This window comes from Rhinatrema bivittatum, chromosome 6 (assembly GCF_901001135.1).
Source record: "Rhinatrema bivittatum chromosome 6, aRhiBiv1.1, whole genome shotgun sequence".
Classification (NCBI taxonomy): Eukaryota; Metazoa; Chordata; class Amphibia; order Gymnophiona; family Rhinatrematidae; genus Rhinatrema; species Rhinatrema bivittatum.
Window position 1 is genome coordinate 212,184,931 of NC_042620.1, and position 72,089 is coordinate 212,257,019.

The 72,089-nt window shown below is 42.9% G+C and overlaps 1 long non-coding RNA gene across 1 annotated transcript; it reads right to left on the minus strand.

Moving 5' to 3' along the window:
• Positions 1-8,141: 8,141 nt before the first annotated feature.
• Positions 8,142-50,408, minus strand: LOC115093268. The gene is made up of 3 exons (XR_003857260.1): positions 50,250-50,408; positions 35,224-35,350; positions 8,142-8,175 (listed from the first exon to the last, which is right to left on the minus strand). It is a non-coding gene; the product is annotated as an uncharacterized LOC115093268 (long non-coding RNA).
• Between the last annotated feature and the right edge of the window lie 21,681 nt (positions 50,409-72,089).

Below are 72,089 nucleotides of genomic sequence, written 5' to 3' on the forward strand. Positions count from 1 at the left end.
TCCCATCCTTAAGAGTTACGGTTGCTAACTCAACGAGCTAGCAAATGTAGTAGGCAGATATACCCTGGAGTCGTGACATCAGAACAGGGGGACGCCCCTGAGATTTGCGCCAACTTGGAAATAAAGATGAGGGCAGCATGCATGTGCACGTCCTAGAGGTACCTTGAAGGAGTATGGCGGGAGGCAGCACCATAGCCGGTCCGGGGACACCGGAGGGTTCGGCAAGAAGATGCCGTGGTGGCCATCAGTCCAAGGTGAGCAGGAGGAGCTACAAGTAGTGAGGTATTGGCGGGGTGAAGCCGTCGAAGACCGATGGATGCAACAGTACCCCCCTTCAAAGGACGGCCTCCAGCCCTTTTACCAGGATTCAGTTTGTGAGGATGCATCTGACGAACTTGAAGAAGCATCACTTTGTCCAGGATATTTGCCATCGGCTCCCAAGAATTTTCTTCGGGGCCGTAACCTTCCCAAGATAGAAGGTATTCCCAAGTTTTGCCACGTCTTCTTACATCCAGAATAGCATCAACTGTATATTCAAGGTCTTCTTCTGTAGTAATAGAAGTTGGTTCTGGAGACTTGGGTGAGAACTTACTGAGAATGAGAGCCTGATTTCAGTGCCAGGAAAAATAGTGGAAAGTGTTCTAAACATCAAAATCACAGAACATATAGAAAGACATGGTTTAATGGAACAAAGTCAGCATGGCTTTACCCAGAGCAAGTCTTGCCTCACAAATCTGCTTCATGTTTTTGAAGGAGTTAACATGTGGATAAAGGTGAACCGGTACATATAGTATACTTGGATTTTCAGAAGGCGTTTGATAAAGTTCCTCATGAGAGGCTTCTAGGAAAAGTAAAAAGTCATGGGATAGGTGGCGATGTCCTTTCGTGGATTGCAAACTGGCTAAAAGACAGGAAACAGAGAGTAGGATTAAATGGACAATTTTCTCAGTGGAAGGGAGTGGACAGTGGAGTGCCTCAGGGATCTGTATTGGGACCCTTACTTTTCAATATATTTATAAATGATCTGGAAAGAAATATGACGAGTGAGATAATCAAATTTGCAGATGACACAAAATTGTTCAGAGTAGTTAAATCACAAGCAGATTGTGATAAATTGCAGGAAGACCTTGTGAGACTGGAAAATTGGGCATCCAAATGGCAGATGAAATTTAATGTGGATAAGTGCAAGGTGATGCATATAGGGAAAAATAACCCATGCTATAATTACACAATGTTGGGTTCCATATTAGGTGCTACAACCCAAGAAAGAGATCTAGGTGTCATAGTGGATAACACATTGAAATCGTCGGTTCAATGTGATGCGGCAGTCAAAAAAGCAAACAGAATGTTGGGAATTATTAGAAAGGGAATGGTGAATAAAACGTAAAATGTCATAATGCCTCTGTATCGCTCCATGGTGAGACCGCACCTTGAATACTGTGTACAATTCTGGTCGCCGCATCTCAAAAAAGATATAATTGCGATGGAAAAGGTACAGAGAAGGGCTACCAAAATGATAAGGGGAAGGAACAACTTCCCTACAAGGAAAGACTAAAGAGGTTAGGACTTTTCAGCTTGGAGAAGAGATGACTGAGGGGGGATATGATAGAGGTGTTTAAAATCATGAGAGGTCTAGAACAGGTAGATGTGAATCGGTTATTTACTCTTTCAGATAGTAGAAAGACTAGGGGGCACTCCATGAAGTTAGCATGGGGCACATTTAAAACTAATCGAAGAAAGTTCTTTTTTACTCAATGCACAATTAAACTCAGGAATTTGTTACCAGAGGATGTGGTCAGTGCAGTTAGTATAGCTGTGTTTAAAAAAGGATTGGATAAGTTCTTGGAGGAGAAGTCCATTACCTGCTATTAAGTTCACTTAGAGAATAGCCACTGACATTAGCAATGGTAACATGGAATACACTTAGTTTTTGGGTACTTGCCAAGTTCTTATGGCCTGGATTGGCCACTGTTGGAAACAGGATGCTGGGCTTGATGGACCCTTGGTCTGACCCAGTATGGCATTTTCTTATGTTCTTATGTTCTTAACGTGGAATGCGTTGTGGATTTTCAATCCAGGCGGTAGCTTCAGACTGTACGTAATGTTGCCAAGACGTTGGAGAATTGGAAATGGTCCAACGTAGCGTGGAGCAAATTGAGTAGAAGGTAACTTTAGTTTCAAGTGTTAGTTGACAGCCAGACTTTGTCACCAGGTTGAAATACAGGCGCTTTAGAATGATGAGCATCGTTCACCCACTTTGGTTAGCATGTCTTTAGTCTGAATCCATAATTGATGGATATCATCAGCAGTGGATTGATCTGCTGGGGATGACACTGAGAGAGTCAGTGGAAGTGGTGGTGAAGGTAGTCATCCATAAACCACTTTGAATGGTGTTGATCCAGTGGATGATGCTGGATGTGAGTTAATGGCGAATTCTGCCCATGGCAACAGTTCGGCCCAGTTATTCTGACGGCAACTCACATAGGCACAAATGAACTGTTTTAGGGTCCTAGTCATCCTCTCAGTTTGTCCATTTGATTGGGGATGATAGGCAGATGTATAATCCAGAGAGATGTCAAAGAGCTTGCACAAAGCTTTACAGTATTTTGCCATGAATTGCGATCCTCTTTCCGAGACAATATGCTTCAGTAGGCCATGTAGGCAAAAGATGTGGACAATGAAGAGCTTAGCAAGCTCCAAGGCTGAGGGTAATCCAGGCAGCGCCACGAAGTGAGCCATCTTACTGAAACGGCCAACCGTCAACCAGATAGTATTCATTCCTCCAGAAGGGGGCAGATCAACTACAAAGTCTGTAGCAATGTGAATCCATGGCTCCTCCGGAACTGGCAGCGGTTGCAGCAATTCCCAAGGCTGACCAGACATAGGTTTATGTTTGGCACAGTTGGAGCATGACGCTACATAGGAGTATGTGTCTTCCTTGATAGTAGGCCACCAATAGTACTTCTGTAATTTCAGCAGGGTACGGCGTTGACCAGGATGGACAGCCAGCTTGGAATCATGAGCCCAATGTAATAGTTTCTTCTGAGGTTCTTCGGTACAATTGTTTTACTGGCAGGCACGGAGTGGGTAGCCGCCAAGATGACTTTCTTCAGCTTGATGATATGCTGTGGTTCTTCAGGAACATCCTCAGAGAGGAAAGAGTGAGACAGGGCATCTGCTCTGGTATTCTTGTCTCCGGGACAGTATTTGAGCACAAAGTCAAAGTGATTAAAAAACAAGGATCATCTGGCTTGTCTGTGGTTAAGACGTTGCACATGGCGGAGATACTCTAGATTCTTATGGTCCGAGAATACAGTAATTTGATTTGAGCGCTCTTTATCTCCGATCCCATAGTTCTTCTCTGCAGGATAAAAGCGCCGCAAGAAAAAGGAGCAGGGATGTAAGGCTTTAGAATCTTTGGTTTGGCTCAACATGGCCCCTACTCCAACATCTTAAGCATCAACCTCCACGAGGAAGGGTCTGTTGGGGTCCAGGTGACGCAGACATGGCTCTGTGGAAAAGGCAGTCTTAAATTTCTTGAACGCGGAAATGGCCTCCGCAGACCACTTTGAAGCGTTGGCCCCTTTCCGTGTCATCGCAGTTAAGGGCACTGTTAAAGAAGAATAGTTCTTTATAAAGATTCTATAATAATTTGTAAACCCCAAAAATCATCTCAAGGCCTTCAGACTGGTAGGTTGGGACCAATTCTTGATACTCTCTAATTTTTGGGGATCCATCTGGAAGCCTTGTTTCGATACAATGTAGTCAAGAAAAGGCACAGATTCCTTGTGAAACATTTCGACAATTTGGTGTAGAGATGGTGTTCTCGAAGTCTCAGTAAAACTTGTTTGACATCTGCTAGATGAGTAGGCATATCTTGTGAAAAGATCAAGATGTCATCTAGGTAGACAATGACACATTTGTACAGAAGGTCCCGCAGAATGTCGTTCATCATGTTCTGAAACACAGCGGGAGCTTTGCCTGCCAGTAAAACAATTGTACCGAAGAACCTCAGAAGAAACTATTACATTGGGCTCATGATTCCAAGCTGGCTGGCCATTCTGTTCAATGTTATACCCTGCTGAAATTACAGAAGTACTATTGACCAAAAGGCATCAACATATATTCGAAATGGCTGTCTCAAGTGTTGAAAGCTGTTTTCCATTCGTCACCTTCGCGAATGCGAACCAAGTTATAGGCTCCCTTCAGGTCAAGTTTTGAGAATATCTTGGCCTTGCAGTCGATCAAACAGCTCCGAGATCAGAGGTAAGGGGTATTGGTCTTTAATCGTGATTTCGTTCAGACCTCGATAATCGATACAAGGACGCAGTGTATCGTCCTTCTTCCCCACGAAGAAGAAGCCTGCACCAGCAGGAGACTTAGATGGTCTAATAAACCATTTTGCAAATTCTCTTCAATATACTCTGACATGGCTTTATTCTCAACCACTGACAGGGGGTAGACACATCCTTTAGGAGGCTCAGCATTAGGCTTCAGTCTTATGGCACAGTCATAAGCTCTATGTGGCAGAAGGATGTCAGCAGCTTCTTTGGAGAACACATCATGAAATGATGCATACTGAGGTGGCAGTCCTGGCATCACTGGAGTAGTAGGCATACAGAGAATAGGAGTAACCTCCTTTAGGCATTTGCCATGGCATTCTGGGCCCCAATGAGAGAGTTCTAACATGGCCCAATTAAATTGCGGCATATGCAACTGCAACCAGGGTAACCCCAGAACGATAGGGTGCATGGCCTTCTCTAACACAAAGAAGGAAATCAATTCAGTATGGAGAGCGCTGGTGCGGAGGGATGCCAGTTCAGTACAACAGGTAACAGCACCCAGTAAAGGTTCCTCATGTATAGATGATAAGAGTAGTGGAGTCTTCATGGTGGTGAGGGGAATCCTCAAGTGTTCCATTAAACGTTGAAGAATGAAATTACCTCCTGTCCCTGAGTCTACCAGGGCAAGAGTCTGAAACTCCAATGGTCCGCAGATCAGAGAGACAGGGAGAGAAAGCAGAGGAGAGAGCATAGTAAGGCCTAAGAAGATTCCTCCCACAGGACTTAGGCCTGTTCGTTTCCCGGACATATCGGGCATGTTTGGACTGCATGACCAGCTTGTCCACAGTACATGCACAATCCATTCCTCTTCCGAAGTCTTCTCTCTTTGGGTATCAGGTGTCCGCAACCAAGTTGCATCGGTTCTTCCTCACTGGCAACGGGAGTCAATGGAACCATCCTGAGTGCAGGCTTAGCACGAACTTCCTTCTGAACAGGTCCTTTACCAGGCTTGAGCTCTAGCACCTAATCATGAAGCCGGTGATCAATTCTAGTAGCCAAGGCCACTAGCTCATCCAGCGAGTCAGGTGTTTCATGAGTAGCCAGCTCGTCCTTCAAGCGGGAATCCAAACCTTTGAAGAAGAGATTTTTCAGGCAACTAGGATCCCAATGTAGTTCAGTCGCAAGAGTCTTGAACTCTATAGTGAAATCAGCCAGAGGTCAGTTGCCTTGATTCAGGTCCACCAATATAGAACCAGCAACAGTATACCGGGCAGGATCATCAAAAATGGATTTAAATAAGTCCATAAATCCATCAATATCCTGAAGTATAGGGTCTTTGCATTCCCACAGTGCAGAAGCCCAAGTCAGAGCCCTTCTATCCAGGTAGGATAGAATATAAGTAGTCTTGGAGTAGGCTGTGGGGAAGTGAGTAGGTTGCAATGCAAAATGCAAACACTGGTTTAAGAAGCCTCTTGTTCTGTGAATCTCTCCAGAAAAACGTACTGGAGCAGCAAGAGGCACGATAGTCTTTATATTTACTTCAAGTAACTGACCTTCATTGCTGGATATAGAACCTTGATTCTTCTGTGCGTGCAGTTGATGAAACGTAGTGATTAATTTCTCCAATGCGTCTTGTTGTTCAGCAACGCGCCTAGCCAGGCCTGTACTTAATAGTGTGTCTGCTTTCTCTGCTGCATGCAGCTAGTCTTAATGTATGAATCATGAGATTAGGCAATCTTGCTGCTCATACTGTGAGACTTATTCCATGTACACGTATTGCAGGACAATGTATTAATAAAGTATTCACAACCAAAGTCTGTAATTTAGTTAAAGGACCCTCTTACCACCCAGGGTTTCATGACAAGGTTTGTTCTTAAGAAACCAAATGGGTCTCATATAATCATTGGTCCTTGTAATTTTTAAGACCTTTTTTTTGAAAGTGATAATTAAGAAATCAGTGTACTTCCCCTTCAGTATATCCAGCGTAGATCAAGCCCAACATGATAACATCTCTCGCATTCGCTACTTCAGGGGCTACAAATGTGTAAGTGATTCAAGTTCAAATTCAAAGAAACACAGGAGGATCCCCAATAGGATATCTTATTCCAAAATTTTTAGAATGCCAAGATACTCTTAAAAATTACAAGGACCAATGATTATATGAGACCCAGATGGTTTCTTAATAACAAACCTTGTCATGAAACCCTGGGTGGTAAGAGGGTCCTTTAACTAAATTATAGACTTTGGTTGTGAATACTTTACTAATACTTTGTCCTGCAATACGTGTACATGGAATAAGTGACTTTTTTGTTTGCGGTAAATTTTGGACTATTACTTTGGCATACTGTGAGACTGGCAGCACTAAGCAGGGGAAGCTGACATACAGTTAAGCCCTTCTCCTCCTGCTAGCTGGCTATGTAGCGGAGGGTGGGATGGAGGCAGATCCAGCCCAGCCCAACTGGTGATACCAGTAGTGCCAGATTGCCCCTTGTCTTACAGTGCCCTAGGTGACTGTCCAACTTGCTCTGCCCAAAGGCTGGCCTTGAACAGGCCTGTTGACAAAGTAATGCTGGGAGAAAAAAAAAATAATAATGGAAAGGAAAATATGGTAAAGGATTTAGAAGAAGCCCAGGATTAAATGAGGCAAGCTGGGGTAGCAAGTGGAAGGCACAAAAGAGTTTATAAACTGGACACTCAGGTTTGAATGTTCTGGTTGTGAAATCAGGGAAATCCTCCTAAGAAAGGAAAGGAGAATGGTAATAGATGCAAGTATTCCCTGTGCAATACAGTAAACTATGCTAGAAAATCCTACCCTTTTTCAGAGACTAAGGGAGTAAAATGGGTTTTGTTTTTTTATGTAGATGAGCATAGCATAAAACAATAATGCACACTATACAATAATGCATTTTTCTTGGTATATTCTCCTATCTCTTGAGTAAGATAAACAGTATTCAATTATATATGGACATCTATATGTTTTTTTGATTATTTAAAATTAATCTATTAGTCAATATATCATGGAGATTTTTTTGTGCCAGTAGATAGGATGGTTTTGGTTTTTTTTTTTTGGGGGGGGGGGTAGGAAATAATGCTAATTTTAAAATAACAGCTGACAATGATATTGGAATAAATTGTATTATATCTTTCATTGTGTTGCACATATGCTGGGACAGAATAAATAAAATCTATGTGTGCCCATTTTTTAATCATCATTCCATCAACTGTATTCATCTTAATGGGAGTCCACATAACCTTGTACATAGGAAATAGGGCTATCCGAGTTAAATAGGCTGTGGGAAAATTCAGAGAAATGATACTATAGGCATTGCCAGAGCTTAGGTTTAAAATCTGTATCAAAATTCTTATATGGAATTTCCAGTTGTAATCGCTTGATAAAATTCTAAAAGGACTTTCCTTAGTAATGTGGTATAAAAAGTATTCTGAACCTGACAGGCTACAACAGGTTAAGAGTAAATAGAGGAAAAGAGATCAGATCGCTGCGCTTAATTCATCCAATCATTCTCAATAATCAGGAATGCTCAAGCCTATCTAAGCATTCAGACTCACACTAAATACTTTCAGTCTGCTACCATAATGACTGTCATTATATTTAACTGGCAGTGATTCAAAATCAAAGAACGAGCTTGTGTGTATAAATACTGATAGAGCTGTATTTTCATTCTTTAGGACAAAGAACAAAGGAATTGGAGCCCATACGGAAACTCTACATTCCAATCCAAGTCAAACTACTTTAACACTGTTACCTTGAACAAGTCATTTGACTTTAAATGCAGTATATTTAATACAACCACTACTTATTTTGAGCAAAATGTCAGCTTACCTGTCTCTAAGTTCTGTTCTTTCCTCTCTTGGATGTATTCTTGGTTGTATTCTAATGTGCAGAATTATTACATTTTATTCAATTTTACAGATTTTAAAATTAAAACTCTATATTATTAATTATGACAATAAATGAATCAATTTAAAAATGTCCCTGTAAAGACACCTGGGGGCTAATAATACTGCTTCTTTGGAGGTTTAGTTTAAGCATAAAAAATATACTGTAAAGCCATCTATACAGAAATTACTTTTATGTTTTTGAAGCCTTAAAAACCATAACATGTAATCCTGTTAAATGAAAGACACCTTAGCAAGCCTATTATTATTGTTCTTATTGCTACATGACAGAAGACCAAGCAAATGAGTGAAAGTAAAGAAATTATAGGCAATTACAGCATAACTTATTTATCATTCCCTCAAATGAATTTATAATACATTTCATTTAGGGGTGTACGCCATTTTGTTTTTCTGTGAATATATTTTATTTAATTTTAGCAAGCACTACATTTTTACAATGCATGTACAGTTTTTAACAACACTCATACATTTTTACAATGTGCATATATAGCCCTGATCTAAATGTGGAGGTTGTAGGTGTACCTTTATTTGTACTTAGCCTATACTAATTAACCTCTGTCATTATTCAGATTGTGTGGATGGTTCTGCAGTACATGGCGGCAATACTATTCCATTAAGTGAATGTGTTGCCAGAGAAGACCTCTAGAGAAACTATAGCCCTGCTATATCAGCCTGAAGTCTGAGTGTGAAAAAGATTTGTGTGATTAAAGATAGAAGGAGTTGGAGTCAAAGGGAACCAAACCTGTCCTTGATTCTGGATATATCCCTTAAGACCTGCTGGTTCTTCTGGTGCTGCAAGAGCTCTCTTGTTAAGATGGATCCTGGTGCAAATGAAGGTTACTTCTACATACTAGAGTCAAGCGCCCTAGGGGGGGAATAATGGACACAGCTGTCCTCAAGGAAGACCCTTATGCTAATGGACTCAGGGCTACTAGTAGTGAGTGCTATCTCTATCTGGCTCATTAATATGGTCAACCAGAGGGTTTTTCCTATATGTTCCTGGAGATGAGGGAACTCTGTGTTATTTGATGCTATGAAGATTTAGGATCTGTGTGTATATAAGGCTGTCTATTAAGATTTCTGTAGTTAGGATCCTGTTGCTCATCCATTGTTTGTGTTTTACTGCTGATATCACAGAAGGTAAAATAAAGTCTATAAGTTGGAACTTAAATATGTGGTATGAGAATCCCTTTGTGAATCCTAAGATTGTGGATTTGATAAGGAAGCAGGGAATGAGAGACACTAACAAGAGTTCTACCAAAGGGGCAGTTAGATGGTCATAGAGAGGGAACAAGTGGAAGGTTTCCTTTTCCCTGACCTGCAGAAAAATGCACATCATTGCCCTCTGATCCCAGTCTATTCCAATATCTTCACCAGCCAGTATCCGAACTCACAGATTTCATGCCAGGACAGAAAACCTAAGCATCAGGAATCTTATTTTATGTGCTCTTAGCAGGGGTTACAAATACTTTTCCTAAAAATTATGAATAGCACATACTAAAATGCTTTAGCATGCAATAAATCAACATAAATGTTTGTTAGGCTTTTTGTATCATTTCAAACTCAAAATGCCAGAAAGTGATCTAACAAATTCTGTTAACGTTTTCATGATGTTTTAAAATTTCACCACATCCCTAATTTTATTTGCATCTTCAATATATTTTAGCCTATTTTGCAAAGAAAATAAAGATAAGAGATTGCTATGTCTATATGTCTGTGTTTACGTCTGAGTGTCTAAGATATCTAATAATGTTTTTCTTCAGCCTCCTATCCACACTAAGTTTTCAGAATATGTCAGAGGGGTCATGAGGATTTGGCCATTTAAATCAGATCCACAAATCTTCAGAGATCATGGATGTATGAATCCCAGAAAGTAAGCTCCTTTAGATCTGGGTGGAACTTCTTGTTTCCAATGCATTTGAAACTCAAATGGAAGCCCTTCAGACTTATCCGAGGGAATGATAAATGAGGAAGTTAATGCACACTTGCAGTTTGGCCTTCTAGCCGTCCCCAATCTCAAATCTGCACACCTCAATGCAACCCGCAAACGAGCCATAACAATAGCGGGCCCTACCCTATGGAACTCCCTCCCCACCTGTCTCAGAAATGAACCTTCATTGCAAGTCTTTAAAAAACACCTCAAAACATGGCTGTTTTTAAAAGCCTTCCCACCTGACCCTTAACCTGACCGAACACAACACCCCACACCCCACACACAGGCATCTCTCCCCCCCCCCCCATCCCTCCCTGACACTCCCTTCCTCCCACCCATCCCTCTCCTCACTCCCTTCCTCCCTCCTCTTAACCCTTCCTTCTATCATTAATCCCAAATTATTTTTATCAACAAGTCATTTATGTACATATGTTATATACTATATATTTGTATATATGTTATATACTATAATCTATTGTTCCATGTACTTCTGTTATATCTGTTATAACTGTAATAATTGTTACCATGTTACAATGTAAAATAGGGCTGATGTCGCCCTATTCTTTTAGTTATCTGGAAACCGATGTGATATCTCGATTGAATGTCGGTATATAAAAGAAATAAATAAATAAAATAAATAAATACTACTTTTACTTTTTATTATTCTATTGTATTAGTAATTGGGTAGGTGAAAGGTTTCTAGTAGAAAAATGAGCAATACCAACATAACTTATAACTACATGCAACAGGGAGGAAAGCTCAGAGAGCAATGTGTACAATAACTTTCTTTCCTATATACTCTTCTGAGGGTATGCAAGCTCTTTTTAAAAAGCTCACAAGTCTTACACATATAGTAAAATATGAATTCCTCAAATCAATTAAAGCCTATGTAATAAAGGTTAACATGCATGTGGAGAGCATTTTGCATGCACTAAAAATAGTATCCTATGTAATAAGGTCTTAATATTTATGTTAAATGGTTCTCCACTGGCATTAGTGGAGACAGGCAAAAGTTACATGACAAATTCAAATGACAAATTTCAACATCATGTTAAATAAAATGTGGTAAAGGGTCATCATATATGTATAAGTTTGGTATAGGCTGGTAACAAATTAATACCAGGCAAAAGCCTCAACATTTGTAAATCATTATCCCCTTTTTTACATATTTTGAAAATGTCTCAGTTCTTATACAAAACCAATTTAATAGCTACAAAGAAAAGCTTTGTACTGAATTGAGCATATTTGAAAGAGGCAGTGTGGTGACTGTAGAGTGGGCAAGTGTTTTATGCCTCTTGCTATTAGTACAAGTTGACATCATGCCAAGAGAGCACACTTTCTCCACCAAATTACTGATGTTGGTGGCATCAGAAGTACTCTGTATTTCTAAAACAGGATAGTGAGGATCATGAGTATCTTAATTTAGCTGATAATATAGTACATGAGATCAGAGCAAAGTCTGCCCTAAAAACCAACATAAATGAGACATTTTCATTTTTCCTGAGATGTACAGAGCTTTAAAAGTTTTTTTTTTAAACATGGGATGAATTTAACTGGGACAGGCTGGACAGCTGCAGCTTCCACCCCTCCCCTCTCCTCCCCTCCTCCCCAATCGAACCATAATCCAAACAGAATATATGAACCTTTGCCATAATAATAACCACACAAAATGCAAATAACACATTAAATGCTGAGCTGGATGCAAATGGCTGCAGCCATTTATTAGATGCCCTAACATGGAAATCTAATTAGGGTGCTGACTCCTGCATGCCTATCTACCTTTTCCCATGGGGGCAGGTGCCATGAACAGCTTTCTTGTGCATCTGCCTTAGTGGAATATTCCGGGGTTTCATTCCTGCAAGCCCCAATAGGTGCGATGGGGATAATGTTCCGGAGGAGCCCCGAGTATGCCGCCATACAGCAGATTTACCAAGAGCCCCTCCTCTGTCACATTTGAGGTCATGACTATGACAATGCCCAATCCCAGGGCTTGACATTTCCCTTCTTGCTGTCTGCTGTACAAGTGTGCCTCTAGGTACTATTCCTTTAAATGGCACCTCCCCACCCCCGTTATTACTATATCGCCTTCTGGGCTTGGTTACCCCCACCATAGGGATCTCCTCGCATGTAGGCCAGGGTACAACTGACTGATCAATGCGCAAGGAGTCCTCCCCAAACAGGCTGCGACTCATGCATCCAAGTTACAAATCGTCCTTCGTATGGCCTGAAGAAATAGATCATTACCCATATCAGAAAGATGCACTTCATCTCATATTTAGAGCTCTGGGCAATGCAAATTTACCCATTTGCGGTGCAAGTGTAAGCCGCTGAATTGCTGTAGTGTCTTGGCCACTTGATGATTGAGTTTGGCGCAGTAACGCCCCCACCAACTGCTGCCAATCATCTGTCGCCAGGGAATTATTTCCGACCAGCAAATTTTGGTGTCTGGCAACTCCACTGCTAGCTGACTCAGATCATCTCAAATGTTATTCAATAATGTCAGACCTGTCCCATTCCCCAGATCGTTCCCGCCCAAATATATGATGAGCGTGTTTGGTGCATTCGGTCCCACTGAGCCTGATCAAACAAGGGGATATAGTTGATTCCAACACATGCCATCTCTCCCAAGCAATCTGACTGCCCATCCTTTTACCAACAGTCCTAAGTCAGAGTGAAACTTCCCTTGGATGGCCCTTCTGTGAGCCTGCGCAATGAATGAGTGCCCAATAATCAATGCAGAATGGCAACATGTCACAGCTATAAAGAAGCAAAAAAGATTAAGCTTTGTCAGGTATCATGCTCTCCACTAGTGCAAGGGAGCCATCACTATTCCTACGTACATCGTGTATGCCCTGGATCGCCACCTTCCAATGTTTTGGATGGTTGCCTTTAGAAGACTCACAATGTCGGTGCATGATGCCACACTAATACGGAACGAATGAGTGCCAAAGCACTCACTCTGCAACCCTGCCACCATCATAGTCCTTTTAAACAGTGCTGCAAACTGGTACTTGGTCAAATGGAGCAATAGCAGGCCATCCACAGATAGCTAGGTAATTGGTCATGGCTTTCACCAGACATATTAACAGACCCAGCACTGCAGTCAACGTGATGGTCTGACCCAATGTCTTGTGGGGGTCAGGAGGGTCCCCCAAGACTTGCCAAAAGTCCCTGGTAGTCCAGCGGGGGTCCGGGAGCAACCTCCTGCACTCGGACCGTTGGCTGCCAGAAATCAAAATGGTGCCGATAGCCTTTGCCCATACTATGTCACAGGGGCTACCAGTGCCATTGGTCAGCCCCTGTCACATGGTAGGAGCACAAGATGGCGCCAATGGCCATGTGACAGGGGCTGACCAATGGCACTGGTAGCCCCTGTGACATAGTAGGTCAAAGGCTATCAGTGCCATTTTGATCAAGGCAGGCCAGACAGCCCGACAGCACGGAGGGAGAAATCCCTCGTGGGACCCCGCTGGACCACCAGGGATGTTAGTAAATTTTGGGGAGGGATCGGAATGGTGGGGGAGGGGGTTGTATTACAGTGAATTTTAATGCTTGGGGTATTTTTTTATTTAAAAAAATAAAATGTGCCCCTCCCCTCGTACAAACCCGAAAAACTAATTTTCCTCGTAGTTCGGGGAAAATCAGTTTCGGAGTTCAGGGCCCCCGACCCACAACAAATTAGGCAATTTTGTTGAAATTGCCTAATTCGTGATAAACGAACCACATCTCTAGTAGGAACACCGTCACCTTGTCGTTGTTTCTGGTGCAGGTATTCTATACGGATGGAGAGAGCAATCTTCGCAGCATTTTGCATGTTGTTTGGTTTCGATGGACCATAAATGCTAATCGACTCTGCCTGTGGCACCAGTCTACTGAATAGGGACCTCTTACAACAAGAAAGAAAGCCCGCTATCTCATTGCACATCCCATGAACATGTTTCGTTCACACCACAATATTCTTATTTAGACAACATAGAACAAATCCCCTTAGCAGCTCCAATACCAGGGGGCATTTAGATGTCTGCTTGTTTATAGCTTGTACGACCCCCGCATTGTCATACCATAGGATTACCTAATGGCATTTCAATGCCTCACCCTATACATGGACCGCAACAACTATGGGAAAGAGCTCAAGGAAAGTAATATTCCTAGTTAACCCACTGTGCACCCACTCTGCAGGCCACTGGGCTGTGCACCACACTCTTTTAAAATAAACATTGAATCCAATGCCCCCTGATGAGCTGGAATGCAGCTGCAGGTCTTTATTACTAACTGGCCTAGGAAGCCATGCTGAAACATCATTGAAGTCCTCCAGGAACTTCAGCCACATGGCTAAGTCTTCTCTCAGGGGCTTGCTGATTCACAAGCGATAATGTTCATAGGTCAGCCCCACAATGGCTCAAATTAATTGATGCAAAAATACCCTGTCCATCTGGAAACGCTTGTTTGAACACCCACGTCTTAAGCCTTTTTCTGAATGTTCGAAGGCACGGTTCTTGATGAAGTTCCGGAGGAATGGAGTTCCATAGAGATGGTCCTGCTATAGAGAAAGCTCGGTCTCTAAATGATATATGTTGAGAGGTTTTGGCATGGGGGACATGTAGTGAGTCTCTGTAAGCTTCTCTAGTAGGTCTGGAGGAGGTATGTTTTCTGAAAGGGATTTGTAGGTTTAGTGGAGCTTGGTGATGGATGGCTTTAAATATTGTGGTAATGGCCTTATGCATGATTCTGTAGTGGATTGGCAGCCAGTGTAGGTCTTTAAGTATGGGAGAAATGTGGTCTCTTCTCCTCGTGTTTTTCAGTATTCTGGCTACCACATTTTGTACAATCTGAAGAGGTTTGGTGTGAGAAGAGGGGAGACCTAGTAAGATAGAGTTACAGTAGTTTATCTTAGAGAAGATTATGGCTTGCAGAACCATTCTGTAATCTTGAAAGTGAAGGAGTGGTTTTATTCTTTTCAAGACATGTAGTTTATGGAAACAGTCTTTAGTAGTTTGGTTGATGAAGGGTTTAAGGTTTAGCCGATTATCAATGATAACCCCTAAGTCTCTTGATTGGGTGATGTGAAGGTTTGATGGAGTGTTCGAGGTGATAGTACTGTTTTCCGGGAAGACGAGAAGGAGTTTGGTCTTATAGGAATTTAGAATTAAGTTTAAGTTGGTGAGGAGGCCATTAATTTCCTGAAGGCAGTTTTCCCAGAATTCAAGTGTTTTAGTAATAGATTCTTTTAGGGGGATCACGATCTGGACATCATCGGCGTATAAGAAGTGGTTTAGGTTCATTTTGGTTAACAGCTTGCATAGTGGAAGGAGGTAAATATTGAAGAGGGTGGGGGACAAGGAAGAACCCTGGGGAACTCCTAGGGAGGAATGGTGACGGAGTGATTCTTTGTTGTGTATTTTAACCTTGTAGCCTCTGTTATCAAGAAAAGTTTTGACCCAGGCCAGAGCAGTTCCTGTTACTCTGATGTTTGACAACTGGTTTAGGAGGATGGAATGGTTAACTGTGTCAAAAGCCGCTGAGAGGTCCAGGAGAATCAGGAAGAAGGAGTGACCTTTGTCTAGGCCCATGATGAGATAGTCTGTCAGGGATATGAGTAGAGATTCTGTGCTAACTGCTTTTCGGAATCCAAATTGGGAGGGGAACAGAATTTTGTGGTCTTCTATATAATCCGATAATTGTGCATTGACTAATTTTTCTATGACCTTGGCTATAAATTGGAGGTTGGAGATTGGGCGGAAGCTATTGGGATCTTTAGGGTCCAGATTAGGTTTCTTTAGGAGTGGTTTGATGGAGGCCAATTTAAGGTCGTCTGGATAGATTCCCTGGGATAGAGAACAGTTAATGATGTCCGCCAATGCTTTGGAGATGGAGTCTGGGATTAGTAGTAGCAGTTTAGAGGGGATTCGGTTGAAGGGATGAGAGGAGGGTTTCATTTTCTTCAAAACTGCTTGGATCTCTGAGGTTGTTATAGGATCAAAAGATTTAAGAGATATGTCTTTATTGGGGTGGTGATATGAACTAGAAGGCGAGGTGGTGTTGGAAGGAAGCTGTGATAGGAGGTTAGTGATTTTATTTTGAAAGAAGAGGGCCAACTCATCTGCTTTTGATTGAGCTTGGTTGAGTGGAATGTCAGGAGCGTTGATTTGTGTTAGATTGGAAACGTATGCAAAAAGGGCTTTAGTGTCGAAGATGAGGTCATGTATTTTATGAGCATAGAATTACCTTTTTGCTTTTAGGGTGGAGCTCTTGTTGTAGTGCAGAGCAAGCTAGTAGGCCAAGAGGGTGTTGTGGCCAGGTGCTTTACGCCATTTACTCTCTTTCTGTCGTAAGCTCTGTTTGAGTTTTCGAAGGTCACTAGTGAACCATGGTTGTCTTTTGGAAGAGTTGGGGTTAAATTTTTTTGTTGTTAGCGGGCATAATTTATTTGCTATGGCCTCTGTTATGTTACTCCAGGAGTGGAGAGCTGAGTTGGGAGAGGAGACGTCAATGAGTGGGAGTTCTAAGGCTAGCTGTTTGCTGAGTTCGTCTGATGAGCAGGTTTTTCTGTAGAGAAATGAAGGTTGAGGGAGGTGGATATTATTGGATTCCGCCAGCATGATGTTGGTGGAGATTAATGTGTGGTCTGACCAGGGAACCTGCTTACATACTGGGTGGGATGAATGTGTGATACCAGAGTTTACAAAGATAAGGTCCAAGGTGTGACCCGCTTTGTGGGTAGGTTTGTTCTTCTAGAATGCTCTCTGTATGATAGTGTGTGTCTATGGGCTGAACAAGATGCAGAAAGAGTTCTATACCCAGCTATTTTGTGTGATGAAAGCATTTACACATTTGCCTTTTGTTATAGGCAGTAATTGAAACACATGCCTAGACCCCCATGAAGGACAAGTCATCTCGGGTTCAACCTGTGGATCAGGCAGAGACCCTTAAAATGCTGTTAGCGAAGTTGGGGCTGGTGGATGTATTGAAAGAGCAAAACCCTATAGGAAGGGATTATGCCTGCCTCTCACACAATTACAAAACTTATAGTTACATTGACTTTTTTCTGTGTGCCAAGTCCCTTTTGCATCAGGCAGACCCAGACATCTTGTTGAGTTTTATTTCAGACCATAACCCAATTTCTCTTCCTATGCAATTAATGTACTCTATGAGTGCTGGTAAAAGCTGGCGCTTAAATCCATCTTTACTCTGGCAGAAATCCTTTTGTACTATGATTGCTGATGCGACTGAAGAGTTTTATGAGATTCATAATGGGGTAAGTTATTCTCCTGCTCTTCTGTGGGAGACATTAAAAAAATCATCAGTTATTCTGTATATCAAAAAAGAGAAAGGAGGAAACAAGAGAATTTGTTGGAGAGGCATATACGTTTCCTGGAAAAGAAACAAAGAGAAAGGCTCCTATAGGACTTATCAGGATTTGGAAAAATGCAAGGCAGACCTTAAGGGTTTTCAGCTTGAAAATATAGAATGGGGTCTCTGTTATTCCTGTCAAAGAATATATAAGCATGGTAATAAGATGGGTGCATTGTTGGTGCTCCTGCTCAGAAGCAGGAGCACCAACAATGGAGTGCCATGGTGAGCGTCTTGGTGAAGGTGAAAAATAAAGGTGAAACTGTTGAGAAGTTTTTTCTGTCTTCTGTGTGGAAGGATTACGATGAACTGAAGGTTGAGGAGAGAGAGGATACATTTGGGTGAATCGCTGGAGAAGATCGTTGAAGATCGGTGTTAGTAATGATTTATACTATGCTCTCCTGAAGAAGCCTATTGAATGACGAAACATGTTGGGAGTGTAAAAAGGAAGCAATGATTTGTGTTGGAATAATGTTGTAAAGAGGGAGTGTAAAGATTGGGTTGAACAACTCTATAGAGATTCTTTATGAAAATTTTAAAATGTATGTATGTGTGTATGAATGGTTGGTTTAATGATTGTGATGTTCTTTGGAAATTTGATATTCACTCTAAGTATCCGATGAAGAAAAAATATTGTAATATTTTTGAAGTGTTTGATAAAAAATTTTGTACACAATAAAATTTTTCTAATTAATTTTTATGTCACTATTTATGGTATAATGTGTTAAAATATGTGATAATTGCCAGTATTGTGAATCTTGCAGAAGCAGGAGGCAGCAAACTTAAATAACAGGGATGTGTAGAAGAGATGGCAAGATTACACATTCTCCTATGGAAATTAGTGATACATTCAAAAGATATTTCTCTGAATTATATAAAGCAGAGACGTCTGTCCTGGAGGATGAGTTCATCTTCCGATACTAACTAACAGATTAGATCTCTTCAGTTTGGAAAAGAAACACTGAGAGGGGACATGAAAGAAGTTTATAAAATCACGAGTGGGTTGGAATGGATAAATAAAATATGGTTATTTACTCTTTCTAATAATACTAAAATAAGATATCACTCCATGAAATTAACAACCAGCATATTTAAAATAAATCATAGAAAGTACTATTTTTTACTCAGCACACAATCAAATTGTAGAATTTGTTGCCAGAAGACATGGTCAAGGAAACTAACATAGCGGGCTTAGGACAAGTTCCTGGAGGACAAGTCCATAAAATATTAATAGCCAGGAAGACTAAAGAAAGCTATTGTTATCCAAGGGAGCAAGTAACCAGAAATAGATCTACTTCCTGGGATCTGTTGGGTACTTGTGACCAGGGCTGGTTGCTGTTGAGACAGGATGCTGGGCTGGATGGACCTTTGTCTGATCTGATATGACATATCTTACACTCTTAAGCCAGGTCATCATGGGACAAATATGGTTACAGATTCCAAATCTGTTATTGAAAAATGCATGCCCTAGTATCTACACCAAAGGTTTGTGTTTGCATATTCAGCTCATATAGAAAACTCCTAAAATTCAAACAGCTTGTCTTTAATGGGATTTCTTTTCCTCATAGAAAATACTGAGGAACTGGCATTTCGGATGCAATCTTACAAAACCTCAGTCTTCCGAGGACTGAGTTTCAGTTTATTATAATTCAGTCATTCAGAAATTATTTTTAAGCATCCTTGCCATATCTTGATCTCGATCCCCCTCAAAGTCATAGTAAACCTGTATATTATCTGCATATATTTGGCACTGCATCCCCTGCTTATAGATCAATCTAGGTAGATATTAAATAGTAACAGGGAAGAAAACTGAGCGCTGAGGTACCCCAAATTGCAGGATCCATGCCCAGAATAGAAAATTGCCTTTCTTTACTATGCATGATCTGTGTGTAAGAAACAATGCCAAGTCTGCCTGTGATATTGAGGACCCTAAGGTGACCTAATAAAAAGGAAAACAAACAAAGGTGAGGATTTCTCTTCCTTCTATTCTAACTATAAAAAAGTCATACTGCTCCGTTCCCCTCCTGATCCCCAAAATATACAAAATAACATGTAGCTCTGCTCTGCCCTTGCGATATGCATCCTGATACTAAAATAAAATAGGTGCTGTTCTGCTTCTCCTTGCAATCTCTTTTCCTGTCCCCAAAATAGATAAAATAGGTGCCACCCAGCTCCCCAACCTGATTCAAAAATAGACCCAGTACATGCTGCTCCAATCCCCCCTTCCAATCTCCCCTTTTATCCTCAAATAGACCCAATAGGTGGTTCCTTGATCCCACTCCTGATCTCCTTCTTGATCCCCAAAATATACCAAATAGTATGTATCCCTGATCCTCTTTCCCAACCAGCCTCCAAGCAAAAAACAGGCAAGCCCCAAGGCTTCCCTCTTGATTCTATCCAGGCATACATCCTTCAGACATGACATCCAGCATTGCTCTTCAGGTTGTCAGAGCAATGCTGAACCCAAGCTGTAAAGATGTAAATCTCTGTCTTTTGGGCTTAGTTTAGGAAAACCTGAAGCATTTTGGAGAGATGTGGAGTAGGGAGTGAGACATTGACAGGCATTAAGAATTGTTTTTATACAATGCCTTTCTGATCATATAAGCAAGCTCATAATCCCTAATTTGAAAAGGGTAAATCTTCAAAGCTCAGATTCAAAGCTCTCAGTTATAAAAGCATTATATTTAGAAATCACACAAGCAATGTAGGAAAATGCATGTGTTCGTGTGTATGCCAATGTCAAGAATGCTTTTCTATTCAAGGCACTGATATGTTGGAACTTAGATTGAGGTTTCTGCTTGGAGAGCAAACTGGAACCTAATAATTTTCTGTTTTACAACACCAAATCTTTCTTCACACCAAATCTCTTTTTTGAAAAGACTTTAAATAAAAACAAACAATGGAACTTAGTGTACAGAATACAAGAACAATGATCTACTCCCTTTCTATAGAGACTACTAAGCTACATTGGTGATTATTACCTCGAAGGAAAAACAGGCCATTTCCTGCACAAGAAAAATACTAGAAATTTTCTGCTGCAATAAAGCATTCATCAACTTGATTTACATTAGGTTGTGAACAAACTTTTCATTAGAAGTTAAAACCTAATTATCAGCTTATCATTATGAGGTGTGAAGATAAACAGTATGCCACCAAGCTTTTATTATGGTTATTAGGGCTTTTAGGATTTTAAACCACTCAACTGGCAGAACTCAATTCACATTATTTTAAAACATTCTTCCACATACAAATTATTTGCTACAAAGGTAGATTAGTGTTTCTCAAATGTGGATTTATTTAAAATCTAGTAAAATGTCTTTCTTCCCTATAATGAACCTTCTTTCTCTTTCACCATGAAGAAGAATGAAAGCCTGTGGGAGCACTTACCGGCTTCTATTTTTGTTATTGAAAAACATTTTTTTTTTTTCAAATATTCTTGTAGTACTTATCAAGACTCCTGGAAGCAAATTTGTATACCGTCCACACTGGAGCTCTGAAACATGAGGCAGAGATGCATCTGCATATCCCTAAGGAATAGGGATATGCAGATGCAAATTTTTCATTTCAGTTTGTTCATTAGTTTCATAAGTCACCTCCATTTGTTTCATTGATTTCAAGCAAAAAACATTTTAATTATTTGTTTCATTTGTTTCCCATTAACGTCAATGGGGGAAGGATGTGCATTCATTTACCACAAATTAGGCAATTTCAACGAAATTGCCTAATTCGTCTTGGTTTGGGAAAAATTTGTTTTTCGGGTTAGCGCGGGGGGAGGGGCACATTTATTTAAAAAAAAAAACCCCAAACCCAACTCAACCCTTCAAATGTACTTAATTACAACACCAACCCCCCCCCCCAACCATCCTGATCCCCCCCAAGACTTACTGAAAGCCCTGGTGATCCAGCGGGAGTCCCAGGAGTGATCTTCCACTCTCGGGCCGTTGGGTCTGCCAGGAATCAAAATGGCGCTGGTGGCCCTTTGCCCTTACCATGTGACAGGGGCTACTGGTGCCATTGGTCGGCCCCTGTCACATGGTAGGAGCAATGGATGGCCGGCGTACAAGAAACTGTAACATTGTCATTGAAACATCTGTGCAGCCATTCATTCATTTCTAGAGTGTGACCTTCTCTGCCTTGGCCTTTAACTTTGACTAGAAAGACTGAGGAAAATACCACCTGCGCACCTATCTGCTTCACTCTCTCTCTCTCCCAGACTATAAAGTGAAGTCACTTTTGATTAGGCATATACAGACTCAAAAAAATTCATTTTGGTTCATTTATTCATTTTGTGGGTTACAATCATTCATTAGGTTTGTTTCAAATGAAAAAGAAATTAATTTGTTCTTTTTATTTGTTCACTTGTTAACCAATATAGTCAACGGGGGAAGCAATGCAGACTATTGTGAGTTTCCAAACTGGAATTGTCTAATCACTTCTAATGAAACTGGTAGGTGTATATCATCAGAAGGGTGAAGGCCTGCCAACATGTCAAGACTATGACAATGTGGCACCAAAAGTGGCATGAAAAACCTAATGACCTGCAATGAGCAAAAAAGTACTAGCAGTGGCAGGAGTTCTCCGAAGCACCATCAGATGAGCAAAACAGCAGCAAGATTGACCAGATCACCCCCAGGCTGCAAAAGTGGAGCAAAGGACACCAACAACAGTGACATGAACCCCCAAGGCTGTACAAGAGGGATAAAGTGGCATCAGGTGTGGCATAAAGTACACAAGGCACCATGAAGGAGAAAAAGGCAAAGAAAGAGGTGGAAAATTCCCCAAAGCATTGATAGAGGATCAAAGCTAATGAAAGAGAGGCATGAAGATGCTAAAGCATCATGAGAGGTGCAAAGCAGCTTCTTAGAGTGGCAAGAATACCCCAAGGCTCCAAATGAGGGACAAAGGGCACCAAACAAATTTGTAGAAAGCCCTAGGTAGAGAGAAACCACAGGAATTCCCTTGGAGGAGGCTTGATGTAACATAGTAATGACAGCAGAAAAGGACCAAATGGTCCATCCAGTCTGCCCAACAAGCTTCTTATGGTAATATCTACTATGCCATGTAAGTCACCCACAGGTTTCTCTTAAGGTTAGTCCGTGCAGTTACCCCAATCCTTATGATAAGGATAGGAATATTTACAAACACACACCAACACCAAGCAATTGTCAAACCCATAAAAAATTACTGCTAGCAGCATTTTTATTGGGCAAGGAGCTCTCCTGAAAATTTAAGCAATCCTGATTGGCTTTGCTTTTGGACTTAGCCATAGAAACAGTCCTCTACTTTTTCCCTTAAGTCTGCATATCAGTCCCGCAAGACTGTAAAAGTCAAGGCTCGTGTTGGTTGCCATCTGAATCCAATTCTCCTTCCCCCACCCCACTGTCTAAGCAGAGAATGATGTTGCAATTGCATCAAAACTATCAAGGGTTGATGGTAGTAATCCCCATGCTTCTTCTAAGAGTAGTAACTGTCGCACAAGCGGGATACCCCCATGCACTCTTTTCTTCATTTCTGTCCTCTAACCTTTAGGGATCCACAGTGAATTATTTCACTGTTTTGTCTTCACCACCTCCTCCAAAAGGGCATTTTAGGTATCCATCACCCTCTCCGTGAAGAAATATTGGTTCTGAGTCTTCAAGTTTGTGCATCATTAAAACCTTTCAAGTATCTGAAGGTCTGTATCATATCTCCCCTGTACCTCCTCTCCTCCAGGGTATACATATTTAGGTCCTTCAGCCTCTCCTCATAAGTCATTTGATGGAGACCCTACAACTTTTTGGTCACCCTTCTCTGGACCACCTCCACCCTGTATCCATTTTGAGATACGGTCTCCAGAATTGAACACAGTACTCCAGGTGAGGCATCACCAAGGACCTGTACAAAGGGATTATCATCTCCTTTTTCTTACTGGTTATTCCTCTCTATGCAGCCCAGCATTCTTCTGGCTTTAGCTATCACCTTGTCACATTGCTTTGCTGTCTTCAGATCACTAAACATCCCAAGGTCTCTCTCATGGTCCATGCACAACAGTCCTTCACCCCCATCTCAACAGCTCTTTTGGATTACCGCACCCCAGATGCATGATTCTGCACTTCTTGGCATTGAATCCCAGCTGCCAAATATTCTATCAATTTTCAAGCTTTCTTAAATCACATTTCATTCTCTCTACTCTTTCCGGTGATTCCACTCTGTTGCAGATCTTAATATCATCCTCAAATAGACAGACTTTATTTTCTATCCCAACCACAATGTCACTCACAAAGATATTAAACAGAACCAGTCCCAACATCTGTCCTTGTTGCACTCCACTTAACACTGTTCTCTCTTCACACTAGGTTCTCCATCAATTCCTCTACCCCTGCCAAAGCTGCCAATCCTGCCATTCCCTCTTTTTCCTTTTCCTGACATGATGAAATTTATTGAAATGCACTCTCTACTGAGGGTTTGGTTACTACAAAGGAATTTATTTATTGATACTAAAAATGTAACCTCACTCACAGTACAGAGAACAGAGTAAGGCAAGGCAAGAATGGAATCAGAAGGCCTGGAGGCCATGAGGAAGTACAAGAAAAGACCTTTGAAGGCCACAAGGCAGTAGTAGCTAGAGCAAGGAGCTGAGTAGAACTCGATGCCGAATCACTGAGACAGGGGCTAGGCAGAGTTAAATAATGCTGTAGTCTGGGTGTGGTGCTGGCAGGTGAGAAGGGGCTTGGCCAGCCAGGGACTGGCTTCCCTACTATCTTGTCACATTGCTTCTCTGCTTTCAGTTCGGCAGACACTATCACCCTAAGGTCCCTCGCTTGGTCCATGCACATTAGTTTTTTGCCCCTCATTGTATACAGCTCTTTTTACAGATGCATGACTCTTGGCATTAAATCCGAGCTGCCAAATCTTCAACCACTCTTCAAGAACTCTTAAATCATTTTTCTTTCTCTCTGCTCCTTCAAGCATGTCTACTCTGTTGCAGGTCTTAGTATTATCTGCAAAAAGACATACTTTTCTTTCTAACCCCTCCACTATGTCACTCATGAAGTTCTCTATGTGGTTTATTTGCCAACTTGTCCTATCCCAGCTCTGACAAACTATGAGGACACACAGGCAAGAGTTAGTTGCTATAGTTACCAGTTGCTTTTTGCTCAGCAGTACACTGCCATAAACTTCAATGGGCCATAGACTTGAATGGGAAACATAAATGAATGAGTCAAACATTTTTGTCTTGTTCGTGGGACCTCTCCATTCTTTTTGGGGAACCAAAAATAAAACAAAACAAGACTCATTTATCATGATTTAGCCATTTGTTTAAAAAAAAAATGCACATCCCTACTTTTGAAACATTGACAGTATCTGACATTTGTGCCCAGATGCACTGGCTTCAGTACATTGGCTATAATCCTGGAGTGTTTCCAGTAACGATATAGGAAATTTCATATCTTTTTTATGGACCAAGATCTCTATCTCCTAAGCATAGAAGTTAGACTTTCTAGCTTTTTACTTCCATCTGTAATTGGAACATTCCAAAGAATACAGCATGTATCCTTGGAAATGTATACCTCTAAAGTACACATAGGGCCTCATTTTCTAAAGTATCGCAGGCCTGCAATACTTTAGGTAATGAAGGGCGAGGGGCCGAAACATGGGGCGGGCCTGCGCTAGCCGGCAGTGATCGCACCATCGCGGTGCGATCACTGCCGGTTTCGCACCCAATAGCGCCACCATAGAAGGTGCAGCTATTGGGCGCGAACTCGGACGTGAAAAGGGCCTTAACTTTTCGTCGCCTGTGGCATCTTCGCGGAGTCGGCCCCAGTGACGCCCCAACTCCTCCTCTTCCGAGGCCGACTCCGCCCCTATTTTGGTATCGCACGCGATAAGGGACTTTTCGCGTGCAAAACATCCCTTATCGCGTGCGATCCAGATGGAAATTGAGGCCCATAGCTGTCAGTTTTATATATACTTTATTGCATTACATATTTTTTCATTTCTATCAGGAGCTTATATGCTAGAAAACTGTCTCACATACTCAGACAAAGATGTTTTCTATAATAATATAATAATAATATAGACAATATTTTTAGGCCTCTTCACATACACACACGCACTTATATGTTATAAGTCAGAAACCTGTTGGGAGGAGGAATATGTAATTATAATAGCTTCTGACTGAGCTGCATAAGAATGTCTATGCCTAACAGAAAATATTTGAAAGACTGTCACAAAAGGGGTTATTTTCAAACACTTATTGTGTGCGATAAGCCGCTATCGCACGTGAAAAGTCCCTTTTCGTGTGCGATAGCATGTTGGGGGCGGAGTTGGGGCAGCAAGGGGAGGAGTCGGGGTGGCAAGGAGGCGGACTCGGCGGTGTCTTTGCTGGCGGCGATAAGGTAAGCAACGTTATCATCGCCAGTAGCGCACCCAATAGCACCTCCTTTCACAGCGGTGCTATTGGGTGCGAACGCCGGCAGCGAAAATACCGCCGTGGTGCGAAGGCTGCCAGCTTTCGCAGGCCCATCCCCCCTTCGCCCCTCCACCCCCCATTTTCGCTGTTTTCACCATTCTGCGATAGAATGGTGAATCCAGGCCAAAGAGAGCTATACCTAAATGGACAATTATAAACTCAGCACATCAGCAAGGAGATGTCTAGACAAGGCCAAGCATAAAGGAGAACTCAGGAAAGTACTGTTGACCATTTCTAAACAGATCATAATGAAATAACTAATGCTGGCCAAATAAGCCTCAATGTGAATTCTAACCAATCAAGATATGACAACAAATCAGCCATATCCAATCAGGTGTCTGTGCCTTGCGCACTAAATTGTAGGTGCCCATCAACTAGGCACCAGCCACTCAGGAGCCAGACATTGCTCATGATGCCAGGGTAAGACTACCTTGATTTGGACATACAAAATCACCAGTGCAGGAGCACCAGAAAGAAGATCACAACTGGCAACAGGAAGTGCTGAGAGCAGAAGACGTTAGGAGAGAGGGTCAGTGACAGCACCAAGACATTCCTTTCTAAAGAATTCAAATGGCCACTCACCTCTAAGCAGCTCAGCTTTAGGTGATATAAATCCTAGATCGTGGTAAATATTTCTGTTGCGGGGTATCTAACCAGCCATATAGGTTATGCAATGAAGCATTTGGGGCCTGTATAATAACTTTGGTGACTCCTTGTTTTGTCATCATTTTTGTACCCACTAAAAATGGAGCCTAGGGATTGGGAGGTACTTGTCCCCTGGGGGCCCAAACTTACATCATGACATGTTGTTTATGTTTGGATTCCTGAGAGACTGAGACCTGACAATTGCCATTGCTGGTGCTCAGACATTCAAAGTCAGAGCAGAAATGACTTCTTCCAATGAATGGTGACCTTGGTTTGCAAAGCATATGTCCATAGATAAGAAGCCTTGTACTGCTACCCTGAACATGAGTTTGTAGGGACTTGAAGACATTTAAATACAATCCATGATTAAAGTGGTTATCAGATGTATTTATTAATAAAGGAAGTGCTCAGCTGAGAGCAGAATATGGATATGCAACTGGAAAATGTGTTGGTTTTCACATTCAATTTTTTGGTTTGTTTTATTAGGATTTTTTGTATTCATTTCCATTTAGCATGCACTAAATCAAAAATAGTGAAGGCTATAAACAAAAAACAAATGCACATCCCTAGAGCAGAACCAGATTAGCTAAAATCTGAGGACAAGGGAACAAGAGAATTTTGAAGAAGACAATTGTGAGATGGTGATTTAAAGCATGAATATACAGTTATAGTTTATAAATCTGTTGAAAAAGATTTAAAAGCAAGTTTTCAAGGCTACATAGCAGCATGTTGGACTTGTACAAATTGCCTTCCTTTTGCTGAATCTGTGTGGGAAGCTGAGTTTCCTTTGACTTTTGATTTTCAGTTGGCTAAAAATTAGAAGCTTCTTTGTCTTAGTGCCAGGTATGAGCATACATGGCATAGTTTCATGGCCACGCTTCTTGGTGGACATTAGCAGCTAAGTAATACCCAGTAGTCTCCTTCCATCAATTTCCAAATGTATATGATATTATCAAGGGGCACAGATGCCGTGAATATGGGATAATGAGGGATAATGACTACTAATCTTACTCTGATCGCTTAAAAAATAGTGAGGTATTATATTTTGCTGCAGCTTCTGTGTATATGTGAGTGCAAGAAGGAACTACATGAATGATGATACATAAAATTATATGGTATGGTGAAAGTGTATAGACAGATACAGGACACATTTTTTAAAACTGTTACATTTATTTTTAAATATATTTTCTATATATTTTTTACTTTTAGTGATATTTCTTAGAATGAATATCACATTACAAGGTAGACGTTGAATTTAAAAAATGTTTCCTATACAGTACTCTCTATGGTTATTGTCATAGCAACTGAATTGTAATGAATTAGCTTATATCAGGCTATAAATGACTTGATAAATACATTAGAAACACAATATATATGGCACACTCTGTATGCCACTTTAGAAACTTAAAAAAATCAAACTCCTTTGTAAACCCAATATTAAAACTAAGCAATTTTATTTGAAAATTAATTTTAGTAATATCAACAAACTTTCACAAATTAAGTATGCTTAAAGGAGCAAAAACAAAGGAGAAATATATCTTAAATTTGTAAAGTATTTTTGTGGTTTGAGAAAAAAAACAAATGTTATTTGTTTTGTATTTATTTTACATATTTATTACTCTCTTTCCCAGTTTAAAAAATCTAAATTTTCAATTGCGCTAAAAATACAAAATATTTATTTCAAAGTAAACCTAAATGCTTATTAATCAAAGTACCTAAGTGCTTTCCTTAATTGTCAAATATATTTTTAACAAAACAATATCTTGCAAAATCTAGTCACCAAATTATTGCTTTACCCATACAATACTATTAGTTGACTATCTAATTTATTTATTTATTTATTTATTTAAAAGCTTTTCTATACCAGTATTAGTGGGTACATCATATCGGTTTACAGAGAACTTAATGTAATGGTAATACATAGAACAAGGAGGAGAGAACTGGGATGCAACGGGGGGAACAAAATAACAAGAAGAGAAGAAGCAAGGAGGGGGGTAGCAAAGAAATACATGGAGCAGGGAGGAGAGGATTGGGGTGCAACGGGGTGGAACAAGATAACGCGATGTAATGTACATGATAACAAGAGATAATATGCAATATACAGAAGAGAAGTGATAGGAAGGGAGGGTAACAGATTAAGGGGGAGACTGCTGAGGAGGGTAGGAAAAAAGGGGAAGAGGGGCAGGGAGGGCAAAGAGGGACAGGGGGAAGTGAGGAGAAGAAAGGGGGCGGAAGGGGCTAGGGAGGAGGGGAAGAGAGGAGAAGGAACAAAACTGGGGGGGAGGTAAAGGAGGGGGGAAGGATAACTAGGGGGGCAGGGGGAAGGGAGGAGTAAGGGGGATAGGAGGGGTACTATTCAGGGTATATACTGTATAGTGCGTGCATTTATAAATAAAGACATAATTTCTTTCTTGCGAAAAAAGATAAATTACCTTAATTTTCTGAAATTAAACTAAGGTTTCACTATTGATATAAAACAGATTGTTCACTGAAGTAATATAATTTTTCATTGTCAAAAAACTTTTCATTATAATATGGCCTGGGGGAATACACTTCTCCTAATTGTTTTGCTCATTGTAAAACTGAGAAATTGCCAATATTTTCAGAAAATGTTGACATATGTTCTCTTTCTCAACACATCATGTACTTACAAGGAACCTCAATATGAGGTGGATTTTCAAAGAGTTACGCGCGTATATTACGCGTGTAACCCCGAAAACCCGCTCCTGTGCGCACCGAGCCTATTTTGCATAGGCTTGGTGACGCACACAAGCCCCGGGATGCGCATATGTCCCAGGGCTTGCAAAAGGGGGCGGGGCGTGGGCGGGGTCGGAGCCTCCAGGCACAGCAGCCATTTGCCGCTGTGCCCGGGATCACGGGCCGGCCAGCGCCGGCGCACGCAACTACACCTGCCTAGAGGCAGGCACAACTTTGCGAACAAAGGTGAGGGAGGTTTAGCTAGGGCTGGGGGGGTCGGGTTAGGGAGGGGAAGGTGGGGGGTTGGAAGGAAAATTTCCTCCAAGGCCGCTCCGATTTCGATTTCGGTGCAACCTCGGAGGGAACACGGAAAGCCATCGGATCTCCCCTAGGGCTTGGTGCATGCAAGTGTGCACCCCCTTGTGCGTGCTGACGCCGGATTTTATACCATGCACGTGGCTGCGCACGCATGTTATAAAATTGGGCGTAGATTTGTGCGCGCTGGTTGCGTGTACAAATCTACGCCCACTCCTAAGTTTTAAAATCTGGCCCTATGTGTAATAAACCTGCCTGTGTTCAAGAAATGCAGACGTAGTGAGGGTCTGATGTTTCAAAGATTCTCCCCATAGGCACAGAACAGTAGAAGTCTCGTAACACATCAGCAGATACATCACTTAATGCCAGTGAAGACCAACAGCAATATAAAATACTCAATTAGGGCCCAGTTCAAACCTCAGCTGCACATTGAGCAGTCAAGTTTCAAAAGGATTCTCTATGAGTAAATGGGTGTTTTCCACTCATCATCCTCATGTATCCATATGAGTTTATATGCTCTCCACAGATCTAACTTAATGAAGATGGTAGCTCCTTGAAGCTGGTCAAACAATTCTGATATTAGTGGCAGGGGTATTTATTTTTAATGGTGATGACATTTAAACCCTGATAATCAATAAATGGATGTAATGAACCATCCTTCTTGCCCACGAAAAAGAACTCAACCACAGCAGGAGAGGAAGATGGTTGAACCTGCTCTTAAGATTCTCTTATATTCTGGCATAGCACTGCTCTCTGGAATGGACAAAGGATAGATTCTACCACAGGGTGACATCGTACCCGGTTAACTCGATTGCACAGTCATAGAACCAATGAGAGAGAGGCGTCTCATCCTGTCTTTTACTAAAAACATCCACAAAAGAGACATAAGACGTAAGTAAACCTGAAAGTGTAGAGAGTTCTGCTGTGCCAAACAGCCTGGAAGGACACATGGGAAGTAGATATGTTTGAAGGCAGTCAGCACTCCAAGAGAGGATCCCTCCATTTTCACAATCCTTGACTGGGCTATGATATTGTAGCCAGGGTAAGCTGAGTAACATGGGCTTGATGAACGTTCAGAGCATGAATAATGAGATGTGTTCTTCATGTAAAAGTCATACTTTTAGAAATATAGGTTCTGTGATATAGCGAATAGTGCCGGGCAATAGTTCCCCTGTTAGCGATGCAAACCAAGCTGTTCAGCAGTACTAGTAGTATCTGGAACTCCTTCACCAGAGCTTCATCAATGAAGTTGCCAGCCATGCCAAAATCTAAAAAAACCTCCAAGAAGAATCTTTTATGTCTGGAGTTTAACTAAACAATCAAAATAATTCTTTGTAGGGGAGTAGAGTGGGCATTGCCTAGGGTAGTTTCCCCCCATCAACCATAGGCATTAGTATTTCCCGACCTCTCAGGACACAAGGCAGCATAATGGCCCTTGCCAACACAGTATAGGCACAGGTTGAGCAATCATTGATGTTTCTCCTCTTCCAAGAGTTTGGCACAAGCCAGCTCCTCTGAGGCTGGCTGTGATGAAGGCCAGGCAGAGGACAACAATATTCTCTAAAACTTGGGAGCCAGGTGGCCACAGAGCTAGGGATATAAAGTTATCCAGTTTGGTAGGGACATCCCAACCTGCCAGCTCATCCTTGATTCAGTATGACACATCTTGCCAAAACATAGCCACCTGCACTTCATCATTCCAGGAGAGCTCTGAGGGCAGGGTGTGGAATTGTACCACATACTGTCCTACTGTCATAGACCCATGTCTCAGGCAGAGCAATGCAGAAACTGCAGAAGAGATTTGAACAGGTTCATCAAAGAGCTTCCTGAACCGAGTCAGAAATGTTTGAAGATCAGAAAGACTGGGGCTGTTTCTTTCTCATAAAGGGAAGGCCCATACCAGGGCCTGGCCTGACAGTAGGAAAATTATAAATGCTACTTTAGTTCATTCTGATGTGAAGCTGGCTGGCTAAAGCTCAAAATGGATCAAGCTTTGATTAACAAAATCCCTGCAGGTCTTAGGATAGCTATCATACTGGGGTGGTAATGCAGGGGTGATCTGCGAGAAGCGGGAGCAATGACTGATCATGGGACTGATAGAGGTGGCATAACCATTATTGGAATGGCTGCAGCTTGTTCAATCACAGAGACAAATCTTGCAGGATACCAAAAATGTGGTCTTGGTTCTTCTGTTGCTGCTGAACCATCCAAGAGAGACCCCGCAGAAAGTCCGGCAAGGGAAGGTAAACCTCGTCCATGGCCTGAGCAAACTGTCATGCACTAAATTGTGAACTCATAGCATCTGGCAGTAAGGACCAAGGCACCAGAACAGAATCAGGAGGTAGAAGCATGGTCAGACAGGCAGGGTTGTGCCACATCAGGAGGCAACCCAAAAAACATGAAGGTAGGCGGTCCAAGAAGCCGTCAGGAAGAAAACCAAGATTAGACGCCACAGTCTTTTTCAAAGGTTTACTGAAGTGGAGACATATGTATTTTAAAAGCCCGACTCTGGCCGAGTTTCGCCGTTAACAAACGGCTGCCTCAGGGGCTCAATTTGATTAGGACTCAAGTTGAAACGAGTGTAATCTGGACAATTATGATCCGCTATGAGATTGATCCTTCCTTTTTTATATGAAAAACATAATCTTGTTGATGTGATGTATCTCTTGGATTCCCACTCTGGCATCACATCTATCAAACTCTGCGGTAACACCAACTTCTACTTGCGTTCCAATGCTCGTCTCCACTCTGCCTAGCAAATTGCTAGGCAAATTGCTAGGCAGAGTGGAGACGAGCATTGGAACGTGGGGAGTGTTGCGTTCGTGCCTGCTCTTGCCCTTGCTCCACCCTCTCTACCTCTGACGCGACTCCCTTCGGGTCTGATGGACAGTTGCTGCCGTGGCTTCTCCTCGCCATTTCTTCCTGGAGTCCCCGGGCTGGCCTGACATTGTGGATCCCCCATGTCCCCCATAGTGACATCATCCGCTTCCAACATAAAAGGTCTTTGCTTACGCTTACGAATGGAGCTTGCAAGGGATTGATTGCGGGGATCATCTCGACCCGCTTCATTCTCCGCTGCTCTGCCTCCTCGAACTTACCAGGGGTACCCGCTCCTCGGGGGCCCCATTCTCTCTTCTTCTTTTCAGATTGCTAAAACGGGATCCGGTACTCGCTCCTCGAGGGCCTATGTTCCTGAATGCTCAGAAGACTCCCTATTGCCTGGAAGTGATCGCAGACGTGAACATTGTGAGTTTCTATTCCAGTTGAATATAGGAACAGGTACTCGCTCCTCGAAGGCCCATGTTTCTAGAACTCTGAAGATTCTCTTCTGTCTAAGATGCTATCACAGGTACGGCGATCTTGATTTATTATTACAGAATGCAGATAGGAACTGGTACTCGCTCTTCGAGGGCCCATGTTCCTAAAACCCTCCGAAGACTCTCTTCTATTTCAGAAACTATTTCATAGACAGATATTGTGAGTTCTTATTTCAGTTTGCATATAGGAACCAGTACTCGCCCAGAGGCTCCTGTTCCTGAATATACAAACTATTCTCTATTGTCTAGAAACCATTACAGAGATAGATAACTGTGAGTTACCATCACTCTCTTAGAGCTGTCCCTGGAACCAGGTGCTCGGCGCTCCTCAAGGGCCTAAGTCTCTCCAGCTACTGAGCCTTCTTATTAATCTATGTGAGTGTATCATCTACTTCTGGTTATGTATCCAGCATACCCTGTCTACTCACTATCTATGAGTCTCTCTCTACAGCTCAGCAAACCCGGAAATAGCAGTTCCAGGATCTGAGGGACTTCAGCCCTGCCGGGAACATCAGCACACTACTGCCACTTCTTGTGGTTCTACTACCTGTCTAATAAAGAACTATCTGTGTCTGTCTCCATACTCCAGCCTAGTCGGTGTTCCCTCACATGATATCCTCCTGAGGGCGCTGTCATCTGCCATCGGCCCAAGGATTCACCATTCTACATTAGAGTACTCATCTCTCACAGTTCAAGAGCTGAGTACAACAAACTGCTACCTTGCAGTCTAACCCTCAACTGTTGCTAACATCTCCTTCCTCAGGAATTGTATCATAACTAATTGCTACTTCCTAGCAGGAACCATACAGATGGCCATCACCTCCATTGGGGGGAACTCTCATATATCAGGTTGCCACTCTGTGCGGAGATCCATAACAGATACTAACTCCTCCCCTCTGGAAGAACAGATCTTATATGGTTGCTGACCTCTCCCCTCTGGGGAGCAACTCCATAACAGTTTGCCAACAGATTGCTAACCCTAGCAGAGTCGCTAACAGATTGCTAGCTCCTCCCCTCTGGGGGAGCAAAGCTCAACATGATTGCTAACTCCTCCCCTTTGGAGGAGCAAACCCTAACAGACTGCTAATTCCTAGCAGCTCCTACAACAGATTGCTACTCCGCAGTCTAACCTATAACAGATTGCTAACTCCGAGCAGCAACTCTAACAGGGGGGCAGGGGTAGGTTTTCAGGGGTTGCGCGCGTAATTTGAAAATCTACCCCATTATTTGTGAATGTTTGATCTGTACGCCACTTAGGGCTTTGTGTGTGTAAGCGGGTTATAAATAAATAGATAGATAGATAGATAGATAGATAGATAGATAAATAAATAAAATAAAACTACTGAGTTGATGAGTGCCCTAGACATAGCTTCAGGATACATTACAGAATCTGTACATCGGGAACCATGCTGGCCTCAGGACTTTGAGGTATGGGATGCTGACCATTGTGCAGCACCTCGCAGTCAATAGTGTGTTACATTAGCTAACTCCGGGTGCTCCACAGAGCAGTCCTAAAGTTAGCCAGATAAACTTAGCCAACTATCTCTAAGATAGCTGGTTATATTTAATATTATGGCTGCACCACTGAATATTCCTCCAAAATTGGCCAGGTAAGTTTACCTGGCTAACTTTTCAAGCTAAGAAAAAAAGGAAACCCTGAACAGCAGTAAAAAGACATTACCACTTCCTCCAAAAAATGAATATTTTATCTTTAGGTCGAAAAAGAATGTATTACTTTATTACTTTATTACTACTTCTCAATACTATTGAGAAGTAGTTTGGAGAACATTGAGCAGTCCATTCACACATTTTATAATTCTGACAACGTAAATATTAAATATAAAAAGCTATAATTAGCAAAAATTACATTCTATAATTTTTGACATCTTTAGGTTGAATAACCATTTTTTGAAACCGCAAATGATTGATTAGACCGGAAGACCTCATCAGCTGTTGAGGGACTTTGTCAGGCTTGCTGATGCGGTTATAAAAGTAATAAATTCTTTTTCGGCCTAAAGATAAAATATTCATTGTTTCTTGTTTGAGTTTTTTGGAGGAAGTGGTAATATCTCTTTACTGCTGTTCAGGGTTTCCTTTTTTTCTTTGATTTTTGATTTATTGATTGGGAACTTATAGGCTCTTTTTTCTTGATAACTTTTCAAGCTAGTCAGTAAATGAATATGGACCTCTATGTAGCATGTGTTGCTGCTAATGTAATTTTATGACTTATAAGAGAGCAGGATATAGAAAAAATATTTTCTTAAACAACTTTGTGAATTATGACTAATATATAAATGTCTTCAGATGACTAACCAGTTGTCTTTTGCTTTATTGCTTGGTGGTCAACTCCAAAACCAAGGATTTCTAAAAGCTTGCTTTGAAAATTCTTCCTTAATTGGCTGGATAGGCATGGAATGGTCCATGCACAAAGTTACATCTCCTGGAAGAAAGGCAAAACTTGTGATTGGCAACTTACATGCACACTTTTGAAAACATGAAACAGGCATTGTGGATACAGTTTTCAATTGGTTCTGTTCATATCTCTGCAAATGCTGTCAGCATGGATTCTGTGGAGCCGAAGCTTCATCTTGGTATCCTTTTGTACCAGAGTTCCTCAAGATTCATCACGCTCAGCTACTCTGTTTAACATACTTCTGTCCCATTTCTAAACTGTTATCAGGCCTTGAATTACATTACTCATATTATGCTTCACTATACGGTTTTTCTTTCCAATCAATTCAAATGCAACTAGCACATTAGACCTCATTTGACTTTACATTATTACTATCAAAACGTGGCTTTTTTTTTTTTTTACAATAAACTAAACCTAAATGTTTCCAAAACAGAAATTATCAGGTCACTGCCCTGCTCCTGATTTTTTTGTTTCAGTTTCAGTTGAGGGAATTTCTATACTTAGCGGTGATAAAGCAAAAAACCTGAGAGTGATTTTGGACACCAAAATTTAATTTAAATTACTCCTTAAATCTGTTGTTCAAAACTCTTTTTATAAATTGTAAATCCTGAGAAAAGTCAAACCCTATCTTGATGTTGCAGACTTTAGAATAATATTTTAGGCCTTAGTTTTGGTAAGCCTGGACTATTGTAATTCTGTTTATTTAGGATTACCTCATTATTCCTGCAAAGTCTTTCGAGTAAACAAAATTCTGCAATTCAAATTTTAACAGGGACTTCTCATTACAACCACATTACACCAGTTCTCCATGAATTACATTGGTTACAAATTGCATGAAGGATTCAATTTAAAATACTTGTAATGGAAGTGGACCCTTGTTGCTGAGGTGTGGTTGGCATTTCCTAGGAAGCAAACCCCCTAGGCCCACACTGTACCCTGAGGCAAAGCTGGTCAGAAGCATCACCTTTACCAACCCCTTGCTCTGCAGGTTGAGCCCTTGGGCTCCAGGAAGCCAGCAGGACATAGGCGAGAGTCTCTCAGGGTATAGCGTGGTAGAACATCCAGGGCCAGTAGCAGGCGGCAAGCAAGAGCAGTCAATGTCCAGGCAAGGGTCAGAAACAAAAGTGAGACAAGAGGGATTGACAAGGCAAGCAGGCTGGATGAGAAAAAAGCAATGATGGGTTAAGAAAGCAACAAGGAAGGCTATCTAACAAAGCCGTGGAGGCAACAAAATGGGGATTAGAAGCCAAGATGTCAAAAAATCCAATCCTTTATTGAAGACTTAAAATCTTAGAAACGCCCAACTTACACTACTACCTAAACCTCACCTCCAGTTACTAGGTGGCCCTCCTATAGAGATATAAATAGCTAACTACTACAAGTGCCTTGTAGATAGAATGAGAGAGAGAGAGAGAGAGAGAAAGACTATCTACAAGGCACTTGTAGTAGTTAGCTATTTATATCTCTATAGGAGGGCCACCTAGTAACTGAGTAACTGAGGTTTAGGTAGTAGTGTAAGGGTTAGGGGCCACTTTTACATGCAGAGTGGACTCTCTGGGTCCATCAAGCTAGTTTGAGAGAACATTGTACAAATCTCATCTTTGTGTGAGTTTCCTCACTCCTAAGGACATCAAATCTTCACAAAAGTGTACTGTTCTGTTCATACGTCTCACTCTGCATGTAAAGTGGCCCCTAACCCCTACACTACTACCTAAACCTCACCTCGCATTACTAGGTGGGCCTCTTATAGTAGCATAAATAGCTGCTTACTATGGTGCCACCCTCAGAGGCTCTCTCTTTCCCTCTCTCTCTCTCTCTCTCATTCTCTCTCTCTCTCACATATGTAGGTATTACTGAAAAGTTAACACAGTAATACATTTGCAAAGCACACATTGTAATTACCATAAAACACACCCCTTTTTCTACCACATGCAATATTTACAGCAATTTGATAAATCTACGCCTAAATGGCTTTTGAATATGGGCCTCATGGACTTTAGAAATGACAGGCTATAATATTTTTAAAATAAATAAAAATGCATCTTTGTGATATCCCTGCTCCAACTCCACCCTCCAGAATGCCTACTTCCATGCATGAAAGTGGGTTTTGTGCAGACATTTACACACACTAGCCCTTGGTTGATTTTCAAAGTACTACTTATATTCATAAAACAGGGTTTATGTGTGTAAGACATTTTGAAAATCAGATCTAAAGGGATTTTAGTGGCAAAGGTAAGGTGAAGACAGCTGTGAAAAAAACAGTAGTTAGGAACATACAGGCAGACTGAGTGGATCAAGTGGTCCTTAGCTGCAGACATCTATGTTTCTATGCAGCTGTCAAGATTATGGCCAGGACTTACAAATTCGATTAGAAGTTCCAATATTTTGGTCCAACTCTTGAATATATGGCAATTAAACAAAATGACAAATTGCATAGTTGATACTCTGTAATATTTATTTATTTATTTATTTATTTAAATGCTTTTAAAATATACCGACATTCATAGGACATATCATGCCGGTTCACAATCAACATTGTAAAGGAGGAAGAGGAAATTACAAATAACAGGGAGGGGGGAGGTGGAGCAGTGAAGGAAAAAGGAGAGGATGGGGGTCAGGTGACAGTAAGCGCAGAAGTTGCGGGAAGGAGAAAGGTAGTGAAGTGCTAGGGGAGAGAGAAATTGATAGGAACTGTGTTAAAAAAAAACTGAGAATAAAAAATTAACAAATTTACAAAATCAGGAATTCCCTAGGATGCATCAACGGATTAGAAGGGGGTTTAGGTCTGATTGGAGTCAGGGTATGCTTGTAAGAAAAGCCAGGTTTTGATGCCTTTTTTGAAGTTGGGTAAGGAAGGTTCAAGGCGGAGATACGTGGGAAGAGAATTCCAGAGGGAGGGGCCGGCTATGGTAAAGGCTCTCTCTCTGGTAGTGGAGTGGTGTGCTATTTTGAGGGGTGGGATGTGTACAGTGCCCGCCGTGGAGGCTCTGGATGGACGATTGGATGTACGGAAACGTGGTGTTTCCTTGAGCCATTCGTGGTCATTTTTGTGAAGCACGTTATGGAGTATTGTAAGGGTTTTGTATTTTATACGGAAAGGGATGGGGAGCCAATGCAGTTCTTTTAAAATGGGTGTGATGTGTTCTCTCTTACGAGTGTCTGTGATGATTCGTGCCATGGAGTTCTGCAAGATTTGTAGTGGTTTAATTGTGGCGTAGGGCAGGCCTAGGAGAAGTGAATTGCAGTAGTCTAATTTTGATAGGATTGTGGACTGCAATACAAGGCGAAAGTCTTGAAGGTGGAGGAGGGGTTTGAGCTTCTTGAGGATGTGGAGTTTATAGAAGCCGGTTTTTAGAAGGGATTTGATGTGTGGATGAAAATTAAGGTGTTTGTCTAATACAACACCTAGGTCTCTTATAGATGGCAGGATGGGGAGGGTTGTGGGGGTAGTTTTAGTAGAGGCCTGTGAGGTAACCTCGAGTTTGTTGGAAATGAGGATGATTTCAGTTTTTGCTGTGTTAAGAGCGAGTTGGAGGCTGTCTAAGAGAGAGTTAATGGAGGCAAGACAGGATTCCCAGAAGTTTAGAGTTTCTTGTAGGGTTTTTTGCATGGGGATGAGGATCTGTACATCATCCGCATACATGAAGAAATTGAGACCGAGGTTAGAAAGTAGATAGCAGAGGGGAAGAAGATATATGTTAAAGAGGGTGGAGGATAAGGAGGATCCTTGGGGGACACCCTGGAGGAGGGGTATGCGTGGGGACTCAGAGTTGTCAATGTTGACCAGGTATTCTCTATGGGTGAGATATGAGGTAAACCATGATAGTACAGTGCCAGAGATGCCGATTTCTGATAGCCGGGATAGGAGTATTTGGTGGTTGACAGTGTCGAAAGCAGCAGAGATATCTAGTATAGCGAGTAAGAATGAGGTTCCTTGGTCCATGCCTTGGTCCATTCCTTGGTCCATTCCTTGGTCCATTCCTTGGTCCATGCCTAATATGACAGTATGGGTAGACTTGAACTATGTACTCTGGTGGTAAATAGAGGGTTTAAATGTTTAAAGATGTTATTATATCAACACTCATAAGTAACAATATACATTTTTCAAAATAATTTTGAGCACAACCAAATTACTAAAATCTCAAAATTCACTGTTTTAGGCATCAGAACATTTACATTTCTCTGCATGTGTTGACACATAGAGTCTCACTAATACATATTAAATCAGCTGATCAGCTAGATTCATATGATTCCAAGGTTTATTGTTGGAGGCAAAAATGAATTTATTTATTTTTGTATTTATTTACTTATTTAGTTGCCCTCTTTATAGGAGGCTAGAGAGGCATTTTGAGGTTAAATACCAGGGGTAGATATTAAGAGCTGGCCATGTAAGCAGCTTATATATAGGGCCAGATTCATTGAGATTTTTCTCCCATTTTGTGTCTATGGGAAAACCCTTTAATGAATCAGGTACTCAGCCGGTTAGAACTTATCTGGATAAGTTAAGATGTATATTAAGTGGCACAGTGAGAGAGAGAGAGAGAGAAACAAAAGGCAGTACAAAATCAAGTGTTCCAATGATGCTATAATCCAAAATAATACAAAGTGAACACTCATGTATACATTTATTGTAATAATTAATATAGCAAACTACTCTTTGTTGACCACAGATAATTTAATTCTTGAATGCTCTCACTTTTGTTTTCCCTGATCGAGACACTGAAGAAAGGAAGGCTGCTGTCAGGTAGTTTAATTACATATTGCAACATTTTTAAATATGGTCCGATGATTTGAAAATCTAAGTGCTGTAAATGACAATTTTAATGGTCCAGTTGCTCTGCTTGAACGCCTTCTCCTGATGAAGCCCTTTCAGGGTGAAACAAAGGACCCTTTGTCGAAAGGAGTTATTTATCCCCGTTCCTTCAGGGCATTCAAGAATTAAAGAATCTGTGGTCAATGAAGAGTAGTTACTGCTTGTAAACCTACAGTGAAAACACTATTTGTGAGGACTTAAGATCTATACGATCTAGTCCTGCATTGGACCATCTATGTCATTAAGGACTGTGCTCTTTTGCTAAAGACATATTTTAAATATTTTGAGGGTTTTACTTTATGGTTGTTTAAATAACACATATTGGTTGTTGAATAAACAATAAATGCTTATAGGATGATAAGTATTTTTGCTTTAATTGTTTGCTATACTAGTTATTAAGCTAAATGTGTACATGAGTGTTCAATTTATGTTATTTTGGATTTTATATATACACACACGCTCGTAGCTGGCTAAGCCTACCCGGCTAAGTTTAGACTTGCTCTATGGCACATCTAAACTTATATATATACTTACGCGGCTAACTACGAACACCTACTTTTTGAGCGTGTAACTTTTAGCCATGTAAGAGACTTATACGGATGTGCAGTGGCCACTGAATGTAGGAGCACATTCAGCGGCAGCTACTTAGCTGCATAACTCCCGCTTATCTGGCTAAATAGCGCTGAATGTGCTTTGAATATCGGACTGAAATGCAAATCTAGACTTTATGCAGGGACTGTTAAGAAATTTCTGAGGTACTATTTTTGTTTGGTACCATAGAGCTACCTCCTGTACAATTTTCTGAGCAGCCAGAAAATTGCTGGCTTTCAGATCAAACCCTTTAAATAAGCAAATTTGTCTTTCCAAGTCAGCACCTCTTAATATGTTTCCTTTGTCCTTCATTTTTGACACTCGCATATATTTGAGAGGTGAAAACTAAATGGTTCATTTAAGTTGCATTTGTTGTTATTAATGCTTCTCATCCCAGCTCGTTCCCTAATTTCCAACCGTAGACCCTTATATTTTACTTTCTGCTCAGCAGTGAAGAAGTTTAAACAAATTGCAGCTGCTCACTGCAGCATGGGTATAGGTAATAGGAAAGCCGTATGAAAAGCCATCAAGTTTTTCATTATGACTAGCAATATTTTCAGATCAAAGAGAGTTGAGGTCATTAGCTACATTTATGAGTGTCACCAATAGAGCTGGAAAAAAATATGATAGGCTGAGACAACTAAATCTCAAATCAGCATTATGAAAATTAGGAAACCTAATGAAAAAGGTTATTTTATGGACTTATTTATTTGTTATTTTTTGATAAATTACCAGTTTCACCTGGCTTTCAAGTAGGAGTGTGCAGATTTATGCTGACCTGTATTTCATGGCTGCAGGAGGTTAAATTGCTCTTGCTCAATACCAGTGAGCTTAATATAGCAATTTAAAAAGAATACCATTAAGGATGGCAGATCTCATTTTCCAAGAAATTGCATATCAGCAGAGAAGCAATCACTTAAAAAAGATAAAGCCCTTTCTCCATCAGGCATGCTTCTTGTCTTGAGGAAAAGCAGTTTGTTCAGTAGGGAAGCAGTAATATCTAGCTTACACAGAAAACAGAACAAATCCCTTTGCATTAAATTATTTCAATATTATTTTCTAAATTCTGATCAGTCATTAGTAGTGATGTCTCTTAGTCCTGGTTAGTGCATCTGATGCTCTTGTTTTGCTTGTTGGAAATGTGTGTAGCCCTGGTCTAAATCTGGAGACTACGTATACCTTCCAATTGTACTGCTTCTCTGCTGCTCAACCTCTACCATTTACCAGATCTGGAGGATTGGTTTTCCAGTACAGGATGAACTTTTCTTTGACTATTATGTTAAGTGCCGTAAGCATTCAGAGAGATTACCTCTAGGTGAAGTCTATCCCTGATATATATATATATATATAAGTCTGAGTGAGAGGGAGGGGGATTCTGGGAGTGGGGAGGCCAAATGAACAGGATGTATCCTGGGTTCTGGGGATATCCCTTAAGGGCTAATGATTCTGCCAGCCCAGCAGAGCCTCTCTTTTACTTTGGATACTGATGGACCAAAGGATTACTCCTAGGCTGTGAGGCCTGGTGGCTTACCAAAAGTACTAGGAGGAAGAATGGACAGCCTTGAGTACCAGAACAGCTTCCTCCCAGGAGAAAGTCTCAGCGATGAGTGAGAAATACCTGGCTTTTCCCATGGAATCAAGCTGGAGGTTTTGTTCTTTTCAATATGTGGCCTAACTAATGACTGTCCTGCTGTAGAGATTTGGGATCTGTTTTCCAAGGCAGTCTGTTGATTTTTATGCAGTAGGATCCTGGGACTTCTTGAGTTATGAATGGGGTTTGGTCCTTTCACCATCGGCTATCCGTGGACAGCCATTGAAGTGAATTAATTTAAGATTAAGTCAGGTGCAGCTGAGAGCTGCACCAGCTGCTGGGCAGGAGGAGGAGCTCTTATCCTCCTCCAGGTGGAGTTGGGATCCTAGGAGGGAACGTAAGTACCCCAACCACTACTTATTTTAACTTGGGTGGATGGGAGGGTGAGAGTTCATATTCAGCTTGCTCAGCCCTCTCTCCAGCACAAAATATAACTTGATCAAATACAATAGACAGCAGCCAATAATAATCAGAAACCCTACACTCCCCCACCCCCCAGAGTAACCTCAAGGGAAAAGGGAAGTGATTATCCCCTTGTACAGGTGCTTGGTGAGGCCTCACCTGGAGTACTGTGTTCAGTTCTGGAAACCGTATCTCAAGAGGGACAGAGACAGGATGGAGGCGGTCCAGAGAAGGGCAACTAAAAAGGTGGATGGTCTTCATCGAATGACTTATGAGGAGAGATTGAAAAATCTAAATATGTACACCCTGGAGGAAAGGAGGAGCAGAGGTGATATGATACAGACTTTCAGATACATGAAAGGTTTTAATCATCCAAAGACAATGACAAACCTTTTCCATTGCAAACAAATCAGCAGAACCAGGGACCACAATTTAAAACTCCAGGGAGGAAGACTCAGAACCAATGTCAGAAAGTATTTCTTCACAGAGAGGGTGGTGGATGCCTGGAATGCCCTTCCGGAGGAAGTGGTGAAGACCAAAACTGTGAAGGATTTCAAAGGGGTGTGGGATAAATACTGTGGATCCATAAAGTCTAGAGGATGTGAATGAAGAGGAAAGGCATGGGGGTGGCTTGCGGGAATGACAGCTACTACTTGGAGATTAATATCCTTATTCAATAAACATACACACAGTTAATGTGACTCCAACATTGCTCCAATGGCAAGAGGACATTTGGAAAAAAGGATTTGCATCCACAAAAAAGCAGGGGAGTAGCTTGCTTGTTACGGTGGTTACTACCCCAAACCAAATAAGCCTGATACTTCACTTTCAATGCATATCCAGCATAGCTCTCTGCTTCAATGGCAGGGGGAATGAAGAAAAGATTTATATTCAGACAACTACCAAACAAGGACTGAATTACATAGTCTGGGTAAAACAAATACTGATACTTCACTTTGAATACATATTTTTTTTTCTATACCAGTGTTCAATTTTATATATCGATTTTATATATCACATCGGTTTACAATTACTAGCATCAGTTGTTACGCTCCTGCCCGCAAAGAGCGTGGGCAGGCTCTTACCTTGCCACAGCCAGTCGGGCTGCTGACGCTGCTTGCTTTCTCCCTGAATCAGCTGGGGCTGTCCCCGCAGCTGTTCCTGCCTTCTCCCGACGTGCTGCTGCGATCCCGGGCCCTTGAGTCAGCAGGCCGTCTCTGCTGGTGCCTGCTACAGCCCGGGTCCTTGCCTGGCTGGGAAGCCGTCCCTGCCAGTGCCTGCAGCCTGCTACAGCTCTCTACTCTGCCTGCAGTCTTACCTCTCCTCCTGGGGCTGTCTTCACGGCATGGAGCCGTTCCTGCAGTCAGCCCTTCTCCTGCTTCAGTCCTTACAGCTCTCTGTTCTCTCTGCCGGTGCCTGCAGCCAGCCTTACCTCTCTCTGCTTCTTCTTGCTTCTGTCCTTGCAGCTGGGAGCTGCTCCACTGACCTGCCTTCACCCAGCTCCAGCCCAGGGCTGCTCCACTGCTACCTTGGCCTTCCATGTAGCTGAGGACGCCACCAGCTTCCAGCTCTCCTCTCCAGCCTCCTAGGGCGCGAGCGCGCGCCTCTCTGCTCCTCTTCTAGGGCCAGCCAGGTGTGGCCCCCTGCTGACCCCTCCCTGGGCGTTGTCCACCTCAGCTCTTCTAAAGGGCTCAGCGTTCATTCTGTCTTTGCCTTCGCAAGGAGTTGGTCACTCCTGAGAACCTTCGCTCCAGGAAGTCGTCCGTGTTCCAGCCTTCTGCAAGGTCCTATGTTTTGTGTTCTCTGTCGGAGCCCCTCGTCCAGTCCTGATGTCTGCCTGCCGTTTCAGTCTCAAGGTCTGTCTCTTGATCCAGTACCTGTGTTCCAGTCCTGATGTTATCTGCTGTTCCTGATGTCCATGTTCCTGCCCTGAGGTGTGTCTCCTGTTCCAGTATCCGTGTTCCAGTCCTGTTGTTCCTGCTGTTCCAGATGTCCTTGTTCCAGCACTGAGGTCTGTCTTAATCCTTGTTCCTGATCCTGATGCTTTAACCTGCCTTGAAGCTGCCAGGAGTGCAGCATATCCTTGCCTTGAAGCTGCCAGGAGTGCAGCGTATCCGTGCCTTGAGCTGCCAGGAGTGCAGCAAACCTGCTTCCTCTTTCCTGTGCTCTCCCGCTCTCAGCGTGGTCCGCGACCAGCCTTCCAGGGCTGAGTAGGGCGCGCATGAGGCAGGGTGGTCCGCGACTCAGTCCCGCGGGTGGTCTGAGTAGGGCGCCCTGAGGGACAGTGCCCATGTCTTCCTTCAGCCCTCGTTCCTGACTCCACCTCTGTGCATCCAGTACCTCGTCCTGAGTCCACGTCTGTGCCTGCCCACGTCTATGCATCCTGCACCTCGTTCCTGAAGTCCACGTCTATGCCTGAGTCTACGTCGTTCCTGAGTCTCGTCTGAATCCATGTTCCAGTCTTCGCTGCCCTGGCCTCCATCCAGCCTGCCGCTTCGTGCCGTACGCTGCGGCAGGTCCGAAAGGGCTAGGAACGGTCGGAGGACTGTTCACAAGACCAACATTGCGTTGTTGGGTCTTCCGAAGCGTGCAGGTCCGGAGGAGGGCCTGTCTTCCATGTCTCTCCAGCCCTACTCCCGTCCAGCCCATGCTCGGGCATGCCACGCCTCCCGCGGCACCTCTTCAGAGCCCTCTGGGGTCGAGCCATTGCCCAAGGACACACATCACCCAGGAGTGGGATCGCTCTCCTAGCGCTCCACAACAGATTGCGAAGGCCATGTGTCCGGCGTTCATGTCCTTGTGATGGGCCCGTGCCAAGTTCCGGAGTTTCTTTGCCAAAGAAGTTTTTTTTTTTTTAAAAAAGGAAAAAACTTCAGTCCCAGTTTTTTCCGCTGTGCTTTACCGACCTGCTGGAGGCGCCAGCTTATTTGAACTTTTGTTTTCCCACACCGCTAGAGGCCTAGCACCTGTTTTCACCAAGTGCCTTCTTGGGACTTTTGCTTAGCCTGGGTACACTTGCTGTACGACCTGCAGGAGGCGCCTGCACCCAGGTTTACCACCATATTCCACGCTGCAGCACCTGGTTCCTGTGTTGCATGACCATCTTGTCCAGAATTTTTTATTTTTTCCCTCCGAGAATGCTTGTTCACCAGCAAGAGGTACCTGCGCAGAAGAGCTTACTCTGCTGAAATTCCTGCGCATCTCGCTCACTGGGTTCACCATGCTTACAAGTGATGCCTACTACATGCCAGCTTGTGGTACACCTCTCCAGACGACCTGCAGGAGGCGCCTGCACCCCATCTGTGGTCTTCAGTCCAGTGGGGCCTGGAGTGTCTGCCATCTCTTCCAGCTGAACCAGCGGATGTCTTCGTTCTTCCCGCTCAGCCTCTACAGTACTTCTGTTACCACATGCTTGTCTCACTCACCACCCAGAGCACGAGTCCAGCAGCCTCTTCTGGGATCCGCTGCAAGCTTCCATCCAAGCAAAGGTACTGGTCCAAGTGTGCCTTTTCAAGTAACCTACTACCAGCTTGCTCTCAAGCAATCCTGAGGATGTACATCTCTACCATCAGCCTAGGACCACGCGAGTGTGAGTGTCTGTTAACCAAGCAACACCAAGATTCTGCCCAGTCTCAGGGCTTACTCCTAGATGGGAGTTACTGAACTTTTGTTTCTTTGATCCTCTGCACTGTTCTAATCCTGATTCTCACCACCAGTTACTTGAGCTGCCAGTTCTACCCACCTGAGCATCAGCAACTTGTCTCCACTAAGGAATCTGGTTACCAACCGAAGAACTCCAGCTTACATGCTTTGCCAAGCCTGAATCCATCCGTGACCACCAGTAGTGCATGTCTTCAACCTGTCATCTTAAATGATTGGTTGGCATCCAACATCGAGTGCCCCACCATACTTCGAAGTCAACTTAAACTTACTGTGAGTCACCTTCCAGTCTCCAGTGCTACCAGAGTCTACTCCTTGATGCATTCAAGCGGCTAGCAGGTCTGCCAAGTCATCCATTCATCAAGTCCCTACGCATATATTCTTGACCAACTTGGGACATCTGCCTTCATGTTGAGACTTCTACACCTCTATTCGCCGTAGCTCTAACAGCTACCTTGACTCCTTGCACCCATCGTGAGTCACTGAACTGCCAAGTTCCTGGAATCATCTACTCAACGACTAACCTCCACCTAGTACTCCAACCTGCACCACAGCTTCAGTCTTAAGTCTGAGGACCTCCACTCAAGCCAAGCCTTGGATGGAGCCTTGCCTCTGCCTTGCTCCTAGAACCAAGATGCCATCTTGTGATTCTGTACCCTTCATCCTGCCTGACCTGCGCCTTCAGCATTCCATGTTCTGTGTTTGTCTTGCCTGGACCTTGACCACTTCTGCCTTGTCTTCTGCTTCAGTATTCTTCTTGCTACAGTTACTCGCCAAGAAGTACCAGCTCATCCTTGGATCCTCGCTTGCCCTCGACGGTATGGACTACCGCCTTCTTCTCAAGCTGTTGACAAGAGGCTTGAGGGGGGGCTTTTGAGGAGGGGGTACTGTTACGCTCCTGCCCGCAAAGAGCGTGGGCAGGCTCTTACCTTGCCACAGCCAGTCGGGCTGCTGACGCTGCTTGCTTTCTCCCTGAATCAGCTGGGGCTGTCCCCGCAGCTGTTCCTGCCTTCTCCCGACGTGCTGCTGTGATCCCGGGCCCTTGAGTCAGCAGGCCGTCTCTGCTGGTGCCTGCTACAGCCCGAGTCCTTGCCTGGCTGGGAAGCCGTCCCTGCCAGTGCCTGCAGCCTGCTACAGCTCTCTACTCTGCCTGCAGTCTTACCTCTCCTCCTGGGGCTGTCTTCACGGCATGGAGCCGTTCCTGCAGTCAGCCCTTTTCCTGCTTCAGTCCTTACAGCTCTCTGTTCTCTCTGCCCGTGCCTGCAGCCAGCCTTACCTCTCTCTGCTTCTTCCTGCTTCTGTCCTTGCAGCTGGGAGCTGCTCCACTGACCTGCCTTCACCCAGCTCCAGCCCAGGGCTGCTCCACTGCTTCCTTGGCCTTCCATGTGGCTGAGGACACCACCAGCTTCCAGTTCTCCACTCCAGCCTCCTAGGGCGCGAGCACGCGCCTCTCTGCTCCTCTTCTAGGGCCAGCCAGGTGTGGCCCCCTGCTGACCCCTCCCTGGGCGTTGTCCACCTCAGCTCTACTAAAGGGCTCAGCGTTCATTCTGTCTTTGCCTTCGCAAGGAGTTGGTCACTCCTGAGAACCTTCGCTCCAGGAAGTCGTCCGTGTTCCAGCCTTCTGCAAGGTCCTATGTTTTGTGTTCTCTGTCGGAGCTCCTCGTCCAGTCCTGATGTCTGCCTACCGTTTCAGTCTCAAGGTCTGTCTCTTGATCCAGTACCTGTGTTCCAGTCCTGATGTTATCTGCTGTTCCTGATGTCCATGTTCCTGCCCTGAGGTGTGTCTCCTGTTCCAGTATCCGTGTTCCAGTCCTGTTGTTCCTGCTGTTCCAGATGTCCTTGTTCCAGCACTGAGGTCTGTCTTAATCCTTGTTCCTGATCCTGATGCTTTAACCTGCCTTGAAGCTGCCAGGAGTGCAGCGTATCCTTGCCTTGAAGCTGCCAGGAGTGCAGCGTATCCGTGCCTTGAGGTGCCAGGAGTGCAGCAAACCTGCTTCCTCTTTCCTGTGCTCTCCCGCTCTCAGTGTGGTCTGCGACCAGCCTTCCAGGGCTGAGTAGGGCATGCATGAGGCAGGGTGGTCCGCGACTCAGTCCCGCGGGTGGTCTGAGTAGGGCGCCCTGAGGGACAGTGCCCATGTCTTCCTTCAGCCCTCGTTCCTGATTCCACCTCTGTGCATCCAGTACCTCGTCCTGAGTCCACGTCTGTGCCTGCCCACGTCTATGCATCCTGCACCTCGTTCCTGAAGTCCACGTCTATGCCTGAGTCTACGTCGTTCCTGAGTCTCGTCTGAATCCATGTTGCAGTCTTCACTGCCCTGGCCTCCATCCGGCCTGCCGCTTCATGCCGTACCCTGCGGCAGGTCTGAAAGGGCTAGGAACGGTCGGAGGACTGTTCACAAGACCAACATTGCGTTGTTGGGTCTTCCGAAGCGTGCAGGTCCGGAGGAGGGCCTGTCTTCCATGTCACTCCAGCCCTGCTCCCGTCCAGCCCATGCTCGGGCATGCCACGCCTCCTGCGGCACCTCTTCAGAGCCCTCTGGGGTCGAGCCGTGGCCCAAGGACACACATCACCCAGGAGTGGGATCGCTCTCCTAGCGCTCCACAACATCAGTAATGTGTGATACACTTTGTTTTGGGGTACTTGCCAAGTACTTCTAGCCTGGATTGGCCACTGTTGGAAACAGGATTCTTGGCTTGATAGACCCTTGGTCTGACCCAGTATGGCAGTTTCTTATGTTCTTATAAGTACCCCTGACAGACTCCTCAATAAATTACAGGGTCATGGAATAGAAGACAGTGCCCTATTGTGGATTGGTAACTAGTTAAAAACAGGAAATACAGAGTAGGATTAAATGATCAGTTCTCTAATTGGAGAAAAATCAATAGTGGAGTACCCCAGTGATCTGTATTGGGACTGATACTATTTAACATATTCATAAATGATCTGGACAAAGGAGCGAAAAGGGAGCAAAAACTGAGGTGACCAAATTTGCAGATGACACAAAATTATTCAAAGTTGTTAAAACAGCAGTGGATTGTGAAGAATTGCAGAAGGACCTTGCAAAATAAGGAGACTGGGTTTCAAAATGGCGTAGAATTTAATGTGGACAAGTGCAAAGCGATGCACATAGGGAAAAATAATCTCAAGTACAGGTGTACAATGCTGCAATCCATAATAGGAACAACCACCCAGGAAAAGGACCTTGTGGACAATACTTTGAAATCTTCAGTTCAATATGTGGTGGTGGTCAAAAAAGCAAATAAAACGTAAGGAATTATTTGAAAAGGAAAGTCAAATAAAACATAGACTATAATAATGCCTCTTTATCAATTCATGGTGTGATAAGACCTTGAGCACTGTGTAAAGTTTTGGTCTCCCCATCTCCCAAAAAAACACTGTGGAACTAGTAAAGGTACAGAGATGGGCAAAAAAATTATAAAGGGATAAAATGACTCCCTTAGGAAGAATGGCTAAACAGGTTAGGGATCTTCGTCTTGGAAAAGAGAAGAATAAGAAGGGATATACAACACTTAGGTGGGAAAACCTTGGTTTGGGACTGAAAGATTTGCCACAGACATGGATCTGGGGACTGCTTGCCTGTCACTTCAGAGGTTGGAAGATTGGCTTTGGAGATTGACTTCCCCTATTCTTGCATTTTCTTTGTGCTGGTGCTGGTACTGCTTCTTTGACTAGCAAATGGGGTCTGCAGTGCAGGCTAGTACTAGCATCCTCCCCTGAGAGCATTCTAATTGTATATGATATAGCATGTCCCAATTTACTTCCAGAAATCACAGAAATTCTATTTCTAATACCTTTCCCGTAGTCCTCACTATTTTTCATTCTCTACTATGCGGCACCTGATGCCTACCTTGTAACACCACACTTCTCTGATGATTCTTCCTGATGTCCATAACAAACTCTTACACCATAGCTCAACTTCTTCTCCTTCAAAAATGGATATAAGTCCATTCTTCCTTGATGACACTTCTTCGGCTCCCAGTCCTTTCTAAAGGAAAGGCACCTCTCCTAAAACCTGCCAGGAAAAATAGTGGAAAGTGTTCTAAACATCAAAATCACAGAACATATAGAAAGACATGGTTTAATGGAACAAAGTCAGCATAGCTTTACCAAGGGCAAGTCTTGCATCACAAATCTGCTTCACTTTTTTGAAGGAATTAATAAACATGTGGATAAAGGTGAACCGGTAGATGTAGTATACTTGGATTTTCAGAAGGCATTTGACAAAGTTCCTCATGAGAGACTTCTAGGAAAAGTAAAAAGTCATGGGATAGGTGGCAATGTCCTTTCGTGGATTACAAACTGGCTAAAAGACAGGAAACAGAGAGTAGGATTAAATGGACAATTTTCTCAGTGGAAGGGAGTAGACAGTGGAGTGCCTCAGGGATCTGTATTGGGACCCTTACTTTTCAATTTATTTATAAAAGATCTGGAAAGAAATGTGACGAGTGAGATAATCAAATTTGCAGATGATACCAAATTGTTCAGAGTAGTTAAATCACAAGCAGATTGTGATAAATTGCAGGAAGACCTTGTGAGACTGGAAAATTGGGCATCCAAATGGCAGATGAAATTTAATGTGGATAAGTGCAAGGTGATGCATATAGGGAAAAATAACCCATGCTATAATTACACAATGTTGGGTTCCATATTAGGTGCTACAACCCAAGAAAGAGATCTAGGCGTCATAGTGGATAACACATTGAAATTGTCGGTTCAGTGTGCTGCGGCAGTCAAAAAAACAAACAGAATGTTGGGAATTATTAGAAAGGGAATGGTGAATAAAACGGAAAATGTCATAATGCCTCTGTATCGCTCCATGGTGAGACCGCACCTTGAATACTGTGTACAATTCTGGTCGCCGCATCTCAAAAAGATATAATTGCAATGGAGAAGGTACAGAGAAGGGCTACCAAAATGATAAGGGGAATGGAACAGCTCCTCTATGAGGAAAGACTAAAGAGGTTAGGGCTGTTCAGCTTAGAGAAGAGACGGCTGAGGGGGGAAATGATAGAGGTGTTTAAAATCATGAGAGGTCTAGAACAGGTAGATGTGAATCGGTTATTTACTCTTTCGGATAGTAGAAAGACTAGGGAGCACTCCATGAAGTTAGCATGGGGCACATTTAAAACTAATTGGAGAAAGTTCTTTTTTACTCAACGCACAATTAAACTCTGGAATGTGTTGCCAGAGGATGTGGTTAGTGCAGTTAGTATAGCTGTGTTTAAAAAAGGATTGGATAAGTTCTTGGAGGAGAAGTCCATTACCTGCTATTAATTAAGCTGACTTAGAAAATAGCCACTGCTATTACTAGCAACAGTAGCATGGAATAGACTTAGTTTTTGGGTACTTGCCAGGTTCTTATGGCCTGGATTGGCCACTGTTGGAAACAGGATGCTGGGCTTGATGGACCCTTGGTCTGACCCAGTATGGCATTTTCTTATGTTCTTATGTTCTTAGCATCTGAGCCCCTGGTGCTCAGTAACACAAAAAGACAAAATATTACTTAAAAAAAAAAAAAGCAAACAAACAAACGAGACAGGAAGGGTGGAAAAAGAACATCGTCTGCTGGCAACTTGAACAGTTAACAAAACATGGGCAAAAGACACAGAGATAAGGCATCTGTCTCTGTTACTGTCCCAAGTCTCCATTTAGAGAGACTCCAGAAGCCTAACCCAGGAACATAATAAACTTGGTACAACATAGGATATGCTGCTGTTAGGAAGGTTAACTTAGAAAATCCAACTCAAAAATGCTCTGAGATGGTGGAAGGGGTTTAATATAGTCAGAGTACACCATCTGCTTTTCCCACATGGGGGAGTAAACCCCAAGCATCTTGGTAACTAATCTCTCTGTGCCTCCCCAGAAAACTGATTCACTCTGAATGAGCTGGGGGTCCTTACAGAAATGATAAAGATTTATAAAATTATGAGTAGGGCGAAACAGGTAAATAGGGGATAGTTGTTTACCTTTTTCAATAATATTGAAATAAGGGGACATACCATGAAGCTAATCATCAGCAGATTTAAAACAAATCATACAATGTATTTTTTTCACTCCATGCACAAACTGGGGAATCTTGCCAGAAGACATAATCATAGTATAGCTGAGTTTAAATAAGGTTTGGACAAGATCCTGGAGAAAAAGTCACAAACAATTATTAGCCAGCTAGACATGGGAAGTAGGGATGTGCATTCATTTAAAATGAATAAAGATTCCAAATCAAACTAGGCAGATTTATTTTAGGTTGTTCAAAACAATACCAAATGGCCAGTGTCCCAAAAATCAATGAGCTCCATATTCCGTCACTGTTCAGATAGCAAAGTTAGGTATTTTCAATAGTGCAGCCACACTATTGAATATAATCAGCTACCTTAAAGAGAGACAGCTAACTTTAACCACCTAGCTTTAGTCCTGCTCTGTGGCACCACAAGATGTCTTGGAGTAGTGAGAACAGATTCAGGCTGGAATGTGGCAAAAGACTCTCATAAACTTCATTATTAGTGACAAGAAACAAGAATATAAACAGTGCTGCTTTTCCTTCGTAGTTCCAAACACAAAGACAGTGATATAACTTACAGTTCAGTCGTATTGACTATTACAAGGTGTTCTTATCTCCCCAAAGCCTCCTCTTCCCTGCCTGGGCCTAGCTAGGTACACACATTCCCAGGGACCTCTGCCCAGACCAGAATTACTTTCTTTCTTGGGCTTAAGGTAGTCTGGGCCAGATCTCTAGATCCGATCATTTAAGGTGTTCTGGGGTTTTCTCCTGTATACTCCTTCACAAGCTCTTTAGCCCAATCAGACTTAGCCGGCTAAATTATTTGTCTAAATCTAACTTAGCCAACTAACTCAACTCCACCCAGTTACACTCCCAGAAAGCCCCTAACCTAGCCAGCTAAATTCTAGCTGGCTAAAATATATTCTGAGTTATCAGTCTAAAAGAATATCAACCTCTACAAAAATTTGAATTTGCTTTTGTTTTCATTTCCCATTAAAGTCTATGGGTCAAGCAAAGGAGCAGGTGTTTTTTACTCCCCCCAGGCAGCTAACAACCAGTGATGTCTCTTGACCCTAGACTGACCACAGCCAGAACAGGAAGGGAAAGGGAATGAGTCAGGAAACAGGATCAATCAAAATGAAGCACAGTTTAACCAGTAGGGGTGTGCATTCGGATTGACCGCATTAGTAAAACGCTACTCATATTTTTTTTTAACTTAAAAAATTGATTCGACATAAACGATCGGATTTCCCACATATCCAACATAGATATGTTGGATATGTGGGAAATTGCGATTGTTGAGCCAAAATAAAAATATAAACCCCCTCACCCCCCTTAATCCCCCCCCCCCCCCCCGACTTACCACAACTCCCTGGTGATGGAGCGAGGAGTGAGGACGCCATTTCTGCAATCCTTGGCGAGAAGCATGTGACGTCGGCGCCACCTGACCCCCCCAAGCTGGCCAAAAGTTCTTTTTGGGCCGAACGAGCCGTCCGGCGCGAACTCGCCGGGAATCACGTGACGCCGGCGTCACTCGACGTGCCGCCGGCGTCACATGCTTCTCGCCAGGATTGCAGAAATGACGTCCTCACTCCTCGCTCGATCACCAGGGAGTTGTGGTAAGTCTGGGGGGGGGATTAAGGAGGGTGAGGGGGTTTTAAATTTTTTTTTGCACATATGTACATATACCCAACTCATTGGATTTTTTTTATGTCCATATTGGCCGCAAGTGGGACCCCCTTTCGGACATAAGAAATATGAACATAAAATTTTGCTCTGCACATCCCTGTTAACCAGCCTATCCTAGCTGGAATTTGCAAGGATTGACAGTGACTTCTTTTTTTTTTTTTCTTTTTCAAGCTGAAAGTGAAAGGAACAGACCATTTTAGTTCACTTGTCTGTGGACTGTAGGAGAAAGTGATTGTATAATTCAGAGTGCAGAAGAAAAATTGCAACATACGTGAGAAAAGACTGAGGGACTAGGAGCAGATGTGGTATGTCATCATCTCAGTATACCATAGCAGAAGGCCAGCAGCATCAAAGGCAGCGGCACATTGCATTGGGGAAATGTTTAGTAAGGAGAGGAACAAAGTGGTTTAAAGTCCAGATGATTTGGCATCTGCTCTTACAGGATACTCAGTTAATGGCCCAGCTCATTAAAGGTCTGATGGTAAAGCCATACTTTTATTTGCTTTCTGAATTGCAAGTAGTCCTGGCCTCAATATTCAAAGCTGGTCATCTAAGTAGGTTAGCTCTATAAGACTTATCTGCCTAACTTATTCAGGTAACTTAGCCAGTTAAGTGCTAATTGGTGAGGAGCTTTATTTATTCTAACAAAATGAGACTGCTTTTATTTTTGACGTTGTTTAATCTTTTACATGATCTTAGTTCCCAAATTTAGCTATTCCTATAGATTCATGTCAACCATAATGAGCATCAGAAATAATTCTGGATTATAATCTTAAACCTCTGGGTTAGAGAGCATGAAATTGGAGTTTTGCATACCTTTTTCCCCCCCTTCCCATCACTGCAATAAAGGATTTAAGATACCATGTTCTATTTGTATCAATAAAGAAAGTATTGTTACCCATCAACAGTTACGCGAATATTCAAAGGTTCCATGAATCCATGTCAGAGACCATCATACTAGGCAGTCCCGATTTTGACACTTTCATTTGCCTTAAAAATAATCATATGATCAATATCCACTATTCAAAATAATGTTTTGCTATCATTTTCTAATGTACATAAAAACCCTTATCTTAATGCAATCTTTTCAGATCATTCCATGTATTACCCCGACACAGGTCCATGTTTTGAAGTGCAATCTGCATCAGGGGGTACTCAGAGGATGAGAGCAGGAGTCACCAGACACATTTTAAATTGGTCTTCAATAGTTAAAACTTTTATCTGAATAATACAAAAATAAAATCATTATATGGATAGTTCCAAATATCATCGCAAAACCAAATGCCACAGAGAGAAAATGCCTATACTGACTTGGCATCTGTTCTTTCTTTGGTGCCAAAATCATCAACCAGAAGGATCTGCCAAGTATGTAAGCATATTATAGTGACCTATAACGTGAAGTATCCCATAATCCTAAAAAATAAAAATTAATATTTAAATCGTAGAATACCAATCCATTTCAAGATTCAAACTGAATGGGGTAACTGTATTTGAAAAGAAAATGCAAACTTCTTGTCACAAGTTTGCACAATCTCCTCCTCTAGGTGAATCAGGGATGTGCTCCAAAATTCCCCACTGCAATTCTTCAAACAAACGATTGTGAACTAGGCTATGTTGCACCAGAGTAGCTTGAGTTTTCTTATTCACCAAACAATTTCTATGTTCAACCAAGTGAGTGTGTATTGTATTCTCCTTTTAGTTCTGCTTATATAGATGTTCTTGCATGGGCACACTGTAAAATATACTACAAATGAAGATGAACAATCTGTGGTAGCTGCCGTGCTGATTGTGGATCTTGCCATCTGTTCCCTTGGGTGCAAAAATGAGCAGTTGCCACATGTTCTATCTCCCCTACCAGATGTATCATATATCTCTAAACCAAGACGAAGATAAGAATGCACCATGAAATCTTTAATATGTATACCTCTAGTATAGGCTATCAGAGGAAGATTTGCAAAAATTGTATGTAGTTGGAGATTATCCCAATGCCTGTAGATGATAGGCATAGAAAGCCCAATATTCAAAAATATCTGGTTATCTAAATTATCAGGATATAACTTATTATATTTATTTAAAATATTTATAGCCCACCCTTCCATAGTTTAGGATGGGGTACAATAAAAACATACACAAGTATCAGTCACAAACTACATTTTAAAAAAACATATAAAATAAACAAAAAGACCATACAATGTTAAATGCCAGGGATTTTTTAAAAAATGTTGGATCTTTCAGCTTTTTCAAGTCAGGAGGAAGAGAATTCCAAAGGGTGGGAGCAACGGTAGATAAGGCTCACGCTCTAGTTTCATCAAGGTGAGTGAGTCTTGCCAATGGAATGTCTAGAAGGTCTTGACTGGAGGAACATTTTAGTTATCATTTTTCAAAACGCTTATCTTAGTGTAATCTTCTGCAGATCATTCCATATACTACCCTGACATGGAAACATCATGGCATTGCAATAGCAGCCACTATGGCTTCTAGCATAGCTAACATTTACGTTGCACACTTTGAGGAGCAGTATTTATATCCTTCTCCTTTTTTCTAATACATTAAATATTGGTCCAGATATATTGATTTGTAAAAAGAAGTTGTATCCAGCCTATATCTATTCAATTTACAAAAAAACACTTTGGGTATTTTATATTTTATATTTTATAACTTGGACCTTCATACCACCCCGCGGATACTGAGCTTTACCTTTGCTCTTTATTGTCACCGCTCGGGGGTCACCTTTAATCACCTAAAGTATAGGTTTCATGACTCATATGCCACATTTTTTTTAAATTAAGTATTCAAGAACTTAATTTTTCTTGGAAGTTATATTTCAGTTCTGTACAACAAATCATTATAATCTAGGACAGATGTTACCATGACCCTGATTGTCTATGAAGTGTACAAACATCCACTAAACTCAGTGTCCCAGATGTTAAAATTGACCTCCCAGAGATGCTGCTAATATTTACTGGAAGTTTCAGATACTTTGTCATGATACTATTGTTGTCTATATGCCTGAAAATTCAAAAACTGATAGTATTAAGGTACTTCAGGGACTCAAATGATGTTACTATTCATACTATCCCCTCAACTTTAGGAGGTGTCAGTTATTCACATTACCCAAACCTCTTGAAAAGCTGTAATGTTTAACTGTAAAAGTCATGAGAGAGACTTAAAATGATAAAGGCAAAATTTTAAAGCCGTACACCTGATGAAGTCGGAAGATATGCACAGAAGTTGGGCTGGGGCACTGAGCAGGTTTTAAAAGGCGTACGAGTACTCACGTGTCTTGCGGAATGTGCACAAAATTATTTTTCTGAAAAAGGGATGGTGCATGGGCGTGGTCTGTGCAGGGCATGGGCATTCCTAGATTTTTCAATGAAATTTGCACATAAGTATTTAAGCGCACAAGCCAGGGTCCCCTCCAGTGCAATTTTACTTCTGCTCTGGATGGTGTACAAGACCTAAAACAAAAAAACTAACAAAGTTAGTGGAGTTTTATGGGTTGGAGCTAATATGGTAAAAGGGACGCTAATTTACGGGGGGGGGGTTAGGAAGTCTGATCCCTTAACTGGGAGAACTGGAAATGAACTGGTTTTAATGGTAATTGCATCAGTGTGCATATCTACTAAAATTATTTATTTTAGGGAGGTCACTTGATGCAATGTGAGGGGAAGACATGATTTCCCTCCGCAGCGCCGGCCCTCTCACATCCAGCCACATCCACAAGTCACACTGCAGCATTATCAAGTGGGAACCTCTTCCGAGAATACTCTTATTAAAAGCTGACTCGCCTGGTAACTCCTGATGGCCTCTCGGTTGGCGAGAAAAGAAAAACCGCGAGGCCCCGAAGCCATTTCCAATATGGCGCCGGATTCCCCGACTCGGCAAGGTACGCTGGCAATCGCGGAAGTGAAAGCCGCGCTCTCCGAACTATTAGGGCCCGAGTTTAAAACAATATCCACAAAACTGATTGACCTTAGTATGGCAGTCGCTGGCTATGAGACCCGGTTTTCGGAAATGGAACAGCGAGTATCTGATTTGCATGATGGCTGCCTGACCTCACAGGCTGATATCGAGACGCTTAAAGCGACACTCGCAACCCACATGGAGCGCTTAGAAGACCTGGAAAACAGGTCAAGGAGGTCCAATCTCCGATTTCTGGGACTTCCTGAGACTTTACCCGAGCGGGACTTACCGGCATTCCTGGAAGGCTGGCTGCAAAAGGAGTTGGGCCTTTCGCGTGCGCATGACCCCCTTCACATTGAGCGTGCACACCGCCTAGGCCCGAAACAAGATACTGACCTCCGGCCTCGAGTGGTGATAGCGAAAATTTTTAATTTCGCGCACAAAAGTGAGATCCTACGAATCACCCGAGTGGGGACCAGTCTACACTACGAAAATCGCAAGATTCTAGTCTTTCAAGACTTCTCGGTCAATTTGGTGGCTAAACGGCGCACAATGACACTGCTCTGTATGAAATTAATTGAGGCTGGATTTCGCGCCACTTTGGTATATCCTGCTAGGCTCTGGGTCACTACAGGAGACGGGATCCGTTGGTTTACTGACGCAGAGACCGCACAGAATTTTATCACTGCCTCTGTCCCTGCTACATCAAGGAGCTCCCAGCCTGCGAACGCTGACCAGACCTAATAAGGACAGAGCACTGACAACGGAGTCAGGTCTGGCCTTGTAATGCTGAGCCACTAGGTCAGAAAGTTAAAGGGCTTGAATGCTGAAACCGGAGTCAAGCTTGACCTTGTGTTGTTGAGCTATCCGATCAAAAAGCTGGCTTTAAGCTGTTTGCCTGAATTCCCAATCTGCAGCTTTGCTCTCAACTGAGGGTGATTGTTCTGTGGAAGTTTCCTGTTATAGTTTGCGTCAGGAAGACAATACCACCGAAGTGTGTTCTGTTTAGTAGTTGTCCTGGAGTGAACATTGAGGTTTTGTCCTTTTTACCAGTTCCTATCCTTGTCATTTTACACTGGTGATTTTTTGTTCAATTGTTTACATTGATCTGTTCCACTTGTGGATAGGGTTGGACGGAGATGGAGGAGGGGGGGTGGGCGTCTGTATGCATGGTGGTGATTCTCCAGTGGTTTAGTGTGCGAATGAAGGGAGGGACTGTGGGAGACTGGGGGGCTATGGTTGTGAGATTGGGGGGAAGGGGGGTGGGAGTCCTTTATTTGCTTTGTATTTGCATTGTACAGTGCAGCCATTCAATGTTGTGGAATCATAAATGTGGTACAAGGTGTTGTGAGAGCCTCTGCTGGGAAAGCTCTTATTCTGCCGACAAGTGTCTACTGGGAAAAATATTCCTTGCTCGATTAACTGACTCCTAGTATTGGTACTAGAGTCTTATCTTGGAACGTATGCGGGATAAATTCCCTCATTCAGAGATCTAAAATTCTTATTCATTTACATAAGAAACAAGTAGATATTGCTTTGTTACAAGAGACCCACTTGACGGACAGTAAACATCTGAAATTACATAGGGGATGGTGGGAGACGTATACTATGCTTCAGGGTCGTCAAAAGCCGCTGGTGTGGCAATTTTGTTTAACAAACAATTGCCTTTTCAGATTTTAAATGAGATTAAGGATCCTCAGGGGTGCTACCTCTTGTTAGTTACTCAGATACATAATCGTAAAATTGTATTTTGAAATGTTTATGCCCCTAATAACTACAACCCCCAATTCTTTCGGGACCTTCAATGCATGTTGCTCCCATACCTGGATGATTTTCTTATTCTCGGCAGTGATTTCAATGCTATTAGGGATCTACATTTGGATAAATCCAAAGCCACCCCCAGAGATAAAGAGGCTAGTAGGGCTTACAACAGTTGGAATGCTCCCTACACTTGATAGATGCATGGCAGGTGCTGCATGCTACGGGCCGAGAATTTACTCATCTAACACGAGCACATGACACGTGGTTTCGCTTAGATTATTTGTTCCTTAGTGTCAATCAATTTTCCTGTCTGGGGGATGCATGCATAGGAGAGATCCTTTTATCTGATCATGCTCCCATTTGGTTGGATGTGCATCTCTCACCCAATCAAACCACTCACTGAATTTGGCAATATCCCTATTTTTTAGTGGATGACCCACAATTTCAGACTTACTTACGCTCCAAATGGAAAGATTATGCCAATCTGAACAAGGACCATGAGATTAATCCGGTTCTTTTTTGGTACACTGCAAAGGCAGTTTTACGAGGCGACATCATCTCATATGTGACACATAGATGAAAAGTTTTAGATAAGCGGCTTCTTGCCTTAAGCAGTCAATTGAAAGCCGCTCATACCCGCCTGACCAAAACAAATCATCCCACTGATAAAGATACTTACAGAACCTTACAAGGTGCTGTCAATTTCCTGCTCCATTAGAGAGCTAAAAAGAGTCTACTAATATTTTATCAATTTCGCCTTTACCAATATGGCAACAAATCTGGGAAACTTATGAACAATTTGCTTAAAACGATACGTAACTCCAGACACATTGCTGCCGTTCGCACCACAGGGGGGCATATAGTCACAGACACCAACGAAATTCTCTCTCAATTTCGGCAATTTTACTCTACACTCTATACCTCAGAGGGATGGGATCCATCAGCCTGTGAACAGTTCTGTAATAAAATTAAGTTGCCTAGTCTGACTATCACTCAACGGGACTGGCTCAATAGACCCTTGGAAGTCGAAGAACTGCAATTAGTGATCAGACAGATGAAGCGGTTCAAGGCCCCTGGCCCAGATGGTTACACCGCAGAATTTTATAAAAGCTTGATAGATTTGGTAAGCCCGGTGCTCACTCACACTTTCACTGAGTTGATTGCTGGGGGGGTATACCCAGAACATGCGAATCAAGCATATATTACAGTTATTGCTAAACCAGGGAAGGATGCCTGTTCTCTGACTTCTTTTAGGCCGATCTCTCTCCTCAACACTGATCAGAAATTAATGGCAAAAATCTTGGTGGATCGCCTGGCTGAAGTGCTACCTTTCTTAATTGGCCAAAATCAAGTGGGCTTTGTTCGCAAGAGATACGCGCTTACTAATATCCGTAAGATTCTGGCAGCCCTAGAAATGAGTCAACAAATGAATGAGCCATTAGAGATGTGAATCGTGTCCTCGATCGTCTTAACGATCGATTTCAGCTGGGAGGGGGAGGGAATCGTATTGTTGCCGTTTGGGTTTTAAAAATATCGTGAAAAATCGTTAAAATCGTGAGCCAACCCCCTAAAACCCACCCCCGACCCTTTAAATTAAATCCCCCACCCTCCCGAACCCCCCCCAAATGCTTTAAATTACCTGGTGATCCAGAACGGCGGCGGTCCGGAACGGCCCCCTCAATTGAATCCTTTTGTCTTCAGCCGGCGCCATTTTGCAAAATGGCCGCCGCAAAATGGCGGCGGCCATAGACAAAAACGATTCGATGCAGGAGGTCGTTCCGGATCCCCGCTGGACTTTTGGTAAGTCTTGTGGGGGTCAGGAGGCCCCCCCAAGCTGGCCAAAAGTTTCTGGGAGTCCAGCGGGGTTCAGGAAGCAATTTCTTGCCGCAAATCGTTTTCCGTACGGAAAATGGCACCGGCAGGAGATCGACTGCAGGAGGTCGTTCAGCGGCGGTCCGGAACCCGCAATGTTCACTGCCACCCCTTATTAGCCTGCTCTCGGACTTTGGGCGATTTGCGGGCCTACGTCTTAACCTTGTTAAGTCAGAAGCCTTAGCCTTTCCGGATTCCCTCTGAGAATGTTGGCCTGGCTCCTTTCCGCTCCAATGGGCTGAAGGCTCCTTCCGTTATTTAGGGGTTCTTCTCTTAAATTTGCCACACCAGTTATATACCTTAAACGTTGCCCCCTTACTTCAACATTCTAAAGAGACCTTTCACACCTGGAGGGGTTTGCCTCTCTCCCTGTGTGGCAGAGTCAATTTATTTAAGATGGTCTTGCTGCCTATATGGCTTTATTTAATGCAAAATTTGCCGCTCTCCCTCCGTCGCACTGATTTGGCCCAATTAGACAGGGAGTTGCGATGCTTCCTCTGGAGAGGTGGTAAACCTAGGATCTCCCTGGCGAGCATGTGGGAGCGGTGGGGGGAGGGTGGACTGGGGGTCCCTGATTTAAGCCTATACAATCTAGCAGGGAATCTTTGACTACTTAGAGATTGGATAGTAGGGAAATCCACTTATGTCAACGTTCCGACTGAACAGGCTTTGGTGTCCCCAATGGCGTTAACGTATGTAGTGCAAGCTCCCTATACAGTGCTCCCTTCCTTTCTAGTTCAATCCCCCTCAATGCGACCTTTACGTCTTGCCTGGCGAGTTGTGACCAAGCTATTGCAGACACCTCGAATGTGCGCCTACCTATTGCCTATACAGGGAAATGAAGATTTTAGTCCTGGCTCCCAGACGGCAGGCTTTCGCCAGTGGAAGGTTAAAGGTATTACACAATTGGGCCATGTACTTAATAATGAGGGGCAACTCCTTCCTTTTTCGGAGTTGAGGGCTCAATAATAGCTGGTACCAGGGCAGATGTTCTGTTACCTACAACTACAACACTACATCCAGTCCTTGCCTGTGGAGATTCGCTCTTCAGCAGTTTTTTTTTCCCTAGACAGGATATTTCGGTTTGAAAGCCAAAAGACCCCATCACTATCCCATTACTAGAAACAACTTAAAGGCTTTATTCGGCGAGAGCCATTTGCCATCTTGATTGACTGCTGGAACAGAGATGAGGTGTTCGAAATTACTATACCAATCCTCAGGGCATGCTTTCGACGGGTGTCCCTCCTCATGGTAAATATGTATTATCGGGAAATGCAATTCAAGTTTTTACAAAGAGCGTATATATCCCCGCAGATTGCTTGCCATTCTGGCCTTTCTGTATCAGCCTTATGCGGCAAATGCCATCGGTCTACGGGTACCTTATCACACGCCTTTTGGTCCTGTCCCCCTATACGAAGGTTTTGGGGTCGTATTGCCACATACCTTATGACACTATTCGAGATTTCTCTTCCAATCACTCCCTTGCTTTTCCTTTTTGGTTCTTGTCCTCACTTGCCAGTTGGGAGGGGTCCCCGTCTATTTCTTTTGAAATCATGCTTAGTGGGAAAGAAAGTAATTTTGCTGCAATGGAGATCCTTTGAGGGCGCTTGTCAGCACTCCCTTCCTTTTGGACTTGGCGTAATCATCTTCATCACATGTTGCAAATGGATGACTTGAGCTCCAGGTCGTCCCCTCAACTGCGCAGGAAGTTTCTACTGATTTGGGATCCTTACTTACAGGCTTTAACGCACCATTCCCGAAGTTTAATACTTAATGACTGAACTATTCCTTGCTATCTCCACTGGATTTATCTAGAGGAGATGATCTGGATCTTTGTTCCACTGCTCTGCATGATGGTTTCGCTGCTCTAACTTGGTAGACAAGGGGGGAGGGGAAGGGGAAGGGGGTGTTGAGGGAAGGGAAATTTATAATGGCTTTTCTAAGACATGTGGTTTTTGCCTGGAGAGGGTTAAGTTTCCAGCCCTCCCAGACCGGTTCAAATGTATGTTTTCTGCCTTAAATCTAATAAATAAAAAATTGTTTAATGTAAAATAATTTATTTTACATTCTGCTTTTTGGTACTTCAGAGTAGATTACATTCAGGTACTATTCTCAGAGGGTTTATAATCTAATTTTGTACTTGAGGGTAAAGTGACTTACCCAAGGTCACAAGAAGCAACAGTGGGATTTGAACGCTGGTTTTGCTGGTTTATAGCCCACTGCTCTAACCACTAGGCTACTCCTTCACTTATGCTGTAGAGAAGGCATTTGTACACACAAGTGTGCATCCATATAAAATTGCATGTAACCATATAAAATTGCGTGCACATGTACACACGTACAGCCTATTTTATACCATGCATGCATATACGCAAGTATGTTATAAAATGTCCATGTTCATTGGCATAAGCCAGCATAAGCACGTACGTGGGCGCCCGCTCGCTGCATTTAAAATTCACCTGTTAGTGTAGGAATCACAAGTAATTATTTTCTCTCTGATTTGGTTAATTCAGTAAAATACTATCACAGATCCCAATCCAAAAAGCAAATACTGAAAAAGAAAAAAAAAAAAAACAACTAGAGCTCAGCTTTTCTGAATCACAATCATCATGATCCAGAAATTGTCCTATATTTATTTCAGGAATTGTCACCACTGAGATCATGTCCCTCATAGGTAAAATGTTCACAACATTATTTATTTATTTAGTTGCTTGTTTTTATTTGATTTCTGATTTTATCAGACAACAAAGAGGTTGCAATAAAACAACAATACAAAAACATGATGCCATCAATCCACCCGCTACCCAATCCCATAAAACAATAAAATGACAAATAATCAAATAATCTCATTCACCCAACCACCCATCCCATTCTCAACTACTGCCTTCTAGCTCTCAGTGAAACTAACCCCCTTACTGGAGTAAATAATGTGAAGCTAACAATTAAATTCCCTAGAAAAATAGTCCTTCCTGCCAGTCACAACTACTGAATCTCTAATTGAATCTCAAATCATATTTTCCATGACTTGACAGCTGTGTGCTTGGTTTGTATCTGTCATTATAAAAATTAAAGAGAGAGGAATAGAGAAAGACATTGAGGTACTGGGTGAAATAATCAAAAGTGCCCACAGAGGTGCAAACTCCGCGGGTACTTTTACCCACAGATTTTGCACCAATAACCAAAGCACTTTGATTATTGCCTAATGAAAAAGTCCCTGAAGAGCTTATGCCTGATTTTTCTGTGGGTAGTTCTTCAAGCAGAAACAATGGGCCGGATTTTAAGAGGTACGCGCGGGTGTACATTTGTGCGCGCAACCCAGTGCGCACAAATGTACGCCCGATTTTATAACATTTGCGCGCAGCCGCACGCATGTTATAAAACTGGGGTCGGCATGCACAAGGGGGTGCACACTAGTGCACCTTGCGCACGCCGAGCCCTAGGGGAGCCCCAATGGCATTCCCCGTTCACTCCGAGGCCGCTCCGAAATTGGAGCGGTCTCAGAGGGAACTTTCCTTCCACCCCCCCCCCCCCACGTTCCCCTCCCTTCCCCTACCTAACCCGCCCCCCAGCCCTACCTAAAAGACCCCCTCACATTTGTTTTGCAAGTTGCGCCTGCCTCCGGTCAAGTGTAGGTTGCGCGTGCCGGCCAAGTGCCAGAGCGCAATCCCCCAGCCTAGCGGCCCTACGAAGGCCTCTGGCCACGCCTTTGCCCCGCCCCAGACCACTCACACCCCACCCCTTTTTTCAAGCCCTGGGACATACGCACGTCCCGGGGCTTGCGCGCATCGCCGGACCTATGCAAAATAGGCTCGGCATGCGTAACCCCCCTGTGCACGTAAATCCAGCTGGATTTACGCGCATAGGACTTTTAAAATCTGCCCCTATGTTTGTAAGTTTGAATAATGAAACATATGGAGTAAATTTTCAAAGAGGATCCATGTGGAAAAATAGCATATATGCACATAAGTAGCCTGTATTCATATATATGCTATTTTATAGGGATGTGCATTCATTTGCGACGAAATAGGAAACAGAGACGATATTTCCTATTTCATCGCGTTTCGGGGGACAGCGAAACGATAAGAAAACCCACAAAATTTAGTGTGGTTTTCTTATCGTTTTCGGGGGAGGGAGATAGGGCACATTAAAAAAAACCCCAAACCCACCCCAACCCTTCAAATTTAATTCATTGCAACCCCCCACCCTCCCGACCCCCAAAGACTTGCCTGCCCCCCCCCCCCCAAGATGTACTGAAAGTCCCTGGTGGTCCAGCGGGGTCCCAGGAGCGATCTCCCCCTCTCAGGCCATCAACTGCCACTAATCAAAATGGTGCCTATGGCCCTTTGCCCTTACCATGTGACAGGGCTATCAGTGCCATTGGCCAGCCTCTGTCACATGGTAGGAGCAATGGACGGCCGGCACCATCTTAAAATATTTTTTTGGGGGGTTGCAATTAATTAAATTTGAAAGGTTGGGGTGGGTTTGGGTTTATTTGTTTTTTTTTTTAACAATCCCCTGTTGGAATTCATTAAATCTGAAGGGTTGGGGTGGGTTTTGGGCTTCATTTCAGGGAGCAGATGAAATGAAATCGGCCCGAGCCATGGGAAAATGAAATTTCCCGCGGCGGGCCAATAACGAAGGCTGAATCGAAAGGTTCGACTGAATCACATCTCTAGTTTATAAATATCGAAAGTACACACATATTTTTGGTTCTGAATGCACATTTTACTATCACAAAAAAAAGGAGCAGTCCAGGGGTGTTTCAGGGCGGGGTCAAGAAGTTCATGCGGTATTTTCTATTTTGTACATTACCAAACTTGTTTTGTACACTTCTACATCTGCTAATTGACTCACGCAAGTGAAATTGGCTTGTCTGCAATTTTTGTTTGTGAGGCCTGGGTGAACTGGCGGGGATTAAGGGGGGAGCCCTAGAGCGTCAGGGTGAACTGGAGACAGACTGGGTAAACTGGTGGAAGTATCAGCGAACTGCTGATTTCAAATAAGCACACAAGAATTTTCCAAATGGCATGCATGCATACTTTATAAAATGCCTGCCTCTGCCTATAAATCGGGGTTATTGTGCATGCAGGTTATACATTTTTTCGCACCTAAAATATGCATTAGTAGGTTTATATAACAGATAGAGAAAGTAAGCGCTTTCTTGCATGTACTAAAACATACACACATACTTTCAGAGCTGAACTTCGTGGGGGTTTCTAAACTGTGCAGGGTCTAGAAAATTCTCTGTATATCCACTTATGCTTGCAAACTGTGAATACATGTGAAAGTTACCATCCCTATGTGCAGTTCTTTTCTCCGTCCCCTCTCAACCCTTGGGAATGCTTCTTCCTCTGGGGGTAAAAGCGTACGTGTATTGAAAAATGAACATACTTTTACCTACAGACAGACTGGGCAATATTCAGACCCCCGCTTCTGTGGGTAAAATGTGTTTTTACCGATGGAAAGGGACTTGAATATTGCTCTCCCTGTTGAGGAGGTACAACACATTTATTTCAGTTTGGAAAATGTATGGAAATATATAAATTACAGACAGAAAGGAAAGAAATTACATCAAAGTTGAAATAGTCATATAACAGGACTATGACATCAAAACATTTGCTTTGCCAGGTTAATAAATGATATCTTTACTTGAACTATCAGCCAAAATTACTGTAGTAAAATGTGAAGAAAGCCTCTAGGATGATTTTGTAAGCTATTTTCTATGATTATTTAGCATGAGAGACCGTGCACTTCTCCTATCATTTGTACTTCTTACTGAAAAAAAAAAATGAATGTGAATCAAATTTTAGAAGGAATTTTTGAGAGACCAGATTTACTGCATTCTAACCAATTTTTTTTAGGAACATCCTTCATGGTGGAATTTAATGGAACTAGATAAAAAAAAATTACCCCAAGTGCAGCTAAAAGCATGAGATGAAAGAACACAGATTGCAATTTCTGAACAGAGAGGGACTTCGAGTAAAGATCCACTTTCCTGACATTTTAGAAATCTGCTGGGCTGAGGCAAAAGAGCTACATTCAAATGAGACTAAAGATTGTAAAAAACAGGGGGCAAATAGCAGGTCATTTGTTCTGGACTCCACAAACACAAAAAAGAGTTCTTTCTCGTATGACTCAACTTCTCTGATTTTAATATGACAGAATATGAAAAGCAGAAGAAAAAAAAGGTACACGTTTTTTTTTTAATTTTTCATATTGCATATTCTCTTCAGAAAATGATGAAATCTAGCGTTCAATGAAAAGATTGCTCTGTGATATATGGAGCCTTTGCAGGTCTCAACAGCTTTTTAAAGGACCAACAAAAAAAGATGCCGTCGTGCATGATCTTTCAAGACTTCACGGGCCAGTGTAGAGTTGGAAAAGGGAGCGTTCTCATCCATATGTGGTAGTATATAATTAAAAAAAAAAAAACAAACACGAATCGATTGATTCAAAACAAATTTGATTTTTTTAAAATTTTATTTCTTTTAAATAATGCTTAACCTTCATGGCTCAGTTTCACCTAAAGGTTATGCATGGATTTTGGCAGATAAAAATAATTGTATTTTATGTGAAAAAAAAAAAAGTTCAGGGGCCCTGGTTTCTTATACCTGTGGGCTTTGCACCTGCTTTTTCTGCAAGCAAAAAATTGCTGGAAAACAACTGGAAGTTTTTTGAAAGTCCAGTTTGCGTACATTGTTTCCCTACCCCACTCCTGGAACGCCCCCCCCCCCCCTCCTCTGCCTAGTTAAATATGTGCCTGCTAAGCAAGCCCACTCATGCTTTCAACCAGGCAGAGGAAGCCCCAGTTACATGGCTTTCACAATTGCCCTTTCCATGATTACGGAAAATGTATCTGCTCAGGTAATGGGGCCCAGAGGCTGTTGAATGATTTTCCCAACAATTGGAAGCTTTACATTTATCCTTCTACAACCACAAGCTCTCAATATTATATTTATAAGCAGCCTTCCCCTGAGGTAGAATTTGCAACTGTTACAATAATAATAATATCAATAAACTGCTAGGTAAACAACACTGTAATCATAAAAGAAAAAGATGAATCACAAGCACAGGGACGGTAACTTTCAAACCGGCGCATGGGTGCACATTTGAGCGCGTGCGTCATCCCGGCGCACACGTTAGAAAGTAGCCTGGCCATGCGCACGTGTGCCCCAAACTTTAAGGAGGCGTGCAGCTGGGCAGGTGAGTCCAACTTCTATCGCACAAGTCGGGGGACTTTAAAAGGTGCGCGCCCCCACGCCATTCCCAGGTTACCAGTTCATCCACCATTTGCCCATTTAACAGCTAGGTCCTCCAACCCTCCCCCCAGTTACCCCAGACACTTCAAACCCTTCAGAAATGGCTTGATCCTTTTATTTTATGACTTACACGTCATCTATAGCAGAAGTAAAGTTACGCAGCAAGGGACCTCGGCATGCTGGGGCGCGTTAGCATTTATACGCACATCTTTTGGCCAGGCCCCGAAACGCCCATGCCAACTCAAATAACAGCCATGCCCCGCCCTTAGATGTGTGTGCCACAGCATTTACACGCATATATGGGTGCTTTGTAAAATACAGTTGGCATGCGTAAGCCCAACTTTTTCACACTTTCCCTAACTGATGCATGCGCCCGGCTTTTAAAATTCAACTTATAGCTTGAAAAGAAAAAATTAAGAAAGCAATGAAATATTTCATGTCAGTATCTAATTCAAAGGATGGGTAAAAAAACCAGCTTTGAATGTCCACCAAAAGGATTTCAGTTGAATTGCCAGCGCCATTTATTAAATGGCTCAGTGATATGTTAAAAGATAAACAAATTTAAGTGCAGGTAGTCGGTCGCTCAACATGGACCATGTTTTGTACAGACTACGTTGGGAGGGACCTGTAATCTGTTGTGAGAAACAAAATTACAAAATTATTACAAGGGGTCATCAAATAGGCATTTAGAACAAGAAATGGTGGGGTAGATTTTTAAAAAGTATGCCCGCGCATATTTTTGTTCGCGCACCAGGCGCAAACAAGAGTACGCCGGATTTTAATAGATATGCGCATAGCCGCGTGTATCCTTTAAAATCCGGGGTCGGCACGTACAAGGCTGTGCAAAATTGGCAGCCTGCGCGCGCCGATCCGCACAACCTGCCACCGTTCCCTCCGAGGCCGCTCCGATACTTTCCTTCCACCCCCCCCCCAAACCTTCCCCTCCCTTCCCCTACCTAACCCACCCCCCTACCTTTATTGCAAAAGTTACGCCTGCCTAAGGCAGGCATAACTCACGCGCGCCGGCCAGCCGCCCGGCGCACATTTCCCCGGCCCTGGAGCAGTTTCGGAGGCCTCGGCCATGCCCCCGAAATGCTCCCGGGCCGGAACCACGCCCACAGCCCCACCCCTGGATGATGCGCCGCCGCGACACGCCCCTGACATGCCCCTCCAGGAAAGCCTTGGGAGTTATGCGCGTCCCGGGGCTTTGCAAATTGTGAAGCCAGCCCACTTGAACAGAAATCCCACATCAAACTCCTCCCCCTTTTCCAAATTAGCATCCCACCATGCGTTATGGTGCTTTACACATGCGAAAACGCCTTAACGTATGCAAAAATCCCATAATGAGCTTGGAAAATAACCCTCTTAAAGGAGCTATTCCTCCTTATTTTTGTAAAAGTTTGGAATACTTTGTAGCTTTCGTTTAAATCAATATGTTTGATCTAATTTCTTGTCCTAGATCCCTATTTGATGTCCCCTTGTAATAGCTTTGGGCCGGATGTTATAAATTAGCGCGATCGCGTACTTTTGTTCGCGGGATTTTAACAGATACGCGCGTAGTCGCGCATATCCATTAAAATCCGGGGTCAGCGCACCAAATTGGCCGAGCCGCGCAACCCCTAGCCCTATCTAACCCCCCCCCCCCCACCTTTGTCGGCAAAGTTACGCCTGCTTCCAGCGCGCCGGCGGGCTGCCCCGCTCAGAGTTCCAGTCCCGGGGGCTGGTCCAGAGGCCGCGGCCATGCCCCCGGAATGCCCCCGGGCCGAAACCACACCCACGGCACCACCCCCGAAACACCGCGTCACGCGCGACATGCCCCCAAAACGCCACGTCACTACCGGCACGCCCCCCCGATACGCCCCCCCCCGACACGCCCCTCCATGCAAGCCCCGGGATTTACGCGCATCCTGGGGCTTGCGCGCGCCGCCGAGCCTATGCAAAATAGGCTTGACGCGCACAGGGGGGGTTTGGGGTAGGTTTTCGGGTGGGACGTGCCTATGCTACGCGCGTACCCCTTTGAAAATCTACCCATTTGTATTTCGTTTCTCACAACAGATTAAAGGTCCCTCCCAATGCAGTTTGTATGAAACACGGTTCGTGTCAGGGGCTGCACTGAAGTTTGTTGATCTTTTGACACATCACTGAACAATTTAATAAATACTGGCAATTCAGCTGAAATCATTTGGTGGACATTCAAAGCTCATCCTTTGTATGTACGGCCATTATTTGATGGCTGGGTTCATCACAAATTCTTTTCTGCCAGTACAAAATTCAAAACAAAGTAAATAGCTAAGAACTTAACTCCACTAATACAGGTAAAATAAATACTATTAGTGGATGAATGGATGTTAATAAATAAAACCAGAAACAAGTCATGTAGCTAAAAAATAAAAAAATCCAGGTGGGGCCTGCTGGCACTTCCCATGGGTAGGAAGGTTATAAGCTATAGCTCGGTTCGAATACCCATGTTAGAGTCCCTTGATAAGTAATAGGGATGAACATTCATTTTAAACAAATGTTACAACCAAACGGAAAAAGGCTATTCTCATGTAGTGGGACCTCTAGTTGGCTTGCTGGGTGAAACCGAGGAGCTACAATACTGGGGTCCATCTGGCAGGAAAGAGGCTTAACTTCCTGGGTCCTTGGTGTGGCCATGTCTGTAGTTGTCCTCATTAGATCCCAATCCATTGCTACAGTCACTTGGCAGGGGAGTTCTCCAGGAAGGAGAAGGTGACAAAAGGAAAGCATACTGACCCTCTCACACATGGACCTGGTAGCCAGGGCAAAGGAAAAACAAAAATCAAAAAGTCCAGCACTGGTGTTTTTAAAAAAAAAAAAATTGACTTCATTTTAAAAATCTGAATCCTTGCAAGAATTAAAAAAAAAAAAAAAAAAAGGAACAGCATTAGGAAAATCAATGTGAGGAAAGCCATGGTTTCCTTGTCAATGATACTCCTCCTTGGTATTCTTCTCTCCCCTGTACCAGCATCCATCTCCAATATTTCTTCCCTTTGAAGGGTAGAATATTCTCGTTGTAGTTCCAGCATCCAAACACTGGGAGAAGGTGGCAAAACCCTTGGTCAGATTACAACCTTTAGAATCAATTAGATCCAAGAGCTCCTACTAGAATGTCCAAAAAATGTAACCCTCTTCACCCTTGTTGTTGACGTTTTAGCAAAGGCAGAAAGAAAAACCCGAACCCAGC